The following is a 72089-nucleotide window of genomic DNA, read 5'->3' on the forward strand; positions in this document are numbered from 1 at the left end:
ATTACTAAGTGCTGTATCAATGCTTCACCATTTGGATCTGAATGAAAAAGCCGATAAAATCCAAGAAGCTGTTTTGAAGACGATTGCAGAAGGCAAGTACCGAACTGGTGATCTAGGTGGCACATCAACAACCACAGAATTTACAAAAGCGATCATCGATCATCTTTGAGTATTAAAAAATGCTGCAAATTGCATATAAAGTTTGATTCCATTTTTCTTACACTAATTTTCGATTCATGTACTATTTGGAGTTGTGGGGAGGGAATTAGACCACAACAAGATTTTTTGTTTCGTGATTTCGGTAAGGGTATAAAGATAACTGCTAGAAAGTGAGGTTATGCAGTTGACATGCTTTTATTGGTTGGTTATTATTTGTAAGTTATGAATAAGCTTCATCACTTTGAGCTTGAGGTTTTCCTCAACTTTTCTTCCAACTGTTTTTCAGAAATTACTTTTGATGATAGTTGTCATCAGTTTACCAATTTATGTATTGCTTAGAGGTGCAAATGAGCTAAGCCGCTCGTGAGCTACTTGATCTTTGATCGATAAAAAGCTCGAAATGAGCCAAGTATATTTAGTTATCGAGCCTGAGCCTTAATGAAAGCTGTGTATTTTTAAGCTGACCTCTTTTGAACTTTTATGCATTAATTTCACACTATATAGCCGAGCTTTGGCTTGTTTAAGGTAGGTATCACACAGGCTTGAGCTGAGTTTAGTTAAGGTTTGCTTTTATCATAATATATAAAAAGAAGTTGAATATTATACGATTGATTTTATGAATTTATGTGCATGAGTTGATTATGTTATCGAAATGAGGCGTGATTAAGTTAAATCACAAAGCTTCATGAATTTATGTTTATGGTGTTATATTTGTCATGGTTATGGGGAAGGGGGCAAAGTGGTTAAAGAATTGGTTAGTCACGATAAATTGTACAAGAGTTTTACAAAGGTTTATTGGATTTTAATAATCCCTATTGACTAGTATTATCCGATAATAATCCCTATTCATTTTATCGCCACTAGCGGTCCCAAATTTAAAAAAGTTGGCCTCCAGTGGTCCACCATTAAAAAGGACTCAGCAGTGTTATACTTTTTTTTCGAATTTCAAACTAATGTTTTAGGGATTTTTATCGGAAAGAGGATACGAGTCGATTGATGTAAAATTAGCTTAAAACGATGATCCAAACAACTTGAGTTTTGTTAGTTGTAACTTCAAACACCCGAATTGAAGCATCGTTTCGTCGTTTTGGAGCACCGTTTCAAACAAAGTTTTACATCAATCGACTCATATCCTCCTTCCGATCAAAAGCCCTAAAACATTAGTTTGGAATTCGGAAAAAAGTGTAGCGTCATTAAGTCATTTTTAACGGTGGACCATTGGGGCCAACTTTTTTAAATTTGGGACTGCCAATGGTGATAAAATGAATAGGGATTATTATCGGCCAATACCAGTCAATAGGGATTATTAAAATCCAATAAACCTTTTACAAATATGTTTGCATTTTTCTTTAGGTTATGTGTAGTGGGTTGATCAAAAAGTGAAGCTATGTGTAGTGGGTTAAAAAGTGAAAAATGTTATGTCAAGTCACTGTCGTGCAGGCATGTGGGTTCTCATTAACTTTTCTATAAAAAAAACAAGTAATACTTTAAATGTTTTAATTAACAAGTAACAAAACAATTATTAGCCTTTTTTTTTAATAAAAGAAATGGATGGATGATTTTGATTGGTTGGAAAGTTGTGGGACCACTCAAAGAGCCCTCGAGCCCTGCCTTAACGCTCATAGGGGCTTATTTTTGCCCCCCCCCCCCCTTTGGCACCCTTGTGTAATGGGTTGGCTGTAACAAGTGAGGCGCACAACACTTGGTTGAAGAAATGTACTATGTGTTTTTTAGAATCGAAAAAAGTCAAGGTTTTCCATTGCGTAATAATTTTTAAGATAAGATTTAGGTGTTTAATGGAGTGATCATGTGTTGGCAGAGTTAAAGTTTGCCTCGAATGACAGAGTAAAAGCCACTTCAGGAGTGAGTTGGCCTACCATCGACAAGAAATTAGGCAACGAGACCCCAGATTATTTAAACTTCAAAAAAGACACTGAAGTACAAAGTTTTTGAGAATGTTTATGAAGATGACAGTTTTATAAACATGGTTTTCATAGCAAACGTTGAAAGGAAAGTTCTTGTTAAAGTTATATTACAGTTTTGTACTTTTGTGAAGTACTAAAGTGGCAAATGTTTTTCTCTTATGAATGCTTTCAAGTTGCTAAAAGTACATTACAGTTTTTGTAAAGTGCCAAATAGGTTTCTTTGATGAATGCTTGCATGTGTTATGTGGAATGTTTGTTTTGACAAGTTAAAGCTATAGAAAGTTTTAACTACAAATTTACCGGTACGTGTTTCGGGGCGAGTTACAGGAGCCAATAAACAAGACATCTGTTTAAAGAGATCTAACGAAAGGAGGAATTTTAGGGCATGCTGGGTATGATTTTTATTATTAAAAGTTGAATCAATGGTCAAAAAGATTTAAAGAGATCCTGAAGCCATTAAACAAAAGCTAAAACTGTCAAAAATGGTCAATTGTATTTCTTACAGATGAAATTACACCAATTTCATCAGTCATGGCTTTAAATTAGTACATATCTTCCTGAACCAAAAAACCAACTTTATCTGAGTTCATCTGACATCGTTTCTTGAGTTCCATTGACCCGACTGATATCATGCACCATTGTTGCAAGCTGATCAACATACAACAAATTAGTGTCGGTTTTTCATGTCTAATAACCATTCACCAATACTTAAACACCCTTTAAATCGAACCACACAATAAAACCGAATACATACAATATTTGACCCGCAAAATAAAATGAATAAATTCAACAAGCTGTTTAATCTGCTGTTCATAACGTGTTTCACAAGGACAAATAATAGGATACCATGATCTTTTATCTTAAAAAAAATAAAGAAACAAAATCTATAGGTTCAAATAAACTGAGATCACAGGGCTCTTTAATAACATGAACAAAGAAACGGGTCCCTATGGAACAAACACCAAGATTCCTAGAAGAAATATTGCTTCAAAACTCATCACACATCATCGTTGCAAGCTGATTAAACAAGGATATAATTCATAAATTGATCATCAGTTCATCATCCATAATATTTAAGTGAAGTGTAATAAGTTCAAAATCTTGAATAATCCGATCATGAACAGAATGTAAGCTTTTATCGACATAAAAGTGAACACGTCTATAACTGTGAGGCGATGTTTCAAAAGTTAATATTTCATTATTGATTACTGGTGGACCTAAATGTTCCCTATTCATAAAAAGCTTCACAATATCCATCTTTGCTTCTTGAGCTTCATCTAGTCTTGTCAACGCCTACAAATACGAAGCATGTGCCACTTTAACAAAGGAAGACACAACAGAAAGAAAATAAAAAGAAAAAGAAAAAAAATGAAAGTCTATTCGCGAGAACAAATATTTTACAATGGTGTAAAATATGGCATGGATATCCTAATAGATAGGGAAATCAAAACAAAATCGAATATAAAAATTGTACAAAGCACGGTCCAAAATGAAAAATCCAATCAGGCCAGGCTGGTATCAGCTTTGTGATCCTGTGCCCAAGCCTTTTTCCACCATTTTATCGTTGTCTTAAAATGATGCATTGATGTGAAATCAATTTAATTTCAAACATAAAAATTAAAAATGGTTTAAAACTATAACATCAAATGTAAAAAATAAACTTGAAGTTAAAACGCAAATCATAAAATTACCTTTTAGCAAAAAACTCAAATATAGCTTTTACGTAAAAACTTAAAAAAAAAATAAGGGGTTGTTCAGGACAAGTAGCAGGATTTATTTCAAAACTTTCCAATCCTAGTAGTTACTGGGTAAGAAGCGGCTATCTCGGGTTTTGGACCTAGAACCAGACGTGGGCTGGATCAGGCTTTTGGGCTTGACTCAAATTGAACTCAGAAAATAAACCAGGCTTCAAGAGGCAGAGCCCATTCTAGGTTTTTTCAGACAGGGCTTAGGCCTGGTCTCGAGACTAGGCTCATTTGTGCACAACTCTATTTCCTATGGTTTAATAAAGCCAGACATTTCCATTGTCTAAACTATACACATTATCGTCCTGTAATACTTACTCAAAACTCACGAGGAAAAGAATATCAAGAAGAGACCAATGACGCTTCGTTAGTATACATGATCACAATAATTATTAGTAAAAAGATTTGTGCAAATCAAAACATTTAAATTGAAGATCTATCAGAATGTTGTAACTTGTAATCCTAAAACATAGAAAGATAAGGGAGGCCTCCTAATATAAGATGGATGTGTGCTGGATTGTGCCTAATGGGCTGGACCTCATCCAGGCACAAGCCCAAGCCGGTCATATGTCATCAAGCACACATATGAATAGGGAACATTTAGGTCCATCAGTGCCCCTTGCGCCTTCAACAACTATTAATCCATCACATATCAAAGTTCTATATACATGCCTACTGGCACAAAATGCATACAAAGGAATCCATATTCAATATAGCACCGATCAATCCAAGAAATATTATTATTGGAACAAAAAAAATGTGAAAAACCAGAGAACCATGTGTTTTATGTGTAAAAAGTTCATAAAAATTTCATTTTTACACGTAAAAAACTCACGTTTACATAATTATTTTCGAAGCTTTTGCAGATAAACACATGTAGAAGCCATTTCAATAATAAAAAGGAATTACAAAAATGAGTTTTTTTTTTAAATTAAGACGTCTTCCACATGTGTTTATATGTAAAAACTATGCAAAAATGAATTTTTTACATCTTAACATGATTTCTTGTTTTGAGGTTTTTACATGTAAAACTCATGGTCCCCGGTTCTCCACTTTTTTGTGGTTCCCCAATGAACCTCCCTCATTGACACAGTAAACAACACAAATATCAAATTCTAAAAAATATTAATACACAATCATCATCACAATATCTACAAAAATGGGATTGAACTATTTATACCTTCAGGAAGCCAACCATAACCGTTTTTAGAAACCGTAAGCATGGAGGTCATCAAGGCAGATGCAGTAGCAGTGTGAAAAGGTTGCAGTGATTCCAAACAAGCACTCATTTCCACCGGACAACTGCAATGAACACATCAACAAATCAAAATTCCCAACATCAAATACATAAATACAAGAACGTAAACTTGGATCAAGTACGAAATCAATTCATATGGAACATACATTATGGTATTCGGTACACACTTTTCTCAAATTCAGCATTTCCTAGGGGTGCAAACGAGCTCGTTTAATTAACAAGCCCGGGCTTGAGCCTTGTGTACTTTTAAGTTTTACGACTTCTATGTAATGATTTCACACCTCATAGCTGAGTTCGAGCCGAGCTTTGGCTCGTTTAAAGTTTTCTCAAAACATATAAAATAATTAAAAACATATAAATGAGACAAGCCCTAGCTTAAAAAAAAGACTCATGAGCAGAACTCGGGCTTTAGAAAAAAGAGCTCAAAACAAGCTGAGCTCGACTCTCGTAAGTCAAAACAAGCCGATTTCAAGCCACTCTTTTATTCTCGGTATTTGGTACCGATTGAAAAAATGTATACTATTTTTTCGGCATTGGTAATTTCGGTACGGGATATATTAATAAATATATATATGTGAGACTGTTACCAGAATATTCGATTAGATAAAGAATTTCGACAAGGAATAGGAAACGGAGATCGACCGGCTTTGGATTGTGAAAAGCCACACGCGCTGCCGCGTTACGAACGGATGTTGATCGGAAAACGGATCGAGCCGCGGCAGCTGCAGTCGCCATTTTGGTGCGTATGTAATTGACTTTTTGACCTATAAAGTGGGAACTGGAAACGAGCAGGAGCGGCTCGCGAGATGCTTGAATTTGGATTGATAAAGCTTTTTCAAGCATAGAATAAAGTTCAATTTGCGTAAGTTTAGTTGTTAACGAGCCTTCTGTTTATTTAAGTTCTACCTTTTATTCTTTTAATAATTACATACTACACAATGGACCGAGCGTAGACTCGTATAAGATTTTTCTCAAATTATACAAAAAGTAATTAAAATAATATATATTATTAATTAATAAATATAAACAAGCCGACCCTGAGTTTGAAAAAAACTCACGAGCCAAGCTCAAGCTTTATAAACAAGCCAAGCTCGGGTCAACTTGTTTACAGTGACACACATAACATTGTAACTATAACATCAACACAATCCAAGATCCATTTATAATTAGTTGCAGTGGCGGATGTAGTGTATTAGGAGGCGTAGCCTCCGCTACCCCTCAACTTCTTGTTGGTAGAGTAAAAACAAAAACTTTTAGGTCGGTTTTGTGTTTCATTATCCCTGAAAAAAATAACGTTACCCCTATGCGTTTTAAGCCCAACCAATTTAAAAATTCAACCCAACTAAAGCCCAAACAAATGGGTAAAGCCCAAACCAATAAAACTCATTAACCTTTAAAATAATATATGTTACACTAAACAAAATTGTCGGTCCTCAATTAATCAAAAACTGCCACTGCCGTGACCAGACACCACTACGTTGCGGCAGGCTGCCCTCTGTCGGTCTGCCCATCTCCTCCTCCGATCACCTGACCAGGTGACCTCCACCGCTCCACGCTGCAGCCGAGAAGAGGTGGTTCACCGGTTCGAACCCTCTTTCATGGTTTGACCTATAGTTTCTCAATTTAGGTATTCTTAAACTTTTAACTAAAATTATAATTGTTTATATAAATTGTCAATATAGAACAATCGTAAGTTTGTTAAAATTATTCCCGGAAGTTGTTGAGGTACTTGCTTTTATTAAAGAAGATGGAGAGAGTGTGAAACAACGAACTAATGCGAAAAGTATTCTTAAGTATTTTAAGAGTCTTGATTTTGTGTTTTATGTACACTTGTTAGTCGATATTTTAGGCCTCACAAATGCTCTATGAAACATCTTCAAAAAAATTAAGACTTGTTAGAAGCGTCTAAGTTGAGCATTGAATAGTTTAAGACAACGCGGGTTCGACAAGATGTTGGCTAGAGTGACATTTTTTTGTGAAAAAAAACAAGATTAAGAAATGTTAAATATGATGGAGTGTTATGGTAATCAACGAAACCGAAAGAATATCATTACTAATCGACATCATTTTGAGGTTGAAGTTTTAATAACGTTTGGATATGCAAATTCAATAACTTGGAAATAGATTTAGTGAGGTCTTAACTGGTTTGATAGAAAATATGTCCGGTTTAAATCCTTTTGATTCATTTTCTAAGTTTGACACATCGAAAATAGTGGCATCTTCTGACATGTATCCGAATGACTTTAGTAACGAAGAAAGAGGGTGTATTTCATATGATCTTACGACCTTTTGTCACACTTTAAAGGAAGATGATAAATTTTCAAAATTGGGTGGAATGTGTGACCTTGCTCGTGTAGTGGTGGAAACCGGAAAACACGCCACTCTTCCTTTAGTTTATTGTATATTGAAACTAGTGTTGGTTTTACCAGTTGCAGCCGCAACCATTGAAAGATGTTTTTCTAAAATGAAGCTTATCAAGACGGATTTGCGCAACGAATGGGTGATGAGTATTTGAGCAATGTTTTAATTTGTGCGGTCGAAAGAGAAATGCTTGATAAATTAAAAGAAGAGGATGTGATGGCTCGATTTCAAGTTTTCAAAAACCGAAGGGGAGAAATATGTAGCCCATGTGTTTAAATTTATTTATCATCGTTTTTCTATTTTTGTTTAGTTTAAATTGTATGAAATACGGTTAAATTTTTTTTTTTTGAGCGTTACCCCTAACATTTGGTTCTAGATCCGCCACTGATTAGTTGAACCCTTTTTTTGTAAGCAATTAAACCTGATTAACACATTTACAACTTAAATATTATTGTTAGCTGGTTAAACATGCTTAAAAAGTGGATTAAATAGGGTTGTATTCAGGTTACATGATTACAAGTGTTTGTGGTTTAGGATTGATGCTTTTTGCATGAATAAAAATTAAATCTAATTAATACATTTACAACTTAATAGACGGGAGCCCGCGCGATGCGGCGGGTGTTTGAATACAGACTTTGGTAATCACGTAAAAATTTTGTATGTTCATGGTTCGGTTTAAAACTTTAAAATCGTTTAAACCGGCCATCGGTTAGGTTTCACAGTTAGTTTTTTCTTTAACTTTTGAATTTCAATTTGGCTTCACTTTTCGTCAACATCGTTACTAACGGTTTGTCTCACATGTTTAACATACAAATAGTTAAAACCGAGCTGTGAACAACCATACGTAACATGCTATTTTTTTTAACTGAAAAAAACTACAACAATATCATACTTAAATTAAAGAGAATAAAATTCTCGTTTTTATGGTGTAACTTTAAAAAAAAAAAATATTAACGTATGAAAAATTTATGGTCGTTTAAAAATCGTGGGGGTAAGTTGGTTTAAAATTAAAATAAAAAATAATATATAGTAAAAGATAGGGGACCAAATTTACAAGTATTATTTAATTTAAGAAAAGTCTAATATAAGGGTGAAAACTTATAAATATTTTCAAAGAATTAAAAATTCATGTGGGATTTTACGTTTGAAAGTCCATTTTGTTCATCTTCAACATGCTTTGTATGTGTTATCTAAATATAGACGAGTCTTATTCACAAGCAGCCTGCCCTTAAATTCTAACTTTCATATTATATAATATGACATGTAGCATAACCAGAACCAAAACGTAGGTTTTAATCCCTGATTCTTTGGCAACCGCATACATACGAGGTTCTTAATCACAAATCTTCTTCAATTATTTTCCTCTACGATGTTCTTAATCCCAATTTTCTGAAAGCCTAATAATTGATAGCTGATGGTTTCGTTTCAACGATTATTGACGGATATCATTGATAAACCCTAATTTTTCCAAGCAGATTAATTCGATCAGTCGCAGCGATTTTCATGATGGATATGCCACTTCAATTATCGAGCGACATAAGTTACAGATAAGCCATTTCATCTTATTTAGAGTTACAATCATAGATTTGCAGTTCTATCTTTTAGATTACTGTCACATACATTGAAAACTTTATTCAAATCTAAATTTGAATAACAATGAGTGATACGAATGACTTGGTTTAATTCGATTGATTAATGTTGCTATTTACAGATTCTGAGACAATAGAGAATCCTACTATATCCAGCTCCAAAATACTATTGCAGCAGTGATTTTGTTATACTATATGAACCCAAAGTTATGTCACTCTAATTAAGGTAAGCATTCATTTTCTTTGTAGTAGATCAGAGCTATGATTCACATTATCATATTGTATATGAACAAATCAGATTGAATAATGTTTAATGTAATTTATAACAAAGTTAGGATTTTTAATGTAATCCACACATTACCTGTTAAACCTAAGTTAAGTTTATTAGCAATATCACATATCATAATGCATTCCTTAAACAATATTTTAATGTTATATTACTTGTGAAGGCCATAAGAGCTTCTAAGAATGTCTTAAGAGACATTGAAGAATGACCCTAAACACGTGTCTATTTTTAAGAAGGTTTTGTAACTGACTATATTTTATTTAAATATGATTATATGTTTTCTGCAAACAAATTTGATTGGTCAAAGTTGCATTAAATTAAACTTCATACAATTGCAATACTATAAACTTTGTTTGACCTTTATCTATATGATTAAATATAAAAAAATACAATAGAAGTTTGCCATAATGTTTTTCTTAAATTATATTTTACTTGAATTTTTAGGTATAAAAAAGTGTCATAATTTTAAAATGTAAATATTTTTTATTCAAAGTATTTTATTAATTTGTATATATTTTTTAAGTATGATTTTTTCTCCTATAGGTATACGTGGATACATTGGTTAAGAAATCATATGATAACTCGTGCCAGTTGTTGAATATGATAACAACTCACTTGCGAGCTTCAAACAACCTAAAAGGTTAGGTGCATTCCGAAAACTTATTCAATTGGTTCATTAACAGATTATCAATATGAGAGATCTTCAAATAATCAGCTAATGCACAATAGATTATCAGAGATTTTAATAACAAGGTTTGCTTTCTACAAATCAAATTTCAAAATTTCCAACATTGCTGATAAATTTCTTCGTGTATAAATAAATCTTACAAACTGAACATTATTGCAGCTAGATCATTAAACGCTTCATGTTATCCAAGGATGTATTCCTTTTCATTTAACCATATCAGCAAGCAATTTGCTATATGTTTTTATCTCTAATGGGTGAAATGGGTAAAGTGGTATAAAATCACATTTTGATTTATAGGTCATTTGCCTAACAAGAATATTTTGGTCACAATTACAGATTCATTAAAATCTGCACGTGGCGGTAGAAATCTTCTTTCAAACGGGTCAAAAGTAATGCAGAATGCTTTCAAATTAAGTGAACGATAATTTGAGGATAATGAAATTGAACAAGGCTGGCTGGTTAGTGGTTGAAAATGGGTTAGATTGATCAATTCCCGTTTGAGTTGGTTTTGGGTTAAAGATTTCGATTACGGTTTTAAGTCTTGGTTTCATGTTAAAAATGGATTACGGGTTAAAATTGGAGCACAATGGGTCTAATTAGAAATCTGCAGGAAGTGCAGTTTATGAAGATCAATTCTAAAATCTAAAAGGGTTGAAGCCAGATTATTTGTGTCTAGGGGTATTTTGAAGATTTCTTAAAGGTTGATTTGAATTTAGAGGATTGAAGGTTTAGTTTTCTCTCCATATTATTAGGGTTGTTCAAATAGCTCTTTGCTTGAAGCTCGAACCTTGCTTGCTATCTTCATTGTAATAATATAGTTACAACAATAATGGTTATATAAGAAAATTAGGAAATAAGAGAAAATAAAGTTTATTTTGTGTACAATAAGCTGCATAGTACAGACAAACCAAATTGTATAAATTTGGATGGCTTTCTTTTTTTTTTTATTTAATTTATTTTTTTTATGCTTTTAGAATTTAGCAATATAAATAAAAAATATTGCATCATTCTCAGAGTACAAAATATTCATTCTTGTGCAGTCAAGCTATCAAATTCAATCTTGATTTTTGGAAGAACAAGGAATGACTTAGAAACAAAAACTTTAAAGTTTAACAGAGAAAAATTGGTAAAAATAATTAAAAACCTAAGCCGAACTTGGAAATATAAATTTATATAGCCGTCCCACAATGGTGAGACCGTGAGAACACTAAACTTGAGATTGTACCTCCTTTATAAAAGGCCAAGTAAAAAACTAACAAGTAATAACTTGCATTTTGGCCCTTTGGCTACAGTCAGTTCCTTATTGAGTCCTTTACCTAAGTTAATTTTCAAATATGGCTCTTTGGTTGTTGGTTAAATTGTGTTGAATCAAGCTAACCTGAGCTGGCTCGGTTTTAGTCAAGTCGTACTCAAATAATCGGCCGGTTAATAATTCAACCTCAAAGGTGAATTGGCTTAGTTCTATGCTCGGCCCTAATCTTTGCCAAGTAAGTTGTAAATCATGAATTATTTCTAGATACTTGAGATGGAAAAATGGGTGGGGTTCGGTTAACCACTACAAATGGTTTCAGTTAACACAAATCAGTTTTGTCCAAAAACTTGTCAAATTTTGTTACAAAGTTTTAGTCATTTTAATAATAGTTTGTTTTTTTAATTAAATAGTGTAGGACGGAAGGAGGTTTTTTGCATTAAAACTACAATTTAGATGAATGCTATTAGTTTTGAAAACCCGGACCGTATCTTAGTTCTCATTTACTTTGAATGTTGTATTTTAAGTGGAATAATACACTGAATTCTATGTGTAGTCACAAGATCTCACGTAAGTAGAATCCATCAAGATGGAATGTTGAACGTAGGATTAAGTACATATGAAATGCATTTTGAAGATATTGAAAAACGCCTAATGACGAATCTATGATCTTACACTTGGAATGTTAAGAGACTAGATGTATTTATCTAGATTGTTACAATAATTATTTCATTGTGTTGTGTTTCTTTTATTGAAGTCGATAATTTTTTTTACAGCAAGCAAATGAGCGATGCTATAGAGAAAATTAACAAGGGGTGAATTGAACTACGATAATTTCTTGGTCCACATTATCAACCGGTTTTTATTTATATATCCTAACTTTTAGTTGCGTATTATTTGATCCTTTATTTGATTATTTGCTTTTGTGAATCCATGTTAAACATAATTCATGAGGTTAAGTTTAGCTTTTTTGTACACAGACCCGTGTAATACACGGGTTTATAACCTAGTATTATATATATTATAGACATATTATTGTCAACCGCTTAAACATGCTTAAAAATGGATTAAATGAGTTGTATTCGGGTGATTATAAATGCTGGTGGTTTAGGGTTAATGTTTTTGACACAAATAAAATATGTCATTTTCGGTTTAAACTCTAGATTGAGAACTGGATGAAGATTAATGACTTTGTTTGGTATTCTTGTGTAACTTTAATTTTACAATATAAAAATTGATGTAACTTGGTGGTAGGTGGCATATCTAGTTGCTAATCCTTTTTTTTTAATGAAATACCGTCTGTTTAAAGAAAAAGGAACGCTAGATATATACTCTCTAACAGTGAGAACAACTCAAGAAAGCAAAGTAATAAAGTTTTAAAGAAATACTGAAAGTACCCTTCAATTACTAATTACTCGTATGTAACGATGTCACGATCGGTCTGGTGGACGGGGACCAGGCATCAAACCTGTCTAGTATCATCTCATGATTCATATATTAAGGGCTTCATATTTTAGTTAAGTCTTAATATTATATTAAAATTACACATTCACACCAAAATATAAAGCAGTTTCATTTAAAATCCCTGTAACTGTATATAATCCACAGAAGTTGATGCATACCTGAATAGTTCCAACTACTAGATTTGGACACTAGCATTAGACACACACAATAACTAGGGCCATTGCCATTATTATATCTGTCAAATGACACGATCGGTCACTGTTTGATTCTGCTTCTACGCAGGGCACTGTTTGTCAACTGTTTGCGTAGTTGACAGAGTAGGCAACGGCTCAAGAGACGACGGTTCACCAGAGTTGATTCGGTTATGGAGTGATGGAAACAATGACGGGTTTGACCTTAGATGAGGGGCAGGAAACCGTTCTCGTTCTGGCCTGGCTAAGGTGGTGGGACCGCTGGTCAAACATGGGTTCCTAGGCTGAATTGGCGCAGTTGCAGGGATTGTAAGAACATTTAAAGCGCTAGTTTCTGTAAACAATAGAAACAAAACAATAATCACATGATGTTCTTGAAAGCAAATTAAGTTATCTTGAAATTTAAGTTAGATGCCTTTCTGTGCTCTCTTCAAAGTAGGAATGGCCTGCAAATTTTGTGCCAAAATCTCTGCAAGGAGTTTATTGGCATTAACAAGCTGCTGATAGTTTTCAAGAAGGATATCTTCATTTTTTGAACGCGTCTTCGAGTCATGAATCAATCCGTCGTACCTCTTTTGGACCTCTGAAATCTCCTTTTCGCATTCAGCAAGAAGCTTCGATTCCTGTATATAAACATCTTATAATCCATCAATCTTATAAAACAAAAATACTAGAGATGACGTGTCATAACCATACTCATTCTGATTTATAATCTTCATTCTCCTAATCCATGGTAACCATGGGTCATGGGTATAGTTGTTATGACCCATTAAAACTAACCGGATATTTCATTCTAAAATTTTATTTATTATTAGTTATCATAATCCGTTGATTGAGGAGAAAAGAACCAACTTTATATATTTAAAAAAGGAAAACTAGAAATAATATTTGAAAATTAATAATTGATTTGGTTTCCATGCAAATATGCATCTCACGTCAAAGAGTAAAATATCTCAATTTTCTTTTCTTTGTTTTTTTTAACGAGAAATAATATTATTTTAAATAACGGACTTGATTTTATTATTTGAAAATACTTGTGTATTACACGGGTTCAAAAGCTAGTTGATAATAATATAACTAAAAGAAAACAAAAACCTTTTCTTGATGTGATTTCGTGATTCGCTCTCGCTCCTTACAAATTCGTTCAACTTCTTTTTCAAGAGTATGAGGTGGCGGTTGGTCAGGTTGACTTTGCAGACCTCCATTTGTTCCAACTTTTTCAAGAGTATGCAGCGGCGGTTGTTCAGGTTGACTTTGCTGACCTCCAGTTGTTCCAACTTTTTCAAGAGTATGCGGTGGCGGTTGTTCAGGTTGACTTTGCTGACCTCCAGTTGTTCCAACTTTTTCAAGAGTATGCGGTGGCGGTTGTTCAGGTTGACTTTGCTGACCTCCAGTTGTTCCAACTTTTTCAAGAGTATGCGGTGGCGGTTGTTCAGGTTGACTTTTCTGACCTCCATTTGTTCCAACTTTTTCAAGAGTATGAGGTGGCGGTTGTTCGGGTTGACTTTGCTGACCCCCATTTGTTCCAACTTCTTTTTCAAGAGTATGTGATGGCGGTTGTTTGGGTTGACTTTGTTGACCTCCATTTGTTCCAGGGTTCAAAGCAATTGAATCAGAAATACTTGCAGGCGTTGCATTCTCACATGCTTGATGAAATAACAATAATATGATCAAAAACATATGGCATTAAGGTTAGTTAATAATATAACTGTCATACCTGCCCATTTTATTCCGATATTCTTGACGTACTTTCTTTTACTCCTCTGCTTTGATCTTACAAAAGGGGGAGTAGTTGCAGCATTTTCACCTTCAACACAGTTTCGGTTTGGCTTTCGAACTCTCCGAGATAACTTTTTAAGAAACTTTTCCGGTCCAGTTTGACTTTCTCTGACCAAATTACTCCAAAAATCAGAAGGCGAGTTAGCAACCAAGTATTCAACAACAGCAGCACTTTCCTTTGTGTGAGATTCCGTTTCACCAAATAACTTGATACACTCAGAGTAAGCTCCATTTTGCATCTGTGCATTTGATATGATAGAGTGGTCTGTGGGGCCCGGTTTGACACTTGTGTTCCTCAACAGGGATGACAGCTCGTGAAGCAAATCGTCTAAAAACGACTGAGGTCCGGAGTCAGTGCTATTTTGGACCTTACGGAATAAGTAGGGTGCGCCCCATGCTAACAGCTGGTGGCAAACACTCGAGCTAATATAACTGTCAACAACTGTACCTTCCTTAGAAAGAATCAACGCTTTCTCTTCAACCGTGAATGCCGAATACAACCGGAAAACGTTTATCCGCTCACAAGGTGAATCAATGGTGATCTTCTTAAGGGCATTTATGTCATTTGACGGGTTACGGTCACTGTTGAATATTATCACCACATCCACACGCGAAAGTCTAATGCTGGAATGACAAGCACGATAATCGCATAAACAAACGAACCGTTCACTGTCTGCATTGTTGAACGCTTCTAATGATTTTTTGTTGTTCCTGGGTATATATGCATATGAATTCTCCCCAAATCTTTGATGAACAAGGTCATCCAAAATATGTCCGGTTGATATCTTTTCAGAACTAACCGCCGACTGTCAATCAACAAAAACAATGCTTTAAATAAATAAAGTGATGTAGACTGTAGAGTGTATATATAACAAAAAAGCAAGTTGATGAATTTAGTAACCTGAAACAGAACAAGTGCTTTCAAACCGCATTGTTTAATCTCTAACAGGAGCTTGTCAAAAACACGCAGTTTGCCACTGACATTGATATCAGCAGCCAACGGATCATCAGTCAAAGAAGCTTCTTTGGCAGAATTACGCAAAGTAGGGTCCGCAAGATACGGGTGATCACAACACTGCAAAAATAAATAATCAAATTAATATGTATCTACCAAACAGATTATGGAAAACCAGAAACACAGAAAGTTTAAACCTTTTGGATCTGTGTGATAATATCATTGAGTGAAGATTTTCTTGGTAATGAAGAGAGTGTGTCTGAATTTGAAGTGAGAATTGCACAATATTGTTCGATCTGCATAGACGAAAGATGAGCCGGGACCCAGTACTCACTGAACTTGCACTCGCTGCTACCTGTCGGGTATGTAATTAACGGCTATCAGTAAATTACATTAGTTACTTTAATGTAGATATATGCAAGAACAGATTACACACCAGATTCGATCTTGTCATTTATAGCAGACTGATCTCCAGAGCATAATCTACAAACAAACAGCTTTATAAATCATAAATAATAAAGACTAATGCATGCAGATTTAATATCATGAAGAAATATGTCATTAAATAAATCACCTCAGTTTTCGTCTTTTCTTAGGTATAAGCGGCTTGTCAGGCTCATAACCATCCCGACCATGATTATGTATTCCGGTCGAGATCTCATCAGCTAACTCATTGTTGCCTGTTGCGTGTGTAATTAATGATTCTCAGTAAATATACAAATATATTAGGTGGAAATGTACCAAATGACCATTAATCACGAATCCAAAAAAATAAACTATTTTATTGTAAATCTAAAGAAACAGAATACACACCAGATTGGATCTTGTCTTTAGTAGCAGGCTGATCTTCACATCCTTGTTCAGAACATAATCTACAAACAAGCAACTTAATAAATCTTGAATCATGAAAGATTAACGTATGAAGAAATATGTCATTTAACTAAATTACCTCTGTTTTTTATGCGAACAAGATTCAGCAGCAGGTGTTTTACTCTTGGCATTCGCGTTTTTAAACAACATTTTATAAGAATGTGCATTTCGTTTCTTCATTTTCAAACTTTCTTTCTCCAAATTCATGATATCAGTATCCTCGTGTTCTTGAGGCGTGGGTCATTATCCACTCTTTTCCATCTTAGTATTTTTAAGAATCAAATCTGCATAAGTAAAACAAGCATGATCATCTTCAAACTCGGCTGAATATCAACAATGTTTTATGATCATAATATAATTAATACTGCCCGTGTTAATCAGGGATTGCATTACACCTCACAAACTATCCTAGGTTTCTTTCTACGCATAAGCACTAAATTAACACATACACACAAAAGTTGAAAAAAACAGCGGTATTTTTGTAATTCACCATCAAGTCATCTTCAACTTCCACAAATAACTAGGGTCGTAAATGAACCAAACTGAACAAACCCTTATTCATGTTCATCCATTAAACTTTTAACAGACAAGTGAACAGTTCACGAATAGACCGTGTTGTTCATCAAGGAAATTAACTTGCTTGTGAATAGTTCACGAGCACAAATGAACATAAACAATGTTTTATTAGATTTGGCTAACCAGGAATGGTCAGTGTCAATATTGCGGTCTGTTTCTTAACATTCTCGTATTCATATCATACATTAACTTTACATGTAAACTAATCACATAAGATTCGTATAAACTTTTCCTTTACAATTAATAATTTCGCGTAAATCTATATGATCGGATTACAAAAGCCATTAAACACCTTTAACGAACAAACATAAACAAACGAACACATTATTGAACGTTCACGAGTTCGTCTTCGCTCATTTAGTTAAACGAAACTAACTCCCGGCCGAATGTCGATATCACAATCAGAAACCCTAACTTACATTCTACACATTTTCAAATATTATCACAATTTAGCCTAAAAAATTAACAACACATATATAAAATTAAGAAGAAATTAAAATCAAGTTGGAATCAATACCCAATTCTCGTTGTTTGTCAGTGATACGATTACAATCGAAATCAGGGCTCGATCAACAACAAACAGAGCAAATTAAAGTTTACAAATGCATGGTGTAAAATCGACTGCTGCAACACTCACTGATATCAAATTTTGATGGAAATGATGGATGCTTCTGGTGGTTTTTAGGGTTTTTAAGTTGGATTGATTCTTTGCTTTGTGAAATATCATTATTATGCCATTTTTGAAGTATCATAATTTGCTTTGTGTTTTCATGTAACCATTAATGGCAAAAGTATGAATGCACAGAACAATGAACAACTTTTGATGTGTGGTTTACTCACATGCAAATTGTGAAATATATATATCAAAATCAACTTTGTCTTTTTAGCTTTATTGAGTTTGAACTCGCGTCTGGTATGTAAAGCCCGATTAGTCTCGTTAAGTTTTATTGAGTCTTTGTGTGTATTTTAAGTTTTTTTTTTCTCTTTTAAACTTTTATAGATTAATTTCTTCATTGCGTAACCGAGCTCGAGCTGAGATTTAGCTCGTTTAACGTAATATATGAGCTCGAGCCGAGTAAAGTTTTTTTTTTTTTTTTTTTTTCAAAATATATAAAAATAATTAATAAATAATAAGCTTGATACGAGCTTGGGTTTTAGAAAAAAATAAAAATACTTAAAACGAGCTGAACTCAAACCCGAGATCTCATAAGTCAATATGAGCCAAACTTTAGTTTAGTCAAAATCGGACTCAGTTTGATTACACCCCAGTATAGAAAAGTATATCTATAACATTTTGAATTATCTACCGTATTAAATCATGATTGGCCCCCCTTTTTTTGTCTTTTAGTGTTTATTGAATTTATAGTTATACTCCTGTAGTCCTATGTAGATCTTAATTACATTTTTAATTTTTGAACTTTAATATATTTATATCCGGCGCATGAATTTTTATATAATTTTTCTTAATCATTTATGTTTGTCCATAAACTGTAAACATTCTTATGTTTTTAATTCTGAACTTTAAAAGAGTTATCATCTGACCTTTAAAGTTTAGTGAAGTTCTTTTTTTTTTTTGCAAAGATATTTTTTATACATTTAAATCTTTTTTATAAATTCATTTTATGTTTAGCTTATATTAATTACAACTAAGTTTTACTTTAGATATGTTTACCTGACAGCATATTTTGCTTATTTTTACTATTGTTTATATTAAAGTGCGCATGATTTATATTGAATCCAACCCCGCCATGAAACGTGAGCTTCAAGTTCTAGCAATAAAATTAATGTAGATTTCGTAACTAATATGTGGTGGTGGTGGTGATGGACTGTGATGGTGGTGGATGGTGGACAGTGTTGGTGGCGGATGGTAGGTGGTGGTGGTGGTGGGTGTTGGTGGCGGATGGTGGGTGGTGGTAGTGGACGATGGTTGTGGCCGACGGGTGGGTGGTGGTGGTGGGTGGTGGACGGTGTTGGTGGCTGATGGTAGGTGGTGGTGGTGGGTGGTGGTGGCGGACGGTGGGTGGTGGTAGTGGACGATGGTTGTGGCCGACGGGTGGGTGGTGGTGATGGACGGTGGTGGTGGGTGGTGGATGGTGGTGGTAGTGGACGGTGGGTGGTGGGGGTGATGGACGGTGGCGGTGGCGGACGGTGGGTGGTGGCGGTGATGGACAAAAGGTTTTGGGGAAAACTTATATTTTGGGGAAATATGTAATTTCAAAAGGTTAGGACGGGAAAATATGTTAAAATCTCTAAAAAAACAAACAGTCTTCAGGAGCTTATGTCTGCGCGCCTGCAGACATAAGTCTCCTACGGAGATTTTAAGTAAAAACAAACACCACCTAATTAATTACTTACGATATTTTTGAATAGTTCTCAAGAAAATGTTGCCCTATTTCCCGTTAATTATTTTATGTAATTAGTTATAAAGAATTTTAAGTTTTACTAAACTCAATTATAGATTCAGTTAATTTGCGAATAAAAGTATATGTTAAGAAAAGTTAGTGGTCCCAATTTTACATATAGAGTGAACTAGTGAGATTCACGCGCTAAGTGTGTGGGAATTCGGTCGGTATCACTTTGATACGCCATAGTACCGGTACTCGATATAACAACCAAAAAGAAAAGGTATATTAGTTTTTAATGGTCCCGGCTATTGTCTTTTGGTCACTGCTGGTCCCAACTAATGAATTGGTTACTGATGGTCCCAACTTTTAAAGTATTTATTCATAACGGTCCGCGACTAACAGAATCCTAACGTCGTTAGTTTCATGTCACCGGAAAACGGTTTTGGCCGGAAAACTCAATTTTTTTCCCCGAAAAAACTCAACATTTTCGTCCCAAACATCTTGGTAACTTCGTATCGGACCTTTAGGAACCTTTTTCTAGTAAAACCCTTAATTATTGAGGTCGCCGGAAACCCTAGAACCATCGTCGGAATCGGTTGATGGTGCTCAAGTGGTGGTAGTTGGTTAGCGGTGAGTCAATTGACGGTGGGTGCGGTGTTCATGTGGTGTTTTTCAGTAACAAATTTGAATTTTCCAACCAAAAACGTTTTCCCGGTGACCCGAAACTAACGGTGTTAGGATTATGTTAGTCGCGGACTGTTAGGAACAAATATTTTAAAAGTTGGAACCATCAGTAGTCAATTCATTAGTTGGGACAAACAATGACCAGAAGACAATAATTAGGATTATTAAAAACCAATATACCAAAAAAAGGCCAAATATCCAAAAGGATTTACATTAAACGAAACCATCAAAATGAATACACGTACATATACATATTATAATACTTAAACTTGGGAAGCCAAACAAAGAGAATTATATTATTATATATAATTAGAGAAGGTTGGTGTCGCAAGACCGTAATTGGTCCACGTGGCGGTATAAATTTCTGACACATCATTAAAAAATTTCTTTTTGTTTTTGTTTTTTTTTTTCAATTTTAGTTCCAATATTGTAAAAAACGTAACCGAAACAAACCCAATTCGGATCGACTCTCCCCCGTAATGCCCAAGTTTTGTTGTTTTTTTTGTTCTACAACCGTAACGAATATCATTGGTCCATGTGGGCGGCACCAACTTGTGACGCATCATACAATACTTTGATTATTTTTTAGTTTAGTATCGTACTGAGCGTAACCGAAACCGACCCAATTCGCGTCTACTCGTCGCCATAACGGCCCGACACCGACCAATGTTTTGTTTTGTTTTTAGTTCCTGTGTCGTAACGAACGTAACCGAAATTGACCTAATTCACGTCTACTTGCTGTAGTAACGCCCGAATTTTACCAACCCAATAAACATCGTTTTAAATGAGTTACTTTTTTGGTATAATAAGTTACGCGAGTATTCTAGACGTATGCTAATTTAATCTTTAGGTTTAGTGTCAGCTACATAATGAAGCTAACCGATACCAACCAAATTTGTGTTTCTTTGATCATAAGTTATATTTGTTTTTTCTTACTATATTAATTTCTTATATTGTAAGTTATATCATTGTCATTACTGTTTTCTATGTTGACAGATTAATGCTTTCAGTTTAGTGCCAACATCTTAATGAACTTTTACCAACCAAATACATGTTAATGTGCCGTCACTATCATAACAAACTTTTACCTACCGAATGTACATTATGTACCGCCGCATTGCGGCGGGTACAAACCTAGTTTTAGATAAACATATTTGAATCCATGCTTCGATTTGAAGTTGGCCTTTAAGCGAACCAAACAACTTGGCTTAATAAGATGCAACTCTATGAATTATGAATATAACACCATGTTCAAAACTGTATAAAACATTCTATGTTAAAATTATAAAGAGAAAATGATTGACCTGTTCAATTTTGATGAGAACTTTTGTTGAATTTCGATAAAAAAAAGCACATCGTAATGAAATGTTTGAAATTTTACAAATAATTATAGCATATTATTAGAATAATGAAAGGGTAAACAATGCAGCTGCTTTGACAACATATACGTTTGTGATTCGAACATTTATACATAATATTCACAACTCAGTTTTAAGTGAAATTTATATTAGGGTGTAGATAAAAAATAAGCACGCCATAACGATATACTTGGAATTTTATAAAACATCGTATTTTAAAAGTTATAAGTAAAGACAAAATAAATATTCAAACGCTATTATAATTGTAAAATATAAAATAATACGTTTGTGTTTCATTCACTTGTACATAATATCCGCGGCTCAGCTTTAACTTTTGAGTAAAATTTGTATCACGATGCAGATAAAAAGAAGCACGACACAAATGCATGGTCGGAATTCTATAAAATATTGTATTTTAGAAGTTGTAACAAGAAAACAGAATATATAATCAAATTATACCCTATTTAAAATTTTTAATGTTATTCATTAGGTAAAATAATCAAATAAGAAATAAAAAAAGCACTATATAACACAAACCCTAAACAATCAAACATATTCTCCATCTCTTCCTCATTCTTAGCCGCCGCCACCACCACATTCTCCATCTTTCTCAACCTCCATTCTCTTCATCTTCAACCATTATCATCAACCCAACCACCTTCTTTCATAAAACATTTATCATCTTCACCATCTTTAGAACCAAAAAAGGGGGGAAATATAGAAGGTGGCTCATCACCAGCGTGAGAAAAGGTAGGGGCGGTGTTTCGCGAAGATCACAAAGTGACGGTGTGGCCACATGGGGGAGTGAGCCGCACCAACTGGCATGTTGGCAGATATACGTGTCTCCTTGTCGTGAGGTTACTATAAGCTTCTCTTTCCACTCATTTTATTAAATTATTGCCACATTTTTTCAAGTTGTAGTTCTCGGTCTCCCTAGTTGTGGAAAATCAACCACTATTAAGAGTTTAATAGGCGATGTGTCGAATGCAAGTTATCAGTTTAAGCCTTCATTCAAAAGGCTTAACACCGTCATAAAGAAATTTTATGTGATTGAGTTGGGTGGTGATGTGCAAAATGTCATATGTGGAGTATCGGTGCCTCGGTGGTGAATCGGGAGATACTCATTATAGAAGGTTCATATGTCAACACTACATATCTTATATATCTTATGGAAAACATTCATGAACAAGCATCGTGCCCTATGGCATTAGGGGTTAGGCGCTTTATATGTTGTTTTTTCTAAGCCAAAAGTTATAGCTAAAAGGAAAATTAATATAATTTTTTAAATGAATTGTAAGTGTTAATATGGGAGAACAATGAATAAAAACTTTTTGGGTTAGGCGCTTTATATGTTGTTTTTTCTAAGCCAAAAGTTATAGCTAAAAGGAAAATTAATATAAATTTTTAAATAAACTGTAAGTGTTAATATAGGAGAACAATGAATAAAAACTTTTTGGGTTAAACGGGTCTTGTATGACAGCATTGGAGAGCCAGAATATATGCTAGAAAACATCAAAAATCGAATGGTATGACGCATCAACACTTGTTAAGAAACTTGATAGGATGAGTCAGTTTCATAAAGATGAGAGTCATTTAAGATTTGTTCTCGAGATGATTACTGAGGAGGATTGTGAGTATGGATTTATCTATGGCCGGGTTCACTCCGGTAGTTTGATTCTTGGTTCTGGTTTGAGTTTCTGCTCGAGTGGTTGGTCAAATACTTTGGAAAATATTAAAGTTGACAATAACTTGGTTGACACACAAATTTGAAGCAGTTGTGACAAATGTGCTTTGCAAATTTAACCGGAAGACCAGGAAAACAATAACAAATCAAGGCGAGCCACTAAGAGCGGGTGAATATGGGCTTGTCGTTTTGGCTGTGTACACTCCAGCCGTAGTTGAGAGTGTGTTTGAACGCCCGTCGATGGGGCGGGTGGTGCTACATGATGTGAAAGAAAACCGAATGGTTAGAGTTGGTGTCGTAACTGATGTCGAGAAGAACACTTGTAAGACATCACCTGAGTGTGCAAAAGAGTTTAAGAAAGCAGCGAATGAAGGACGCTGGGAAGATGTAGAGGTTTTGCCATGGGGAGCAACAGCCCCTCTAAGGATGGTAGCAACCGTGCCTGCGGCTGGGGGTTCAGGGCCGTTGAAGGAGGATCTGCAGCCAAGAAATCCAAGACATCTCACAACAGGAAAAAGAGTAGTAAAAAAAAAGAAGAGAGCTTGAGGTATGATGAGTATAGTGTGAATATACTTGAAGGTTTTGGGAAGTGTGAAACATTATATTAGTGGATGCTTAAATAAGTGGATCTTTACATTTTTAACAAAGTTCTCTTTGGAATGACATTTATGGATTATATAATCCATAAATACATATTTTTATTTATTGAAAAATAATAAATTTGATATAAATGCAAAGTAATAAATTTGAATGGCATGACCAAGGTGGAAAAGAGAGTTGGATAGTTGGGGAGTGTAACAACACCATTTATTATTGAATACTAGTTTGAGCCCGTGTTATACGTAGGGGTGTTCAAAAAGTCCGAACCCGATTAACCCGACTCAAACCCGACTAAGCTAATTAGGGTCGGGTTAAATAGGGTAAAAAATTATTAATTGGGTTATTCGGGTTAACCCGATTAACCTGGATAGTTTAGGGTCGGGTTTCGGGTTCATTTTAGAAAAATAGTCGGGTTTCGGGTTGACCCGAATAACCTGATTTCCTATACATGTATTGGTTAAATCTATAAAGTTAAAACCTACAACTTTCCAACTCTCAACTACTAGTTATTTGCATAACAGACAACAATATAACCAACTAATTCTACTTTTGTTAAAATGCTAATGATTAGATTACTATCTTTGTTACACCTTCGTGATTGTTTGACAAACAGTTATATTTTAAACTCATCCAAATACTTCCTATGAGTTCATATATAACTATATAAGCATAACTCTAGATTTCATGGCTAGAAGTCAGTAAAATCTTTGAAAGAAAACGAGCCACTTGAGTAATAAATTTTATGCATGTGGGGCTCTTAACTTGATTACAAGATAGTTTCACGGTAGATGTTATATCTTAGTTAGGTAATTATGTATGTCTATTTAAATTAACCTCAAAATATAGAGTAACCCGACTAACCTGATCAATCCGACCCGACTAACCCGAAACCTGAGTAACCCGAACTCGATAAACCCGAACGTTAATAGGGTCGGGTTGCGAGTTAGTTTTCTTTTATAAAAAACCTGATTAACCCGACCCGACCCGACTAACCCGAAACCTGATCGGGTTAACCCGATTAACACCCCTAATTATACGGGTAATTGATGAAAATTTTAAACTTTAATCATTAGGTGAAATGCAGTCAATAAAATGATATATTGTTAATACAATTACAATTTACATTAAAATTACAGAAATTACATAATTAAGATTACACAAATATGCTAGAAATAAGTAAAACCTTCTTTCTGCACTACATTTGTGATTGTATTTGTCGGTATACATTGTTTATCAAAAATCAAAATCTGTAGTTTATTTCTGCTTATAACTCTTAATAAGTTAACATATAGGTCTATTTATAACTCTTTTATGTGACAAATAAGGTTCTTCAAGTATATATACCAACCCTAGATAAATGATAATGTATCCATGAAACTAACAAAAAAAATATTCATGCACATAAAATATCATACCTTTTAATCAATTAATATTATGCCATTTGAGATCATCTGCTCATGTTTATAAAAAAAACATGATTATCCCAAAAAACCAGATTACCTGAACGTTGTTGAAAAAAACATGATTATCCCAAAAACATGGTAAATGACTTTTAACTGGATTAACTATTTTTTTAATTAATGTGAAAATAGAATATTCCTTGAAATGTAATGAGAATAATGATTAAGTTACAAATAACAAAAAATAAAAATAATAAATATTTCTGTTAAGTTACATTATGATAAGTGTGAATATTAATGAATTTTTATAACATATTTTAATAATAAATGTTATGATTGTATTTTTTTTAAATTCTATATATAGTTTTATTATTTTGAATATAAACCATAATAAATAATTTAATTATGTACTAACCAACATGTAACACTAACGTAAACTCACTTCGTTTATTTGTATAAAAATAAAAATAGTAAGTTAATATAATATTGAAATTATGTAAATAATTAATGAAAACGATATTTTAGGGTTCAATATCTTAAATGATTTTGGAAAGCGAAAATAGTGAAATGGGATTGAAGCAGATTTTTTGGTTTAAAATTTTGAATGCTTTTAATTAAGTAATTTGTCTTATAAGACATATTAAATTAATTATATTTAAATGTATAAAAAAAGTATAAATCAAGGTATAAAATATATGTTTATAAAGCATTTTGGTCTGAGTTATGGAAGAAAATATTGAAAACTAAATGTTGATCTTCTTATTGCTAAAACATTTTATATTGCACAAAAAAGTCATATAAATAAAGGATTAATTTCATATGTGCCCTTACAAAATGACAGATAGTTCATATAGTAAATCGTTATACATATGGTTTATAATTATAATATTCAACTTCAATGATTTAATGCTAAACACCAAGATATATATAATAGGTATTCTCCATATTTGCAATATTTATACAAAATGCTTGCAAATTAAAAAAATACACATTTTCTTGAGTTCAAATGCATATGAAAAAATTATTAAATCCAAATTTTAAACCAATCTTATATAAAAATTTATGCACTGCTGCTCGAATCTTAGTTTAAAAACAATTTGTAGTTTACCATACAAATCCAAATTATTCGACAATGATGCACATTTATTTTCTTTATTTGCAATTACTCGTGAATTTAAAATTTTATTCTAACAAACCCGCAAACTTCAATTTTTTATATTTTCTCATTTCATCATTAATGTTAATAAATGAATCCGTTAGGATTAACATTTAATAAAAATATTGAATTCATGTATTGAAATGACTTAAAGGATAAGGACCATATATTAAAATTGGTTTAAAAAAAATATGAGGAGGGCTATGGGATTGACAAGTGACAAAAATGGTGGTATTTTATTAAAGCAGATAGATTCCCAAAGTCTGTCATCTAATTTGATTTCTATTTAATTAACTTATTTAACAAATAAAAAAACATAGCACTCTTATTTCTAAACAATAATTTGTTTACCAGTTGCTTTTTATTAAACCATTATATTCTATTATTATATAAGGTTTTTATAAAACCCCTTTCAACGTGTGTGACTGTATATATAAACAAACACCAAATATGGTGGGGATGGGGTAGTTTTTATTTCAAAATGAACCTATAGACATTGACCGAATTTGTAAAGTTATAAAAATGGGTACTTATTTTGGTGAAAAAATATATGCATCTTAAACCACGTTTTTTCTAAAACATTCAGACTAGCAAGACACTAGTTAAAACATCGCCAACAACAATTACACTTTAAACTTACACTAATCCTTTCATGTCAAAAGTGGTCTTCCAAATATATTTTTAACCCAAAAATAGCTAAGATCTTTAATCCTAAATACATACATATTTTGATTTGAAAATACTAAATATAAATAGGGGTTTTCTAGGGACACCAACACCCCCTATACGCCTCCCGTATAGCCCTATACAAAACGTATAAGGGATGCTTGGCGTGTCCCTGGTACAACCCTGTAAGTAATATAAATCTTTAACCATAGATGCATACATATATTATATATTGATCTGAAAATAAGATAATATAAAGGGAAAATTCTGAAAATGATCCAAAAGAAGAGACAGATTCCCGTAATAGTCCTTGAAAATCTTACATTCCAGAAATAGTCCACCCAAATCAATCGGCGCCGATAGATTTGGAAAAAATCCGATGGTTTTGACCGGCCAATAAAAAACTGCCACCACCACTCTCCATTCAAATCTTTTCTTCACCGTCGCTGCTAGCTATCTATGTGTTTGGCACCGCAGTTGAAATTACCTATTATTATGGTATTGTTGCAGTTCATACACGGGGACTGTTAATTGATTTACATATATTGCAACATCAGGTTAACCTCTTAGAGGAAGATGGAGTTTGAAGAACCATTAATGGATTAGCTGTTTTGAAGAATCATTAATGGCATCAATACCCCGGGGATTCGGGAATGGTTACAGCAAAAAATCATAGGTGAATAATCATCCTGATTCAAGATCTTACACAATAATAGCTGTGCCTAATTTCCATAAGTTATGTTTTGAAGGACAGTATAACATTCGCTTTCAAATTGAAATACATACGGATTTTTATAATTGTGTTAGTATTCTTTTTTGTGACACCTGAATGACTAATTTTTGTTGTTTGTTCTTAGGATATTATGAAGGTTTTATGCATGTTTTAATCTTTTTGTAGGTCAATGAAACCAACATTGCAAATGTTACTGGAAAACCGCAAGGATTTACAGTCCAATAGATGTTCTTCAAGCTATACCTGACAGTGATGATCTTTTGTTGGGCGGTTGTGATATTCTTGAAGAGGAGAGGAAAGCAAACACATTTTTTTTATTTGCAGAGATGCCACGGTGCACTCCCTTTTAAGTTGCATGAAGAAAAAGGTCATAATGAAATGCTCTTTTAATGTTGAGCAGTTGATTAATTTTTTTTTAAAAAATAATACTAATAAATAATTATTATCATGTTCTAAGCTTTATGATTTTGAATTTTCTACACTTTTAGGCTCCAGATTATAGCAAAAATAAATTCTATTTGAGTTGCTTAAATGGCAGAGTTGTACGGATTAGAGCAGAAAGGCGGCCCCGTGGCACCTCGTAGTAGTTGGGGGAGCTCTTTATGTAAGTGTTTTTCTAATATTATCTTTTGGTTTCTATATTAATCATCTTTTAAAGTACTCTCGGTTACCATTGACTTTTGTTGACCTCGGAACGCTGCTGCTAGAAATGCTTTCATGTTTTTGACTGTGTTGGTTATCTTGAAAGGGGCCAAATGCCGCATCAGGTATTTTGACTTACCATTGACTTTTTGTTGACATCTTAAACCTGTTTGGTGATTATTTTTTCTTTCTTCTTGCAGGATATATCATTGGTCATCTCTAAAGTTCTTTTCAATATTAAGGATCGTAGATAGAAGGTAAGTAAAAACATAAGTTAGACTGATACAGTGAAAAGAGGACCAGGGAATTATAGATTAAAAATGCACCAATTTGATATTGAAGCAGAAATACATACTCCGTTTGATGGGGGTTCATTGATTTTTGACTTTTGGGTATTTTGTCAACTATTGCAGATCTATGTAAAGAGTGCATGTTCAGCAGTAGCATCTCGTGCCACTGAACCTAAAAGGCATAACAAAGGCATAAGAATAAGTGAATAACAAATGAAAAGCATCATTAGAGCATTGTGATCAAAACTATTATAGCAGGCCAAACAAGGGAAATGCAAGCTTCCTTCAAAGTTCAGTGTCTTTTTGTCAAAACATATGGTGGACATAGTAAATCTCCTATGCAGATATTGTTATGAAATAATCTTTTCTTGAATAAGTGTCTTTTTTATGCTTTGGTCTTTTCTCTCTTTTGTTAATTTGTTTTATATCACTACATATAATAAATAAATGGAGGACTGCGTCGTTTGAAACGATTCAAAGATAATAGCATTTGGGTTTGCACATTTTTATAAAAAGAAATTTCAGTCCACATCACTTATTAAGAAAACTTAAGAATGTTTGTCTTATAAAATGAAAGTTCATGGGCAAGCTATATCAACAAGATTAATATACCCATATAATAATATTCTTATTAATATCATTTACTTAGTACTATAATGATTAATAATTTTTGTTTTGTATATATTTTATTGAAGCCCGTCATTTTCTAAAGGAAAACGAATTCTACTTAAAAAAAAAAAAACAAATGCTATTTTTGTTTAAAATACGAAGAAATATAGTTGTCGTTATGACATTAAACTCCCCGACAACTTACCACCTTGTCTGCCACCCCCGTGTTCTTTCTCACCTAAAGACAATTTGAGGTGCATGGGTGTTTCCCATGTTAACATCTTCTTGTCAACTGTGTCTGTGATAAGATAAATGGTTTCCTTAATTGAAAAGTTCCAAAGAGTCACTCGCCCAGTTTTGTATTAGCTTAAATTTTTTAGAACAATCAGACGGAAAAGATCTGTATAGATTTCCAATCATTTGATATATTTGATTAACCCCATCCGCCTCCATGTAACCAATATGTTTGATGATTTGATTAAAATATAATAACCTTTATAAATAAAAAGATCTAACAATAACTTCCCCCCCCCCCCCTCTTTTAATTTTGATACGCGTCACTCTTAACCAATGCGGTCAATAAAGCATGATCAATGGTCCCATAACCGCAAACGATAACACCATGAAAACTGACTAAACGAATGTAAGTCATAACACTTCGCGGGGTTTCTTTATCTCTAACTTTCGCAAAACATCTGATCACCTAGTCATAGCGCTGGTAGGATTGCTTTCTCTCTAATTTTTCCCAAAATTTCTGATCTCACTCGCCTAACATTCAACGCTTTATTTTCCAACAAAGATCCTATAAACAAACAGTAAGTTGTGTTCATGTGTCAAAATAAGAGATCATTTTCTAGAGGACTGGATTTATCCTCAAAACTTATTTTTGAAAAGTTAAAAGTCATTTGACACAAAATGTAAGTTCATATATTTATTTTGTTGATTATATGAAATTAGTAAGTTAAAGCAAACACATTACATGCACCTAAAACACTCAAATAAAGTGAAGTGAAAAAGATTGTGTGTATGTAATCCTGTATAGTTTTGAATGAATATGAATAAGTACATGAGCTTAGATCAAATACAAATTAAATTAGCATGCTAACCGTGAGAATCAAGTAGTTTAATTATATACAATATAGTGCAATTATAATGTAGTGTAATTACAACATAGTGTAATTACAACATAGCCTCAGACCCTACCATAGCTTTGCTATTGGTGGGATATACTGAGTACGATGATGATGATGAATTACAACATAGTGTAATTACACTACTTGTAAATATAATTACACTACTTGATTCTCAGTTTCTCACAGTTAGCACAATAATTTAATTTGTATGTTAATTTTACCCTAAATACGTAATGCCAATGCCAATGCATAGTTTCAAAGGGACTACTAAACTGCCAGTAACATAAACATAACTAAGATAACTAACTAAACCACTTGACTAACTGCCAAACTGTTGACTCAGTTGACTATAATTCACATTGACCCTCAAGTTATATGGTGGTGCTGATGTGCAGCTTTGAATAGTTCAACTACTAGATATGAACACTATCATCAAATTCATATCAAACCACACACATCCAAAATTGCTTCCAAAAACCTCTATTGCAAGTGCAAATTTGCAAGAACTAAAAGTGCCATGATTTAATGTTAGACTAGCCACCCTCATCATAAGATCCATGGAATGGCAGTTGGGTTAGAAGTCTATATACTTGATAAAGGTCAACCGTTTCTATACGTTCGCTAATTGTTTGGCTTTGGCTCAAGTGATGGTTCGCCAGAGTTAGAGTCGGTTATGGAGTGATGCAAGCAATGACGGGTTTGACCGTAAATGAGGGGCTGCAAACAGTACTCCTGACCCGGCTAAACTGCGCCCAGGTACCAGTGCAGATGCAGGGATTTCAACAACTTTAACGGCACTAATTTCTGTAATAAAAAAGAAAAAAGAAAAAATCTATAACCAATTAATATTCTAGAAAGAAATAAACTTATCTTGAAATTATAGATACCTTTCAGATTAAACTTGCACTCAAATGCTACAAATGGCGAAAGTCTTTCTTTCAATACGCTAATATCATCGTCCTTCATTTCCGTCTTTTCATTTTTGCAATCAACCAGTGAAAGAATATTTTGGTAGCTCTGCAAAATATCATCCTGAAACAGTTCACTGAAATCAGCAAATGTAGAAAACAAAGGCAGTAGTGGCGGTAATAACGCGCTGGCCAACATACATTTGTTTAGAATTAGTGCACCACACTACCACAGATGACTTAAGTTGGCTTTCAGCCCGTTTGACTATTATTGACCCGCTTGAGATAAAAGAGAGGTGATAAAACATACCACTGGTTCACCAGAAACTGTTAACAGATTCATATCAGTCATAAGCATCTGAAATTTCTTTAAATGCGTTGAAATCAAGGGGCCTTGGCACTCGTCTACCACTAACAGTTCCCATTTAATACGATCAAGTGTTTCCATATCCTGCAAAACAACGATATTAATATAATTCATATATAAATTTGTGTTAGTTTCATATTATATAGAGAATTGTGTACCTCAACAATGGCGTCTGGAGAAGATAAAAGGACTTGAAATTCTGAACCTCTAATGGCAGCCCGCGTATCTTTATTCCCTTTGTATATTACAACATTGACCGACTTTGACCACTTTGCAAACTCCATTTGCCACAACAAAAGAGCACTGGAAGAAGCTGCTATTATTAGAATAGGCTTCTTCGTGCTATCCACCAATGACGATATAAATGACACCACCTTAACTACCCGCTCCTGCAACATCCAACTAATTAATCTTTTATTTGTTAAAACTAAAAAGAGAGATTATCATCCAATGCATAAATAAGTGAAAATCTCACCTGCCCGTCAAAGAAAACAGCATTTTGACCTTTGTTCCGATGATCACGAAGCTTGTTAACATAAGGAAGGATATTATTAATTGTTTCGGTTGAGACCTCATCTGCTAACTCACTGCTGCATGTCGCGTATGTGCTATCAGAAACAGAACACACACCAGATTCGATTTTGTCATTTGTACATGATCTGTTATCCAAACAGCTTTATTGTTTATAAATAATGAACAATATGTATGCAGAAATATGTGAGTAACTAAATGACCTTGGTGAAGAATATTCCTGAGCAAGTGCGTTTAGTTTATTTGTGGCAAGTCTCGAGGAACGGTAACATGCTTGTCTCAACGATCGTGGATCGACATTGTCATCAAATTGTGTACTCCAATTCGAATACTTCCTTTCCCGCTTTTTAGTGGACATTTCATTGTAATGGCTGCGCGTGTGTAACAACTAACAAGTAATGTGTAAGTGTTGTATATGTAATCCAATGAATATTATATACACAATAAGTAGTATAATGAAACATGAGTAAGCTGAATGTGATTATGTGAAGCATGAGCAGCAAAAGCCTAAATATGATTTTGTTATACTAGTTGATCATCTCATCTAGTTTTCAAATATTATCTGAAGTTGGCCTCAACCACTAGCGGTGCAAACGGGTCAAGCCGCTCATGACTACTCGAATCGGCTTGTTAAAAGCTCGAATCAAGCCCAGCTTAAACAAGCGAACCTAAAAGTAAGCTATTTTTTGGAGCTCATGCCGGCTGGCGAGCCTGAATGATTCTATTATTAGTATAGCTTTTATTTAATATAACTATATACTAATTAGTAATATATATATAATATTAAGAAAAAAATAAACTGGGTTATGAATAAAATATATGAGTAAAGTAATAAATAAATAACAAACCAATAGAGTCCGAGCTAAGCTAGAGCTTGATAAAATACTTATGAGTCAAGCTCGAGCTTTAAAAACTACTCACGAGCATAGCTTGTATTAACGATTCAGCAAACAAACAAAACAACTGAATAATAATAATAATAATAATAATAATAATAATAAGAGGAAAGTGTTGGAATTAATACCAAAATCTCCGACGACTCCAAATTAGGGTTCGATTCAGATCTCAAAATGGCGGGAATCGATGTAAACTGTTGCAAGATGCTTCTTTCTTTCTTGTGGTTTGCTGTTTTCCCATACTTTTCTAAAATCAATTATTAGTGGTTGTGACACGTAGCACTGCCCACGTGTAGTACTACCAAACCCTCACCTCGGTTCATGTGTGCTCCGAAGACCCGATTCAGAGTTGCAAAGGAGCTGAGTTAATCAGGATAGAGCGCTTGTTTTTTTATATTTATAAGAGCTTGAGCTCGGCTTGTTTCGAACTTTTTTATAAAGTTCGAGCTCGGCTTGTTTATTATATTTTTTTTTCGGAAAGACGAATGTATTAAAAACTAGTAAGAAGTTAGAAACAAGTACAACATACGAGAATTAACAAGACAAAAACAATTACAAAGGGAAATTTGAATAGCTAAACCAGCTCCATTTCTCCAAATCGAGACTTTTCAACTTGGCCCGGTTTTTCATCCAAAGAAAGGATGAGGCCTATATTATGTGGCGGCCGATGCCATCTTGCTCACGGAAGAGGAGATATTGTTCAAAACTAAAGCGTTTCTTGTAAGCCAAATGATCCAAAAAGTAATGACAAAGATTGATTGGATAATAACTTCATTGTTTTTTGATAAGTTTAGCTTTTTGGGTACTCTAGTAATTCCAAAACCGAAGAGATATGAGCGCGTGTGCAGGGGGGGGGTTGATTTTCACCCAAACACATATTTTTGTCCAAATCATAGAAGCAAAGTTACAAAACATGAGCAAGTGCTCACTATTATATAAATTAATATATATGTGTTTTAAATTACTTTAATATATTTGAGAAAAGCATTAGACGAACTTGAGCTTATGCGGTACCTTAAATAAGCCAAAGTTTGGCTAGACAGTGTGAAATTAATATATAAAAGTCTGAAAGAGGTAAAACATAAAATACACAAGGTTTGTTAAGACTCGGCTTAAGCTCGGTAATCAAACGAGCTTTACTTTTCAGAAAACTCCGCTAGTTTGCGCCCCTAGTTGCCATGCATTTGTTTTGCTTATTAAGTTTCTTTCAATTTCTTTATTTGTTTATCTTAGGTTAGTGGTGGCCTAAATGATATTCATCAGTCAACTTAAGGATAAATAATGTAAGTTTAAATTGAGTTTAAGATCACTTTAAAATGACAACAAAAAGCTTTAAAACCTTTAAGAATATACTTGATAAACTAAACCATAAAGTTTTATGGAGGTTTTTTTTTATCAAAATGGGTGGAGAGGAAAAATTATTTACCAATATAGGCTATTCTGAAAGTATTTACTAAAATGGGGATTTTTTCTTTTGTCTCTCATTTTTATTTAATTCTTTTTAACTCTAAGGTTAGGGAAAAAAAAGAAAACAAAAACCTCCAAAGACGGCATGTAGAAACCTAACAGACGATCAAGTTCTTCAATCTATAATCGATTTTCATTGCTCTCAATCTCGGTTCTTCAATCACAAATCCCAAGTTCGATATTCATCATCTTCAAGTTTTTCAATTGATTTTCGTGTTTGTGTTTTCATACATGATTTGATTCAATTTTTCCCATAAATTTTCTCATATTCTTAAGCATTGGTCCTATTTTGCTTAATAAGACAAATTTACTATCACATACAAATGTACTATTCTATCAACTAAACGCTTACACATATCAATTTCAGTTTTTTTATATTTCAATTTACTTAACATATTCTTTAAGAGAAAGTTGTAATAAAACGATAGTAAATTTGTCTTAAGCATATGTTCTTTTTGTCAGTTCTTACGTAATATTCAGTTTCTTTATATTTCAATTTACTTAACATATTCTTTTTGTCTTATGAGAAAGATGTAATCAAACGATACTAAATTTCTTTGAACAATTGGCAATACATTAACAAGTGTTACTCAATTGTGGATTATGGTGCTACTTGGTCATCCGAGTTTTTCCCGATTCTTCATGAAGCTTGTTGGCCACACTCACCATCTATTAGATTACTTCCAAATTCGGATCTAAAGCGAGACAAAAGGGGCCGCCCTCATTCAACAAGGCTACGAAATGGAATGGACATTAAAGACGGAAAAAGTGGTAACCGTTGTAGAATTTGTGGAGAACATGGTCATAATCGGTCAACATGTACCTCAAAGTCTAGAAGTATGAATGTTTAAGCGGGTGAAGTTGTTTTGATATTTTTATTTTAATATGTACATGTTATAACTTCTAGCAAGTTAACTTTATTTGACATTCTTATTTTTGTTTGTCTTTTAATATTAAGACCGTTAAGTTTGAAAGCTTGTTTAGTGTGTTTTTTATGTTTCTCATCTCATTATGAGGTTTATTTAGATGATTTTTAAGTTGTGGCTATAGGTAACATGGCTTGATTGAAGAAAAAATTATAAAAATTAAGTTAGAAAAAAAGAAAAAGAAAAGTTAAAACTATAGTTAGTTGCTCGAAAACATTGAAAATAAAAGATAAAAAAAGAATTTATGCTAGATGAGACTATTAAAAACGTAGTTGTATTTCATCAAAATGGTTTTTTGGCTTTTTTTTTTTTTGTTTTTCTTCTTTTTTTAACCCTAAAGTTAAAAAGAATTAAATAGAAAGGAGAGAGAAGAAAAAAAATCCCCATTTTGATATATACTTTCAAAATAGCCTATATTGGTAAATAATTTTTCTTCCATTTTGGTAAAAAAAACTCAAGTTTTATGACACATCATAGTTAACAACTAAACCAAGAATATAGTTTCTCTGAAGAATTACAAACCGCCAAAATTAGAGATGATGAAAGATGTTATGTATATATGGTACCCATGCAATAGTTCTTTAACTGCTAGTAACTTCACATAACTAACTCACCTGGCAACTGGCAACCGACAACCGTTATCTCTAAAGCACCTAATGTTTGTAAGCAAGCATATTTGCAACATATACACTGGGTGTGCCTATCAAAAATTCTATCCTTTTTAACAGACACACTTGAATTCTATGTGCGGGCAGTTGAGTCAGATCTCTATACACTTGATAAAGTCTAACTGTTTCTATACAGGGCAGTGCTTGTCAACTGCACGGTTCACCAGTGTCGGGCCGGTTATGGAGTGATGGTTTTGACCTTAGATGAGGGGATGCAAACAGTACTCCTGACCCGGCTAAACTGCGCCCAGGTACCAGTGAAGATGCAGGAATTTCAAGAATTTTAACCACGCCAGTTTCTGTAATAAAACATATATATAACCAAATGATGCTTTCAAAAGAAATAAAGTTATCTTACATAGATACTAGATAGATACCTTTCAGATTGAATTTGCACTCAAATGCTATAAATGGCGACAGTCTTTCTTTCAATATGCTAATATCATCCTTCATGTCCGTGTCAGCATCATCATTTTTGCAATCAACCAGTGAAAGAATATTTCGGTAGCTCTGCAAAATATCCTGAAACGTTGACTAAAATTAGCAAATGGAAAAAACGAAGACTGCAGCCTGCAGTACGGGCGCACTCGTTGGTCAAAATGGGCTGGCCCACATACATTCATTCAGAATTAGTGCACCACAAATAACTTAAGTTGGCTTTCAGTCCGTTTGACCAATTTGACCCTTTTGAGATAAAATGAATCAAGTTCAAGCTTAAATGGTCATTTTATTACTGGTTAAAACAGAGTGGGCGGGCTAAGTAAGGGCCAAAAAAAGTTTGGGATAAATGGCCATTTTATTACTGGTCGAAACGGACTGGTCCGGGTTGACCCACGTACATTTGTTTTGATTTAATTTGACCAATTTGACCTTTTGTCTACTTTATTATTGTTGAAACGCATACATTTCTAAAACATAGACTTGGCCCGTTTGACCAATTTGACTTGTTTCCCTTATTTTATCTACTTTTTTATTATCGACCCACGTGCATTTGTTTAATTAGTGCAATAAAGATATGCTTAAGTTGGCTTTCAGCCAATCAGCCGTTTGACCAATTTGACCCGTTTCCCTTTTTATCTCTTTTCTTCGCTATTGACCCGTTTGAGATAAAAGAGGTGAGAAAACAAACCTCTAATTCGCCGGTAACTGTTAACAATTTCATATCAGCAATAAGCATCTGAATTTTGTTTAAATGCGTTAAAATCACAGGGCATTGACACTCGTCTATCACTAACACTTCCCACTTAATATGATCAAGCGATTCCATGTCCTGCAAAACAACAAGATTGGCATAATAATTTATACACGAATTTATGTTAGTTTCATATTATATAAAGAATTGTCCACCTCAACAACGGCATCTGGAGAAGATAAAAGGACTTGAAATTCTGAACCTCTAATGGCAGCTCGGGTATCTTTATTCCCTTTGTATATCACCACATTGACCGGCTTTGACCACTTTGCAAACTCCATTTGCCACAACAAAAGAGCACTGGAAGAAGCTGCCATTATTAGAATAGGCTTCTTCATGTTATCCACCAATGATGATACAAAAGATACCACCTTAACTAACCGCTCCTGCAAAATTAAGTTGATAAAAAAAAGATTATTGTTTAATGCAGTAATAAACGAAAAATCTCACCTGCCCGTCAAAGAAAACAGCATTTTGACCTCTGTTCCAATGATCACGAAGCTTGTTAACATATAAGAAGATCATTATGTACTTCGGTTGAGGCCTCATCAGCTAACTCACTGCTGCCTGTCCCGCATGTAAATATTTAAAAAATACATCCGCTATACATACATCAGGCCCTTATACAGACACGAGGTCCCATACATATGACTCGTATAGGCCTATACGGGTGGTATAGATGGCAGCGTGTGTCAGTAGACGTTGACCAGTAAAATATACAACTCTTATAGGCCTACGTAAGCCATATAGCCCTATACTAGTGTATATTTATTACTTTTATGTTTTATAATTGAAAGAATTTATATCTTTAATAGGATTTCATAATAAATTCTAAAGCTGTCCTCTGGAGTATAATAAATTTTTGTCCGAGTTTGTTATACTCTGGAGGACATAGCTTTAGAATTTATTATGAAATCCTATTAAATATACGAACTCAACCTCCAAAAAACCAATATCATCCAACTTTCTTTACCAAAAATGGATTCAACAAATACTTCCGACATGGTGGAACAATTTATTGAGAACAAGAAGAAGATAGATCAGATTATACAAGAGATAGCGGAGCAGGAGGGTGAGATTATGAGTGCATTTCGGGCCATAGCAATTAAGATAGCTTCTGGTTCTACTAGTTCTTGGCCGCGCAGGAGGTGATCGTATATCGCTCGAGACCGTGAGGATGCGAATATTTAAAAAATACATCCGCTATAGCTTCTGGTTCTACTAGTTCTCTTCCGCTTTGAATTTGAATTGTACATTTGTTTGTTTGGTATAAACCCTAGACTGCATATCCCAAATCATCCATTGAGGAAAGGAACCACACGTGGCTTATGGTCCATGTTGGCACATGTACGTGTCTCGTGAGGTTACACATAGAGAGTCTCCACATAGTTGTGTTTTGCGTTAGTTTTATAAAAAATGGGTGTAGTAGAAAACTTTGTTATTAAATGAGCGTTAAAATATGTAGAGAAAAAAATTGATTTTTTCTCGTTGGCAACAACAATAGGAGGGGACCCACGAGGTGGGGATCCCAGCTCGTACTATCACATAGACGGTGGTGTTTTTTTTTTTCACACACTTAATGATATGAAACCCTTATTAATCATTAATGAATTTCACTTTTAATATTAACAAAAAAATACATTAACATAAACATTTTCATCCTACAAATTACAAATACAAGTTCTTCAATGTGGCCTAATTGACGTATTCTTATGGGTAGGTATGAAGACAGAGCTGCTACTCTCAATTTTGGTTGAAGAAGTTTAGATTAAATAGGTTATTGGGTGACGTAGGTTGTTGACTTGGTTAAAGGCCATGTTATCGATTTGGTTGGGATACATGGAGGGGAACAAAAGATTAGCAAAATATGAAATAATTATAAAATAAGAGGGTGCAATGCAAGAATATTTGGTAAGAGTGTGGTGATGAAAAACTTGGTTATAATAGTTATTTATTCCCAACGGCTCCATATTTTTCTAACGGTACAATTCAACGACTTTTCTTTTAGTTTATCCTCTGATGACATCATCACCATCGGCCGCTGGAAAAAACGTCTCCTATGTAGTGTTGTGGGGTGTTTTCAAGGCAAAACTACAGATGAGAAGATGGCAAGATGCCCTAGTACATTTAACATAATGGTTCCACTCATTTAATATAACTAAAATAACAATTAAATCATATAAATTAATTAACAATAAGAAAATGGATGGATTAGATAATTATGATTTGTTGAAACCCCAACAAGGAGAAACCACATGCTCCCTTCTTGTGCCTCTAGGGGCAACGCCCCCTTCGCAAGAGTGTCGTAGTGGTGTATGGGCGTGGTGAGGGTGAGTTGGCATTGGTCAACGCCCCATTACATATGCCTTTAAAGTTATAGAATTAGAAAAGATTAGGTCAAATATAATAAATGATATTTTTTTTAGTTTTAATCAATCTCAACTATTTTAATGTCAGAAAACTATAATAAAATTAGAAAAGGAAACCCAATTTTAACATTTCAAAATAAAACATATAATCATTACAATTAGAATGAAAACGCTAAAAGTTATAGCATGTTTTATATTTAAACTCTTCACTAAGAGCATCCACAATATGTTCCTAATATTTTGTGAGAGGTTTTTGCAAATTACAGGATGTGGTTGGGAGTAGTATAAAGCGAAATGCTATGCGGAAAAGTTAAATTTAAGAATACACTATTCACAATGTATAAATTTTTAGTATTTTCCGAAAATAGTTGTGAGTAGAGGAGATAAAAAAAATAATGATAAAGATTAATGTATTATTTAATTAAAAATAATAGAAAAAATGTTTTGATTTTTAGTATAATTATATGAACATGAATAGAAAATGGGCTATGAATGCTCTAATATTATAAACTTGTTTTATAATCTGTGTATTATCTCGGATGAATAAATATCATCTATCTTAATAATTAAAGAATCCTTTTCCATACATACCATTAACATCATTAATAAGTAACATCTTGTTTAATGAATTTTGATGTTCAAAAAAAAAAAAGTAACATCTTGTTAAAAGTGTAAATGATAAACCAAATAATAAACATGTATAGATAACAATGCACAATACATGAGTGTTCACGTAAAAAACATTCGGCCATACATGCACAATAATTAATTATCGTTGATATGTATTAGATTCTCTGGTTTCTTCGATTAATTCGTGTAAATAGAATGTATTGCTTCTCCTGACCGACAAATGGATGCTCATCATCACATGTATTCAACTGAAGTTTGAAATCGATCATATACGCTTTTAAAGTACTACGACGATGGAATTAAGACATTAGAGAAAGAAGATGATCCCATTATGAATCATGATCGTTCCCCTTATGATGCCTTACCAAATGATGGGTAACCCTTAGACAAGGTTGCAAAGTCGTTAGACGGACTTTAGGTAACCGACTGAGTATTTTGGGGCGTATATGATACTTGGGCTCCTAGTTGAGAGTACTCGAACATGGTAAATACAAAAAAAATAAAATTGGATATTATATATATGTCAAAATAAGTAGAATTCATGTCAAAAAGGTTTCCTAGCCGACTTGGCACCGCCTAGCCCAAATTTTGACCGACTAAGAGAGTACCCTAGCCAGACTTTGCGCTGCCTAGCCAGACTTTTGACCGAACTATTTGGCCGACTTTTGACCGACTTAGAGAGTACCATAGCCGACTCGGCGACCCTAGGCCGAATTTTGACCAACTTTGACCGCCTCTGACTAATTTGTCCAACTTGAAGAAAGTCGCCTTAGAAGGGGCCCGAGGATCGACTACTCGCTGCTTAGGCCGACTTTTACAACATTTCCCTTAGAGAGAAAGTTATTTGTGTGTGTTTTTCTTTTCACGTTGGCTAATAGATGTCTAAGGGGAAACCCTAATTTTGTATGTGAGTAAGCCCATCAATTAGCTAACAATCATTTATGATAATTAGTACGTTTAGTTTGGCCAAAATAAACACTCACCAAATATTACTGGTAGAAAACCCGCGTGATGCTGCGGCGTCAATGAATTTTAATGTGGTATTTGTTTATGATAGCTGATCAATATATCATTTGATATATTGCACAGTAGTCTTGTTAGTTTCTTATTCGTATAATATGTTACTGGAGTCTTTTTTATGTATTTATGCTTATTGTTTTATTAAACATACCCGTTTTCGAGTTAATAGGATCGATGTAGTCTATATATGTCATAAGACATCAAAAAACATCTAACTTTTAATCAGGTACTCTAATTTTTCCTTACAACTTGAGAAAGTGCATATGCATATATGGGCTACCACATTACACATGAAAGATGACAATTGTTATAATACTGTATTAGATCATAAAACACTAAGTACATTACATTTGATATAATCAATATTTTTTCAAGGTTAGTTCAAAAGCTAAATTCTAGAGACAATATACATTTGGTTGGATAGCCACTATCATGAAATCATAACAAAAAACTGACATGAATTATTAATCTCAATATACTTATATGGTTTTTTTACAACACTAATCTTGGCAACACCTAGCTAGTCCATGCATTTATAACCAACGTAATCAACAAGAAATTTACACAAGAAAAAAGACCTTTGTTTCATCCAAATCACCTTTGATCCCATGCCAGAAATGTAAGCAACTGCTAAAAAGAATTTATAGATTGCATCACCCCTTTTGCATATGCAATCTTCTCAAGCGGATCGGTGGTGTTTCTAGCTGTTGGTTTATTACCTATGCTAATTCTCGGATTGAAATGTTGCAACTGCATTTGAGTAGATAGGTTTATTACCAATGCCAATATTCGGACTCGTCCCTAAAAATAAATTTTCAAATTTAATATTAAAATAACCAGTGATAAAAATTTTCATGCTAAGGTCCTGTTCGTTTTAAAGATTTGGAAGGAATTCTAAGGAATGAGATTGTAAATCCCATGAATTGATATGTTCGTTTCATTAAATGAAAGAATGAGAATGGAAACTAAATCCCATCAAATCCCACATTTCATGGGATTTTAAAATCCCACCTATTTTATAAGGATTGTTATGGAAAGTAAAAACCCCTCTAAAAAAATTCGAAAAAATTAATAAAAAAATCATAACTCAAAATATAAATCAAAAACGAAAAATGTGAAAAAAACTAAAACGTTTCCGCCGTTTCCCTCGTTCTTCAAAAAATAAAAAAATAAAAAAAAACCCGAGAATGAAGAAGATTCCAATTCCAATACATATTAACCAACCAAACACATGATAGGGATTCTCAAACATTCCATTCCATTCCAATTCCAATTCCAATTCCAAATCCAATTCCAATTCCAATTCCAAATCCTTTAAAAAAAGTCCGTGAAACGAACACACCCTAACTTTGTGATATTTGCATTATCAAGAGTAGACAAGTATATAATTTCCTATAGAATTATCAAAAAATGTCATAATCAAAAATAAAAAAAGCCAAAGTCAACAGAATATAAGTATGGAAGTATAAAATGATAATCATGTTAGACGCAAAAACTTTTGTTCATTTCGTCTTGAAGTCCGTGTCAGTCTTTTTATCATTTTCTTCAATCTTCACTGATCCGGTTTTGTAGAGTTCAAGTCTCATCTTGAAGTTCGTTTCTTTCAACTGCTACCTGCCAATGAAAGATACTACTAATCACTAAAATTAAAATGGTGATTTTGGCTTGTTACTAAAATAATAAGGTTGGCCCGTTTACTAAATACTACAAGTTTGGCTTGCTTTATAAATCGAAACTTTTGACGACCCATGCAATCAAAATTGTTACTTTGTCTCATTTACTAAAAATGATATATTTTTTTCTCGTTTACTATAAAACGGATATATTTGTCTTGTTTAATAAAATTATAAATTTGACACGCTTACAAAAATTATAAATTGACCCGATTACTATAAATGTTTGACTTTTTAATAAAAAAGACATGCTTGACCCGTTACTAAAAAAGAATATGTTTGACCCGCTTATTAAAATTATAAATTTGACTCGCTGCATAAAGTAGCTTATTCTAGCATGTTTACTAAAAATAGTAGCCTTCACCCTCTTACTAAAAATGCTAATTTTCAACTGAAAGATTTAAATGAGTCATAAATGATCTATATATGAACAAGAGGGTTAGCTTACAGAGTGGTTGACATGTCTTCCTACTCTCAAGAAAACATTTGGTACTCCTCTAGTTGCACCATAAGTCCATAACTTGATTTAACGGTATACTCTGCAATGATGATCAAAATCAATCGACACATTTGTCATAAATTCTGCAGTGTTTGTTGCACTTAAAAACATATAAGAAAACTAAAGCAACATTTTGGAAGGTTGACTTCTCTTTCAAATTGGAGCTACACTTGACTGCAAAGCTACACCAATACCAACATACTCATTCAACAATCACCCCCTCGTTTATGCATTTCATTCTTTTATAATATGTCCTAGTTTTTTAACATAAAAAAAAAACATCAAAGAACTTCATACCAACCTTCATTGCCCTGATTTCTTTCATTTGCTTTTGATCCCGATATCCAATCATTAGGTGGGCCCCCTTGTCCAACAAGAGTTGAGATTCATAGTTGATTTTGTTTTTCCTCACCAAGCATAACCGAACATGTTAATCATATCAAACTAATATTAAACATTTTAAACTTACAAATAATTATTTTATATGGGATAGCTTTAATAAATTCAATCAAAATTTCTGAAGTATAATACAAAGCAAGCAATTCCAATATTAGCCAAATCGATTAAGACAGCAACATCAAAACCAATTGATCAGTCGAACCTAGAAAAAGATGCAGGAACCTAGAATCTGAATTGGGATTTTCTTGAAAGGATTGAGGTAAACCAAAACCATTACCAGTCTTGCTTCGGACTGCAACAGAAAATGTGAGGAATACAACTATATAAAATTAGTAAAGTATAATTGGTGTGAAATAAAAAATAAAAACCATTAAAATATTAGTAGATACTTACATAGATCATGTATTAAAGATTATACAAGAATGATGGTTCGTTTAGAGAACTTAGTTGCATAAGATCATCTAATCCATCAAGAATCTCCTGATTTGTGGGTAAAGTTATGAAAACACATCTTAAATACCTAAAATGAGAGATCAAATTAAAAGTCATGAATATTTTAATCACCAATAAGTATAAGTAACAATTAATCAAAAGTCTGCATATTTTAAAAATTAATAGCCAAAAGTTTTAAATAAAACAATGCATAACCAAAAGTAAATAAAGCCTAATTATCGCTACAGTAAAAAAATAATTTTGAGGATTATATGTACAAAGATGAGAGGGGTGGAAAAGTAATTATTGTTTAAATTTTAAAAAAAATAGCAAAGATAAAGAGGAAAATATGTAATTACATATTAACAATTGAAATGTTAGTCTGGATTGTGGTGTTTAAAAGACATCTTTACCCCTTAAATTTCTAAAATTGATACTACAAGAGTTGAACCTAAAGCAATGAGTTAGGTACTTCTTCTTTATATATAGTAGAGATATTAAAACTACAAGCAGAAGGTGGTTACAGTCATTCGAGTTGTTGATAACTCAAGACCCCCTACAATTATACTTAAGTCTCAACATAAAGCATTAATACTAAGAGCCAAAATGGATGTAGAAAGCCTTTAAGGTAATTATTTAATTTGGCTGACTAAGTTCGGTCAATAGATCATAAGGTGCACACAAACATTAGTGTAGATCATCTAATTGTGTATCTCGATTCCAATATTCCCATTTCCGTTTTGAATTGTAAGTTTTGGTTTTGGTATAATGGTTTCTTGATTACGAATGAATTTGATACGATTTTTGGTTTCTTGATTACCATTGGTTACAAATGAATTTAATACGATCAATTGAGATTGGGAGAAAAAAAGAAACAAGTTTGTATCAAAGCGGAAACCATATCGAAATATCGATACCTAACCAATACACACATTCGATACGGTATTAGGTACTATGTTTTGTTCAAATTCGGTATCGGTACATCCTTTGGTACGGTTCTTTAAACATCATCATGGCTTTTATTAGTATCAACCCACACCTGTTGACTATCTTTAACAACATTGAGAAGAGATCAATAAAGCCATGAAAAACTAAAATAAAGAGAAGCAAATTAAGAATTTGTGTGCATGTAACTAATTCTATATATTTCTGAATATGAGTACATTTATAGTCAGTCCCAGAGGAGTTACTCAACTGCTAGTAACAAACACTAAGCCACTTCATAAAAACCAACTCACCCATAAACACCTAATGCGTGCATTTGTAAGCAAGCATATTTGTAGTATATTAACTGTGTATGCCTGATAAAACACACACTTGCAACATCATAAAATATCTATATATATGACATAGTAGGCAATGGCTCAAGAGATGGTTCACCAGTGGTGGGAAAGCATACTCCTGACCCGGATAAACTCGGCTCAGATAAGTAGGTACTGGTCAAACATGGACTTCTGGGCCGAACCAGCGCAGATGCAGGGATTTGAAGAATTTTTAACGTGCTAGTTTCTGTAATCGAAAGATACAAAACAATAATCAATTATATTCTTCTGAAGATGAATCACTTATATAGATAGATGGATAGATTATTAACCTTTCTGTGCTTTCCTTAGAATAGGAGTGGCCTGCCAATTTTGTGACAAATACTCAGCAAGAAGTTTATTGACATTAACAAGCTTCTCATACTCTTTAAGAATCATATCTTCATTTGTTAAACACGTCTTCGAGTCATGAATCAGTCCGTCGTACTTCTTTCGGATCTCTAAAATCTCCTTTTCGCATTCAGCAAGAAGCATCGATTCCTGCATATAGACAGCATCATTATATCATCTTATATTCCATCAGTTAATAATAATAAAGCTAAAAGAAAACAAAAACCTTTTCTTCATGTGATTTCGCGATTTGCTCTCGCTTCTTTTGGATTCTTTGAGTTTCGGCTTCAAGAGTATGCAGTGGCGGTTGATCGGTTTGACTTTGTTGACCTCCATTTGTTCCTGGATTCCAAGCAATTGAAGGTGTAGCAGTCAAACATGCCCCTGTATGAAATAACAGTAAACTGATCAAACATATGGGCATTAAGGTTAGTTGATAATATAACTGCCATACCTCCCCATTTTCTTCCCACATTATTAACCAACTTTCTTTTACTCCTCGGCTTTGATCTTACTGCATTTTCATTTTCATTTTCAAGCTAGTTTGGGGTTGGCTTTGGAACACTCTGAGACAAACTGCTACAAGGTTTTTCCTGTCCAGGTTGACTTTCTTTGACCAAATTATTCCAAAATACATAGTGTTTGTTATTGAACAAGTACTCATCAATAGAATTAAGCACTTTCTTTTGTGTGGGTCTCAGTTTCACCAAATAACTTTATACACTCAGAGTAAGTTCCTTTTTGCATTGACGCATTTGATATGATTAAGCGGTCTTTGGGACCCGCTTCCACACTCGTGTTCATCAACAGGGATGACAACTCATGAACCAAATCGTCAATAAACGACTGAGGTCCGGAGTCAGTGCAGCTTTGGAGCTTACTAAATAAGTAGGACGCGCCCCATCCTAACAACTGGTGGCAAACTCTCCAACTAATACAACTGTCAAGAGGGGTACCTTGTTTTGAAAGAACCAGTGCTTTCTCTTCAACCGTGAATGCTGAATACAACCTGAGAACATGTAGCCGCCTACAATGTGAATCGATGGTGATCCTTTGGAGGGCGTTTATGTCATATAACGGGTTGCGGCCACTGTTGAATAACACGACAACATCCACACGAGAAAGCCTAATGCTTGAACAGCAAGCACGATAATCACATAAGCATACGAACCTTTCACTCTTGCTTTGTTGAACATTTCTAATGATTACTTTTTCTTCCCGGGGATACATACATACGAATTCCGCCCAAATCTCTGATGAACAAGGTCATCCAAAATATGTCTGGTTGATATCTTCCCTGAATTAGTCGCCGACTGTCAATCAACAAAAACAATTCTTTAAATAAACAAAATGTAAAGAAGCTAAAATAAATTCAAGAATCTAGTTACATGAAACAGAACGAGTGCTCTCAAACCGCATCGTTTAATCTCTAATAGGAGCTTGTCAAAAACATGCAGTTTTCCACTGACATTGATTTCAGCAGCCAATGGATCATCAATCAAAGAAGCATCTTTCGGAGAGTTACGCAAAGTAGGGTCCACAAGATATGGGTGATCACAACACTGCAAAAATAACTATTAAGATTAAGAAGCATTTACCAAACAGAATATATAAAATCAATCAATCAATCATACCCAGTAAAATCCCACCGACAGCAGAGCTATAGGTAGGGTCTGGGGAGGGTGGGATGTAGGCACACCGTACCTCTATCCAAAGGAATAAAGAGGTGGCTTCCAGAGAGACCCTCGGCTCTAAGAACATGTGTATGAAGCAAAAAAAGGAAATCAAAGTTTAACAGTTATATAAAAAACTACTACTAATTATAATAATATTAATAAAAAGGTCACAGTTTAACCGCAATATAAAAGCTAATAATAATAATAATAAAATATGTAAGGGAAATACCATTATATATTCTGTTTATATATAAACAGAATATATAAAATAAAACCACAAAAAGAACCTTTTGGATCTGTGTGATAACACTACTGAGTGAAGATTTTCTTGATAACGAATTGAGTGCCTCCGAATTTGAAGCTAAAATTGAGCAGTATTGTTTAATTTGCATAGAAGAAAGATGAACCGGGACCCAATATTCCTCAAGATCAGGGGTGATGAACTCGCTCTCACCGCTACCTGTCGGGTATGTTACTAAAAGCTATCAGTAAATACTTGTCAATGATGTTGGTCCTAAATGACATCAATTAGAAACATAATGAACAAACACTGATTTAATGTAGATATAAAGAAACAGAGTGCACACCAGACTGGATCTCGTCTTTTGTAGTCTGACTGATGAACACCATCTCCAAATTCATGTCCATAACATAATCTGCAAACAAACAAGTTTATAAATAATAAATAATCAAAGATTAATGTATGCAGAATTAATCCCATGAACTAATTCACCTCCGTTTTTGCGCTTTCTTAGGAATAAGCGGATAGTCAGGCTCATAACCATCCTGACCATGTTTCATACCACCGAGCTAAGCATAAAACAACCATAAATCAGTAACTTGTAACACCTTTAAAACTCAATGTAGTAAACTGACCAAATGTATGAAAATATGCAAAAAGGGGAGTAAGTTATATACCATGTAACCAAGTGAACAAAACCGAAAGGCATGAACACGCCCCTGCCCACAAATCTCACAATGGTTCGCAACTCCTTTGCGGGGTCTACGCTGTGGCCTTTCGTTCAAGAACAATATCTTTGCACTATTGATAATGTTTGTTTGCACACATGTAATGTCCAAATATCTTTCAATCTCACTCACCCTAACCACGTTTTGGTAGGAACATCGCCGAATCTAATCAATCACAACAAGTTAAGATAACATTACTTTAAGTAGCTGAATCTAGGCCTGTAAACAAACCAAACGTTCATGAACTTTTTGGCAGGAAGTTCGTTTATGTTTGATTATTTACTTAATGAACAAACATGAACACTAGTTTTGTTCGTTCATTTATCTTGGTGAACGTTTGTTTATGTTCGTTCTTTATGTTCTTTCGTTTATGTTTGCTCGTTTAGATTTTAATAAATTTGTAAGTTGTTATATTTATATAAATATAAACATAAAGGGGCTCATTTAAATTGTTCAATCATGTTCGTTTAAATTTCTTTGTTTATGTTCGTTCGTGTTTGTTTATCTTCTGAACTGTTCGTTTAGTCATGAACAGACACGAACACACCCATTTTCTTAATGACCAAACACGAACAACATTTTTTTTATTATATGTTCGTGTCCGTTGCGCTCGTTTACAGACGTAACTAAATCCACGCAACGGAAATGAGTGAAGCATTTCATCGAACATGGTGGGCATAAGTTTTACCCGAACAACACGATGATCTTTGTGGTGGGTTAAACAACAGGAACACAGAGCATTGCTAGTGTAGCAATCCAAACAAAACATATTGCATTCATTTTTGTTGGAATCTTGAAGGAGATGAAAAGTAACAAAGTATTCAGCTTTTAACATTGGTTTCAACCATGGAGGATCAAATTCTTGATGCCCCATTTTATCAATTAGGAAACCCTACTCGAACCATTCAAGCTCGAATTGATAAAAAGCTCAAAATGAGTCGAGCATTTTCGAGCTCAAACCGAGCCTTAGCTCTTTATATATCCGAATTTGAGCCTTGTTTATTTTTAAGTTTTACCGTTTTTGGACTTATATGTATTAGTTTTACATTGCTCAGCCGAGCTTTGGCTCATCAATGCATGAGCTGGAGTTGCGGTTAAATTCGTTTAAGGTTTTTCTCAAAATATATAAATATAACTAAAAAGATATATGTATTAATTAATAAATAATAAACGAATCGAGTCTGAGCTTAAAAAAATAACTCACAGCCTAGCTCAAGCTAGGCTCGAGGGCGGCTCGATTACACCCAAGTAAATGTGGCCACAGCACCACTCACTCTGATGAGAGGCGGTTTTGTTTTTTTTTTTCAAAATAATTATATTTTTTAGAAATTTATATGCTATTAATTATAAAATTTTAGAAATACAGTTTATGCATTAGTTATAAGTAGAGGTGGGCAAACAAACCGGTTAACCGAACCGACCCGAAAACTGAACCGAAACCGAACCGGTTTGAAACCGATTATGTAGAAACAGGTTTAGAACAGATTAAAACCGTAGGTTTGGAACCGGTTTGTAATTTTCTCCATCGAAACCGGTTTCACACCGGTTAACCGAACCGAAACCGGCCAAAACCGGGCAAAAACCGGGCAAAATCCGAACCGAAATCGATCAAAACCCGAACCGAAACCGATCATAACATTGCAAGAAACCGGTTTCAACCCGAACCAAAACCGATCATAAACTGGTTTTGACTTTTGTTGACCAAACCGAACCGATTTTAACCCAAACCGGCTTTGAGTTTTAAACCAGTTTGTGCACCTCCGGTTATAAGAAAATGAAAAAAAAGTTATAAACGTTGGTTTAACGACGGTTAAGTTAGTTATAAAAAAATTATAACCTAGTTATCAGGATCTCAATTGGTTTGTTATTTTAGTTCAAATTTAATGTTATTACATTACTGTTTATTATTCCGATGCGGATCTCTTTGGCGGTTAGAAATATCCCCGATAATTCGGTGTTTTGCGCAGTGTTGTTTCTTACGGATCGTCTCAAACAATGTGGAGGCTGATATGCTTTATGTTCCAAAAGAAAAAGGCAAAAGCCTAAAATGCGTTGTGCTTGGCCACGGTTTGGGGCTTATAGAAGAGAATGATTGGTGTTTAGAGGTGTCTCGATACATTTAGCAAGTTTGGTGGAATACATAAAAGTGTTCGGGTTTATGCGGGTTCGCAATAGCGTTCTAATCACTTTTTCTAAATAATTATATTAAGGGCAAATACTACGAAAAACCAATATATTTTCTGTTTTTTTTTTCAGGTAAACGTCTCACAACTTTTTACACATTAAAGTACCTTCAAATGTTAAATTTGAAAAAACTTGTGACGTAACTTATGAAAGCTTGTATTTTTGCTTATGTGGCACACATAAAAAATATACTTTGTCAAAAAGAGATACATAGATTATATATTATACTAGCTTTTGAACCCGTGTATTATACGGGTTTTGTCAAATGATAAATATAAATAAAGTCTGTTATTTCAGTTGTGATTCTCAAAATACTTGTGAATTAATTTAATGTAGACTTAATGGAAAAAACAAATATGATTCATGAAAAGTACTAAAATAGCATTATTTTGGAAACACCATGTGTTGAATTGCAAGAAATTAAAAAAAAATGTATTAAAATTGTGTAGTGGTCAAACCTTAGGTATGAAAATGACATTTGATTCAATAATGAATATAATCCACACTATGTTATAACCCATTTAACAAAATAGTTTTGACCCATGACTCATAAATAGCTAGAATGAATGAGATTGAAGGTTAGGAATTAAATGAATGTAGGCTTGACACCTAAGATTCAACATTTTCTTTTATTAGTATTTTAAGATTTTGTGACGTAGTTAAGTTATTTTATTTTATTTTAATAATCCTTTCTAGTAATAGTTATACGTTTGTAACAAATTATAAGAAACAAAAGATCTCACTTGATATTGGTTTTGATTATTTAAAGTCCATTCAATTCTTAACAAACAAACAAAAAAGTAAAACACATACAGGTTTTTCATTTGCTATTTCATGTTATTTAATACTATTAAATATCCACATCTTTTCTTTTTTCTTGTGGAACAAAAATATATATATGCCATCAAAAGAGAAAAAATAGCAAGTAAGCCAAAAAGAAAAAAAATCAGTATTGACAATCTTTTCATAACTTACATCACAATTTTGTTTAAATTTAACATATGGAGAGACTTTAACAGTTTAACGTGTACAAAATTGTTGACCAACTTTTATGAGAAAAAACAGAAAGTATATATTGGTTTTATATTGGTTTTTTTATTTGACCTTATACTAATTAGTATTTGTTATTAAAACTTTAATAGCACTTTAATAACGTTTTTTTTAATACGTTTAACAAAATGATGGATTTTATCATATAATATTTATTTGAACAAGTTATTATATGTGTGTTGAGACAATCAAAAATATAAAATTATTTATATATTCGGTAAGCTATAAAAGTAAGCATACATTTTTTTCTCACACTTTTGTACTATTTAAATAAAGTGTGTATGTATTTCTGAATGATTTGGGTTGTTTATAGTTTCAAAAGTAGTTAACAAAATACGCACGCCATCACGAATTTTACATAAAAGTTTCCTCATGAATAGGTTTCAGGTTCAGTTCTCACAAGTGTATGTCACTTATTAGGGATAACACTTTTTAAGGACCTATCAGTCGGACTAACACCAATAAAAAACTTTAATATAAATAAAATTTGTTTCCATACTTATATATTTATGAATGAATATAGATGAGTACATAATGCCTATCTATAGTCACAAAGAGCTACATAACTGCTAACAACACTAAGTCACCTCACAAAACTAAGTCACCTTACAACTGTTGACTTTGGTTGACTATATCTAAACATCTAATGTAGTCATTTGGAAGCAAGTTTTGTCACTTGTGCCAATATCTCAGCTATAAGTTTATTGGCATTAACAAGCTTATGATACTCTTCATGAATCTTAATTTCATTTGTTAAACTCGTCTCCAAGTCATGGATTAACGCGCCATACTTCTTGCGCACCTCCAAAATCTCCTTTTCGCATTCAGCAAGAAGCATCGATTTCTGCATATAAACAACATCATTATCATCTTATAATCCATCAACTAATAATTTAAAAGAAAACAAATACCTTTTGTTCATGTGATTTTCTGATTTGCTCAAGAGCATGCGGTGGTGGTGGTCGAGCGGTTTGACTTTGTTGACTTCCATTTGTTCCTGGATTATGTGCCTCTGTATGAAATAACAAAAAATGATCAAACATATGACATTAAGGTTAGTTAATAATATAACTGCCATACCTCCCCATTTTCTTCCCTTACTCTTAACCAACTTTCTTTTACTCCTCGGCTTTGATCTTACAAAAGAGAAAGTAGGACGCCCCTTATCAGGAAGGCTAACTCGAGTATTGGGGGTATTTACAAGCGCTGTTAAAAAGAAAGAAAAAAAAAGTAGTTGCATTATTCTATCGCTGCCACTTGTCACGTACTTAATTAACCGCGAAAATATTTAGTAAATTTGGGGTCATGATGGTGGTACCAAATGACATAATTATAAACATTGTATCATGAAACAATGACTATACCAAAAAATATGTGATCTAGAAAAACCGAATACACACCCGATTCGATCTTGTCCTTTTTACCAGACTGCTGATCAACGCTCTCTCCACATCCTTGTCCAGAACAAAATCTACAAACAAACAACTTTTTAAAACACGAATAATTAAAGATTAATTGTATGATCAAATATGTGATTAACTAAATTACCTCTTAGCAGGTGTGCCATCAATATCATTTGACACTTTCACTTTTCTTTCATTATTTTTAAACAACTTTTTATAAAAATGTGCATTTAATTTCTTTCGTTTCGTACTTTCTTTCTCATGATTCTTGATATCGGTAGCATCGCGTTCTTTCGGCACGGATCGTTTCCAACTTTTTTTCCTCTCTATCAAAGCCATCAGTTTTCCTCTCTGCTGTGCCCTTGACATACTTATGTACAACTTGTCTGCATTCATCTTCAGGGGTATTTTGGTCATTTGCTATCCAGTCTTCTTCAACCTACACAAACTCACATAAAAGTTGTTTGTAAAACAACTGGGTGTGATCGGTTCGGGTCTCGCGGGTGTTGCCTGGTTCTTCACCCCTAAATAGAGGGGTATTTTTGTCATTATATAAAATCAAAGCACATGGGAATTTTGAAACACATCATATAAATCAAAGAAAGTGAGAAAGAAGAAAGTATTACAGCAAGAAACAACCACTGAGTTGATATTAATCCAAATGATGCTTGAAATAAATTGTTTTCAGTTTTGGGTCTTTAACTTTGATTCTTATAATATCAGTATTATTAATTAAGGGATTGAATGTTGCCATTTTGGTGCTATTACAGCTTTATGGTTCTGTGTGTTCCAGATACTGTTTTCAGTAATTGTGGTGGCACCATTATTATAAGTCTTAAATATCAAGAAAATGACGATTTTTGTTTTTCACTGTTATAAATATTATTATTATTATTATTATTATTATTATTATTATTATTATTATTATTATTATTATTTCATGGATACAGTAATTGTGTATCTCCTTTTATTAATTAACGTTAGTAATTGTGTAGCATTCCATATGCATTATCATTCAATTATAAATTTAAGTATGCAATGACAAATTTTGTTAGATGAAAAAAGCCAAAAACTTAAATACTTTTTGCAGTTTTGCTTAAATGAAGAATGAAAGACTTACAACCTAAGGGCGTGAGCATGACAGGGCGTGTCACGTAGTCACCATGTGGTTTCTTCGATTACGTAATGACAACATAGCCTTATGAATCATGTAGTCACTTTGTTAAAGTATTTATTCGGATAAGGCATAAAATGTTTCTTAAGAACGCAATGTGATTTATGAGAATGACGAAGTAGTAAAAGCATAAAACGAATCAATCGAATTCTTATATATAGGGGTAAAAACGGTGGTGGTTATATAACTACATTTGGTAGTTATATAACTATCATAACTTCCATTGGTGGTTATGTAACCAACATAACAACCATTGGTGGTTATAAATGCCAAAACTATTAGGGGTGGTAAAAAAAATTCCGAATATCTGAATCCAAATGATCTCATGAACCAATTCGTCTATAAACGACTGAGGTCTGGTGGCGGTGCAGCTTTGGAGCTTACTGAATAAGTAAGACACACCCCATCCTAACATCAACTAACATAACTGTCAACAAGTGTACCTTGCTTTGACAAAATCAGTGCTTTCTCTTCAACCATGAATGGTGAATACAACGCAAAATATTTAACCGCTCACGATGCGAATCAATGGTGATCCTCTTGAGGGCTTTTATGTCATTTGACGGGTTACGGTCGCTGTTAAATAATATCACCATGTCTAGACTGAAACTGTGAAAGCCTAATGCTTGAATAACAAGCATGGTAATCACATAAGCAAACGGACCGTTCACTGTCGGCGTTGTTGAACATTTCTAATAATTCTTTTCTCTTTACGAGAGAAGAACTAGTAAGAATCCTCCCGGGGATATATACATACGAATTCTCACAAATCTTTGATGAACAACATCATCTAAAATATGCCCGGTTGATATCTTTTCTGAATTAAGGTAGAGTGTGCATTTAACTAAAATTGAAAAATATAGCTACATGAAACAGAACAAGTGCTCTCAAACCGCATCGTTTAATCTCTAACAGCAGCTTGTGAAGAACTTGTAGTTTGCCACTGACATTGATTTCAGCATCCAATGGACCAACAGAAGAAGCTTCTTTTGAAGAATTACGTGAAGTGGGGTCCGCAAGAAACGGGTGATCACAACACTGCAAAAATAATTTGATCACACTAAGAATATGCATTTAGAAAACAGAATGTGAAACATAACAAAAAAGAACCTTTTGGATCTCGGTGAGAATATCATGGAGTGGAGAGCTTCTTAAAGATCTAGAGAGTGTATCCGAATTTGAAGCTGGACCATGGTCAAGCGATTGAATACAACAAGCAGCATCATTGTAGATGCATAACACAAACATGGATGTGAAATTAAGGTGCATAAAACATTTTTGTTTATTGATGTAAGCCAACAGTTGCGAATATCATATTCAATATTTAAAAAAAAAGGCTGTAATAAAACATAAAAACGAACCTACCTACGACCAACTTGGTTCGATCCACACATGAGGGTCGAAATAATGTTCTGTTCCCATTAAATGCCAAAAGCCTTCTTCCGTATTGGATGTGTGATACCTTCTTGTTTCAAGAGAATAGAACACTATCTTCCTACTTTCAGGATGCACACACGGAAAGTAAATCTTGTTCGCCGCTGCTGGTGTTTTGGTTTCGATGCAAAGACACGTCTTACCACCAATATAAATTGCGTGCATTCCTAAAGTCTCTATTTTCTCCCATTGTGTTGAAACATTCATCTTGAATACCTCAACGGACTCTCCAAACAAACCTACAATGACTAGCAACAGGTTTTTATCACATTTCATTAGAAAGTTTTCTTTGGGAGAGACGCAACTATTTCTTGGGCCATTCAGCCAACTGTAATCTTGGTTGTCTGCATCTATGAAACCAAGCCCTCCATTGTTATACACTGCATAAAGATTTTGGACATAGTGTGTTGCAAAACGAAAGGACTCTGAATCAACACCACAAAAGTTTAGATGGAATTCAAACCAAGATGATTCTTGAGCTACAAAGTGGATGTGCATATGGCATTTGCCAAGTGCTGTAAATCCAACAACCATACAATCTGAGGAAGTAGGTGGTGCCGAGAAACAATAGCTTTGTAAATAAGGCACCATTGGAAGCTCACGGATATCACCTGTAAAGGGGTTAAAGAACATTAGGGGTCCCGGGATCCTACGTACAAGCAGCCAACCACCCACAGAACAATGTATTTCCAAATCACCAATCAATTCTTGAGGTGTCTTTATAAAGTATTTGTCACCAAACATCGGGTCAGTAAAAGATATAACGTCTTGACCTTTGTGTACCACCATCAGCCATGGTAAAACTACAGAATATGACTGCAATCTCCCTCCCTTACTCCATTGGATCATAGGTGCGGCTAAATGGCATTGCTTGCATGTAGCACGAAAGTTGAGGTACTCGACGCCAACACAAAACTTCATAATCGTCTTCAAAACATCAAGCGGAATGTTGAGAACATGTGACTCAATATTCTCCTCAACATTGTCAATCTTCGTGCTATTACTATAAACCTCGACATCCCTTACCACCATCTCATTTTCTTCTTGAGACTTGATTTCTCCATGTAACCTGCATAACAAATGATTTATCTTTAAGAAAATATAACATTCCCCCTTTTCTAGAGCAAATAAAAACAATACCTGTGCTCCGACATGAATGATAAGGCTACGGTTCTATTCTTGAAGTCGTATGAGTGTATTACAATGCCGTGTCTGTCAAGAAGGTATACAAAACCCCCTACCTCGGAAGGGCTACAAAACACAGAGTAATCATGAGCAAGATCCACGAATAATGTAGGGTCCTTAAGATCATCAATTACTTCCCATCTTATATTAGTTGTGTGCAATTTAAACACACGCATGCAATGAAATGTTTGTTTTGTCACGTAATTATGACCTAATTCAATGAAGAACAACTCTTTACAACAGCCTTTAAGAAGAGGAGTGGCAAACTGACAACAAATACTAGGAGATAATGGGAACTTAGAATATGGCGAGAGACTTATCGCAATTTTTCTACCCTTAACTACAATATCAATGTGTATGACCCGATATCGACCACTCCCACTACTCAAGGCATATACTTTACCATTGCAACAGGTTACGCTCCATAAGAAACGATCACAACCGACTATGCTCCTCATTTGTTTAGCGTATGACTTTTCCACCCATTTCAACCTCTTTCTTGTATATAGTCCAACCGGCAAAAAACAATGGTATATTTTATAGTTGGTAACATGAAAATTGAACCATGATCACCGGGAGGGGACGACAAACAACACCATTGGGTAAAATTTGAACCTCCGTCTCCATTATTCCTAATCAAACGGGGGAGACGTATGATCTTAGAAGTCACTGGGTTCCAAAGAGACCACATGTCATTATGCGGATGGTTGGAGAGAACCACCCAGCCATAGAAGCATCCTTGGACACGCCTCCCAAGAAGCGTAGGAATTCGTCACCTGTATTGAGAAGGTGGGTCACGCATGGTGTAGATAATATGGTCTCGGTTGTCGTCGTCTTCTAGGTCCCAATCAACCAACCAAGGATGGTTTGCTGATGGGGTGGGTAATCCATCACATATGGACGCACAAACATGCTTCTGCAGCTCCATCTGCAAATGTCCATAAAAGTTCAAAGTTGATGAATAATGCAACAATCTTTGTTGTCAAATAAAATCAAAACCAATAACAAAGCTAAGCAAGTATACATGTATGTATGTATGTATATACATGACAGGCATTCAGTTTCTATTTACAAACCATATATGCATGCATGTACTCTTTAAACTAGAAACTGCTAACATTAATCCTTGATGTTCGATCGACTGCCAAACACAAAAAAGACGTACACTGTTTTTATCAAAACTTGTTTAATATCTGTGTTCCTTGGCTTGGATGATAGTCTACAAATTATAATAGATTTTTTTCATGATAATTAGATACAACCATCGATGATAACAGCAAGGAAAATAACTGCGATTTTTACCTCACCGCTGGCTGTAACTCCCGTTCCAAACCCTAAAGATCGAAAAAGACTCGTTATTTGACTCTATTTGTTACTAGACGTAGCGATAAGAATTAAGCCGCTAAAGTGGTGCTGTGGTGATGATGTGACTCTATTGAAATTTGAAATTTGGGAGTTAAAGCTTTTTTCCCCAAGCCCATATATATAGCGGCGAAAAGACTTATATGAAATTGATATTTTATGTGTGTTGGGAGAAATTTTAGGGAGAATTCAAGGGTTAATTCACTACAATAAATAAAGTTTGTCTATCTATATAAACATTTATATATCTTTTCAACCATACTTTCTTATAATTCTATGTTTTATGAAAAAAAAAATGGATCAACAACCAAGCGATTTATCTTCTTGGATGGATGAGGCAGCGATAATTTAAGTTGTTTGAATGGGGACAAAACTTTTAATCGAGCACGGCCAAACATCACGATCGGAACCACTTCGTGACAACCACCACTAGAACAGGATCGTGTGGAGGCTCATAGTCGGCTGATGAAAGATTATTCTATTGAAAGACATGAAAGATTATTTTATTGAAACAAGGTTGTCATCTCGTAAATTTGAGTACACACATGTTAATCTTCGAGCAAACTTATTAGAACATCTATGGAACTATCGCGTAATTGGTGACGACGAGGAGGAGTACGACGATTATTACAATTATTTATTAAATAATTGTACTATTTTGTGAATAAGTTTTTATGTGAAAACTATATAAAACAGACTACTGGTTAAACAAAAATGGTTAGTTACAAATAATTTATAAAAAAACTTTTTTTATTCATGAGTGTTTGTAAATTTTATTTATCGTAATATTCAAGTATTTTATTGTGTGGTTTTATTTTATTATTTAAATTAGGGTTATTGGTTTTAAATAATCTGAACTCAAAAACTTGATACAATTTGTCTCTACCTTAACACAATACTTATAGTTAACATAACACATCTTATTGTTAGACTATGTGTAGTGGTTTTAACAAATTGTTTTGTTAAAATACCATCTAAGTGTCATGTAGACAAATATAAATTACTAAAACTCATTTTAAATCAAGTGTAGTAGTTTTAACTAATTGCATTTATTGTTCAATCACTTCTTTATTTTATTAGTAGAATACAAAGGCTACTTGAAATAAATTAATACATATATATATATACACGCGCGCACACACACTATAAGATATTAAAGGAAAAAAATGACTACTCATTGGCACGAGTTTCATTCTTCCTTTGCTTGAATATAGTACGATCTTCGGGTGATAAATGAGACAAGTCTTTTTTTTCAAAAAAAAAAAGCAAAATCGATATCTTTTTGTTATTCCCATCTAAACCCGAGTAAATGATCAATTTTAGAATACAAGCTTTCCATGTGAGATACTATCTTGAGCTTCATTATAGTCAAGGAAGATGATGAGGATCGGACTTTAGCCTTTGCTTTATCTCAACTGATCAGGCGAACATGTTTTAGCCGGGTGCCACCAATATATAGTTGGGTGTTTTTTTTGGGTGATGAAAATGATTTAAATTGTTGGTTTATCTAGTATAAAAATGGAAATTAAATTTTTTATTTTATTTTAGTTTACATAATAAAGTCTTTTAACAGATTTCTTTTTCTTTGTATTTTCAAAAAGAACTCCAATGTATTGCAATTTAAATCTTCAACGGATTGTAATTTAATTTATTTATTTATTGTCTTTCCAAAAGGAGCCTACACATAACGCCGTTGTCGGCTTAACGAAAAACATATATGGTGCTTCAATTGTATGAGGCGTACTAGGCTATAACGAGAAATAGGCTGCCACCTCAGAATCTTTAGCGCTGTCTATATTAGCGCTGTCTATATTGCCACTACGTGTAGTCTTATAGCTAACATAACACATTTTACCGTAACCGAGATTTTAATTAATTAATTTCATAATAATCATCTGCCTAACATGTATCAAATAGGAAACTAAATAATCATCCATAAATTGATTAATATTATTTAATCATTAACTTGCATGCCAAGTTAATATCCTAGCCGCCCTCACGCACCAAGCATGGGCCAACTCAGGAATTCCCAACGTATTTTTGGTTATTTATAATTTCAAAAGGAGTGGTCAACAAATTAAATATGCATGTCATCATGAGCTAGCTTGGGTGGCCAAGGAGCTTTCTATAAGACTTTCTTTAAGGGATATCCCAAAGTTCGATTCTCACAAATGTATGCCACCTACTAGGGATAACGCCACTGTAAGAGGATTGAACTTCGGTAAGGAGCAGTTGATGTAGGAGCCTCCGCTCATGGATTTGCCAATTGAACTAACGCCAATAACAAAAAAAAGCTTGAATATACATAGAATTTGTGTGCATATAACTCTATATTTGTAGTACATAATGCCTACTTATAGTCACAGAGAGCTACTCAACTGTTAATAACACTAAACCACTTCACTAAACTAACTAACCTTACAACTGTTGACTTTGGTTGACTATATTTAAACACCTAATGTGCTCACTTGTAAACAGCTTCTGTCATTTGTGTCAATATCTTAGACAGAAGTTTGTTGGCATTAACAAGCTTCTGATACTTTTCATGAATCCTTATTACATTCGTTAAACTCGTCTCCAAGTTATGGATTAACGCGTCATACTTCTTGCGTACCTGCAAAATATCCTTTTCGCATTCAGCAAAAAGTATCGATTTCTGCATATAAACAGCATCATTATCATCTTGTAATCCATCAATTAATAATATAATTAAAAGAAAACAAATACACCTTTTGTTCATGTGATTTTATGATTTGCTCAAGAGTATGCAGTGGTGGCGGTCGAGCGGTTTGACTTTGTTGACTTCCATTTGTTCCTGGATTATGTACCTGTGTATGAAATAACAATAAATGATCAAAAACATATGACATTAAGGCCAGTTAATAATATAACTGACATACCTCCCCATTGTCTTCCCATATTCTTAACCAACTTTCTTTTACTCCGCGGCTTTGATCTTACAAAAGAGAAAGGAGGACATCGCTTCTTAGGAAGGCTCACTCGGATATTGGGGGTAGTTACAAACGTTGTTAAAAAAAGTAGTTGCAATATTATCTCTGCCACCTGTCACGTACTTAATTAAGCGCGTTAAATATTTATTAAATTTAGGTTCATGTTGATTGTACCAAATGACATAATTATTAACATTACATGATCATGAACAAATACTATAGTACTAAAAAATGTGATCTAAAGAAACTGAATACACACCAGATTCTATCTTGTCTTTTTTACCCGACCGATGAACACTCTCTCCACATCCTTGTTCAGAACATAATCTACAAACAAACAACTTTATAAAACATGAATAATTAATATTTAATGTATGAACAAGTATGTCATTAACTAAGTTACCTCTTAGCAGTTGTGTCATCAGTAACATTTGACACTTTCACTTTTCTTCCTTTGTTTTTGAACAACTTATTATAAAAGTGTGCATTTAATTCCTTCCTTTTCATACTTTCTTTCTCATAGTGTCCAATACCTTTGTTATCGCGTTCTTTCGGCACTCGTCGTTTCCAACCATTTTTCTCTCTATCAAATCCAACAGTTTTTCTCTTTGCTGTGCCCTTGACATACGCAAGTTAAGCATCCTTATGTGAGCACCATCACGTTAAACTCACATAAAAGTTGTTAATACAGGTAGGGGTGAGCAAACGGGTCTTACCCACCGTATATCCGAACCGGACCCGGTTAATGGTATTCTCAGGACCGGGAACCGACCTTGTTTTAATATAACTAGGTTTGATCGGTTCAGATTTTGCAGGTCTTACCCGGTGTATGCTCACCCCTAAATAGAATGGTATTTTTGTCATTATATAAAATCAAAGCACATCAAAATTTTGAAACACGTCATATAAAATCAAAGAAAGTGACAAAGAAGAAAGTATCGAGTTGTGGTGACACCATTACTATAAGTCAAAGAAAATGACATTTTTTGTTTTACACTGTTATAAATATATTTTTATTATTATTATTTTCATGGATACAGTAATTGTGTAGCATTACCATTCAAGTATAATTTTAAGCATGCAATGAAAAATTTTGTTTCCGTTGGATGAAAAAAGCCAAAAACTTAATGCTTTTTACGACCTAAGGGCGTGAATATGACTATATGAGAGAGGCGTGCCACGTAGTCACCATGTGATTTCTTCGATTTTGTAATGACCGCATAGCATTGGAGTCATATAGTCACTTTATTAAAGTACTTATTCCATATGAAAATCTTCAATCGGATAAAACATAAAGTGTTTCTTAAGAGCGCAATATGATTTATGAGAATTGCGAAATTGTAAAAGCATAAAACAGATCAATTGAATTCTTATTTACAGGGGTAAAAACGGTGGTGGTTATATAACTAACATTGGTAGTTATCTAACTACCATAACTTCCATTGGTTGTTATATAACCGACATAACCATCATTGGTGGTTATTAGAGTGTTCATCGGATCGGATAACGGATTATTTGGTTTATTCGGTTCAGGTTATTCAGATTTGAAATTTTAGGACCCTATCCGAAATCCGATCCGAATTAGGAATACTCCTTTCCGATCCGAATCTACCCGAATTCAATTCGGATTGGATTTGGATAAAATCCGAATAATCCAAAATAAACCTAAAAAATGTTTCTAACTTTTTGTTCCTAACATTTAATAGTTTAGAATCACAATAAACATACAAACCAGAAAATACGAATTACTCTTGAGCACAAATTTAAAGTACAAACTTCAAATAATAGTCTAATAAATATACCAAACCGGAAATACCACTAAAAACATGTTTTTATTTAGATTAAATGGATATCCGAATAATCCGATTTTTTTAAAATTCCATATCTGAATCCGATCCGAATCCAAATTAGTTATTCGGACATTCGGATTGATCCGCTCCGAATATCCGAATAAGAATTCGGATCGGTTTAATCAGTCAATTAGTGAACATGGGTGCAAAACATACAAGAGCATTTTAAACCTTATAACTCAGTTAATTTTAGCTGACATCATCCTGTCATTGATACCGTAAAACCTACCCGTCATGGTTCCGGTCAGGGTCGGTTCGTATCATTACACACTCCTGACATCATCTTGTTATTGAGAACGGTACAATAGGTCCAATGACATGTTATCGTCTGGTTTTTAAAACATTGGTTTTATTTTATACACAATATGGAAATAATTAATAATATCTTAAACATACGTTCAAGTTAACCACGTTAGTTTTTAAAACCATTATAAATAATCAGAGCATTAACATAAACAATTCTTTCAAAAGCATACTTCAAGAACGCATTGCATGCAAAAACAAAAACAATCAATTTCAGAAGCTCAAAAATGACCAAAGCATCTATACACATATAGATACATAACAGACCCGGAGAATACATAATGCAAGCATGTGATAGATTATAAATCACCAAGATAACCGGATAACACAAAAGGCGCAAAACTGTCTTGAAACCAAAATAACCCATTTGTCATAGATGTATGCAAATCGACTAAAATCAAACTCTAAAACCCAAATTGCAAACATGAGTACAAAACATACATAAACAATCTTAGACCTTATAACTCCATTAATTTTAGCCGGCAGTTACGAATAAAACATAATAACAATGCTACCTACAACCAACTTGGTTCGATCCACACATGAGGCTCAAGATAATGTTCTGTTCCCATGAAATCACCAAAACTCTCTTGGATATTGGATGTGTTGTACCTTCTTGTTTGAAGAGAATAAAACACTATCTTCTTGTTCAGAGAATGCACACGCGGAAAATAAATCCTGTTTGCCAATTCTGGCGTTTGGCTTCAGTGCAAAGGCATGCGTTACTGCAAATATAAACCGTGTGCCTTCCTAAAGTCTCAGTTTTCTTCCATTGCCTTGAATCATCCATCATGAATGCCTCAATGTCCTCTCCGAACTCGCCCATGATGACTAGTAAAAGATGTTGATCACATTTCATTAGGAAATTCTGTTTGGGAGATTCATAACTACGTCTTGGGCCCTTTTGCCAAGTGTAATCTTGGTTGTCTGTATCTATAAACCCAAGTCCTCCATTGTTATAAAAAGCATAAAGATTTAGGCCATAGCGTGTTGCCAAATGAAAGGAACGTAAGTCATCACCGCAAAAGTTTAGACGAAATCCACGCCAAGATGATTCTCTAGCTACAAAGTGGGTGTAAACATGCCATTTCGTAAGTGTCGTAAATCCAACAACCATACAATCGGAGGAAGTAGGTGGTGCCGAGAACCAATAGCTGTCTAAATAAGGCACAAAGGGAAGCTCACGGACATCACTTGTGAAGGGTTAAAAAACATCAGGGGTCCCCCACGCCTGCGTATAAGCAACCAACCATACATGGAACAATATATTCTGGAATCACCAACCAATTCTCGAGGTGCCTTAATAAAGTACTTGTCACCAAACATCGGATCAGTTAAAGAGATTAAGCCTCGCTTTTCGTCTAACACCATCAGCCATGGTGAAACTAATGAATATGTCTGCAATCCTGCTCCCTTACTCCATTGAATCAGAGGTGCTGCTAACTGGCATTGCTTGCATGTAGCACGAAAGTTGAGGTATTCGACGCCAACACAAAACTCCATAATCGTCTTCAAAACATCAAACGGAATGTCGAGAAGGCGTGACTCCATACTCCTTTTATCAACCTCAACATCATCCTTCACCATCTCATTTCCTTTGTTCTCTTCTTGTTGTAACCTACATAACAAATGATCTATTAGAAAACATTTCCCCTTTTTCTAGTGCGCATTAATGAAAATCAATACCTGTGTTCCAACATGGAAGATAAGGCTATGGTTTTATTCTTCAAGTCGTATGAGTGTATTACTTTGCCAGATTTGTGAAGAAAGTGCACACAACCCCCTAACTTTGAGGCAATTGCAGGGCTGTAAAACACAGAGTAATCATGAGCAATATCCAAAAAGAATGCAGCGTCTCTAAGATCTTCGATTTTCTCCCATCTTACATTAATCATGTCCAGTTTAAACACATACACATCACAAATTGTTTTCTTTGTCACATGCCCTACCTCGGTGAGACCTACTCCAATGTAGAACAATCCTGTACAACATCCTTTCAGAAAAGGAATGCCGCTCATACAACCATTCATGAAATTACCTGACGGGGTTTCTAGATATGGTAATAGCCTTATCACAGTTTCTGTATCCTTAACCACAATATCAACGTGTATGACAAAAAGAAGGCTACGCGCTTTACTCAGCGCGTATAATTTACCCTTGCAACAAGTTAGATTGTATAAGAAACCATCATTACCACCAGTAAAGCTCCTCAATTGTTTAGCGTATGACATTTCCACCTGTCACACCCCGTCTTCGGGCCTAGGCGTGTAACTCACAGTTGGTACCACTTTTGTCAATTTATCAAAGTTTGCGGCGGAAAATGTTATTTTAAAATATTTACTTTCATAACATAGGGAATTAAATACCCTTGTTTGTTTTACAAAATTACTTGTTTAAAAAAAACAAGTTTAATATATATATGCCTCAATACAAAATTAGCTGAGCCACCAGCTACATTCTATGCCTAGTGATCTTCTATCTTCACTTGCATATTCTTCTCTATACATTACTCTTGGTTACCTGAAAACAGTTTGAAAATACGTCAGCTATATGTTGGTGAATACGCTGACTCAATAAAACATTTTCACCATTCGTAATGACACAACACCAATAGTGTTCAACGACTCAGTGGGTCTCAATCCCATCTCATCGGAACTAACATACGCACAAACCACATAATCGAACTTCACTCGCCCTAGAGACAGTCACTTGCCTCATGGTCAGTATGTCTGTAGTGTGCCCACTACAGTACATATATGCAAGGATCCAGACACATGTGTATTTTAGCCTGAGTGTTTCGTACTACCTTGTATCAAAACGTTTTAGAGGATTTGAACCAACCCTCATGCAAATATTTCCATAACTCTTTTACATATGAATAACAGTCCATAGTTTTAAAGAGTAAATATATTTTCAAAATATACAGTACATAAACGTATTCACGTCATAAAACTATAAAAAGGTTTGGACGTATTCACCTTTTGTTGATTTCAAGATTTCTCACCAACAGATGTCTGATCTTTATCTCGGACCTATAGTACGAGAACAACATTCTATAAATAACTAGATCTATGATCTAGCTTTAGACCTTAAGTCTATTTGCATAACCTTTACCTTGATATTTATTTCATTTTATAAAACATTTATATACTACGTTTCTTTATCATGAAGAAACGTATATTCATTTCTTCATCCATAAGATAAATCTTTATAATAAAGAATTATATTTTATTCATACTCTTATCTTATGAAAGCTACATTTTACTTATTATTTAATCAAGGTATAGACTATACCCCTGACTAGGGTCAAGCCATATAATAAAATAATCGGGCAGAACCCCTACCTTGATGGCTTATCTATGAAATGCTTAAGCTTCACGTGGGTAGCGCTCCTACTTGCACGTACTTCTAGACAACGAGCGTATCGGGAATGACGGGACTTTGGCACGAAAACCGAGGTAAAGTGTGATATGAGATGTGAGGTGATGTGATAGGAACTTTATCCCATGGCCGACTATTTATAGGCAAAAATTCGTGCATCTTCGCGTATCGCGAAGAACAAATGTAGCCGCAATTAATATTATATTCCTTCGCGTATCGTAAAGTTGCTTAATAGCCTTGCTGAGTTAACCACTAGGCCTACCACGTGTCAGCACCGGGTGAGATTACTTCATGCATCTTCGCGTATCGCGAAGGTGCTAAATTTTCATTTTCAGTTCTTGGTCATTGGTAGCTTGTCACATCTTGATCATAGTTCCGCATAAGGGTCGCGGCGATGCGAAGTGCAAAGTGCGCCATCAAAATGCCACATTACGCCCATCGCCCTAGTCCGTGTCCGAGTCCGTGCGCGTCGAGTGCTTCGCACCCTCCGCTAGGACTAGTGAGAGTGGTTAGCCATACAAGAACATTACCATGGAAAACTCCTTTCTTATAAAGTGCTTTAAATTCCTTCCCACTTTCCATGTGGGATGAAGTTTCCTTATTCATTTAACGTATAATTCTTTCTTTTCTTTCTCTCATTTCTTCCTATTACTTATCTCATAGATATTTTTAGTCATTTATCTTTATAAATTTGTCAAATTTAGATCAAAATTTTGTGGGTGTTACACCACCCATTTTAACCTCTTTCTTTTACTATCTAGCCAACAAAAAGCAATGGTGTATTTTTTAGTTGTTATCATGAAAACTGAACCAGGATCAGAGGGAGGCAAGGACAAACAACATTGTTGGATAACATCTTCGTTTTTCAAAATCAAGCAAGGGAGACGTATGATCTTACGAGTCTTGGGGTTCCAAAGAGACCACATGTCATTGTGTGGATGGTTGGAGAGAATCACGCACCCATAAAAAAAAACCCTTGGATGCGTCTCCCGAGAGATGAAGGAATTCGACACCAGTATTGAGATAGCGGGTCCCGTGTAGCGTACACAATATGGTCTCTGTTATCTTCTTCGAGGTTTTGATCAACCAACCAAGGATGATTTACGAATAGGGTGGGTAATCCATCACATATGGAAGCACAAGTATGATTCTACAGCTCCATCGAAAGCATCCATAAAAAACTTAATCTAGAAATATTTGTTTTCAAATAAAACCTAGACCCTTAAACTCTATACGAAACAGATATGCTTCAGAAGTAAACCAATAACAAAGTTTGAGATCCACATAAGAAAAAGAAAGTACCTCTTAAAATAAATGTAACTGAATTTAAATTTTGTTAATAATTAGAAATAAACACATGTGAATGTAAACGCACGACAAAACTTGTAACAAGATGAATGCAAGTATAAAGTGCCAAACATCCAAAGCTGGATGCTTTTATAAACCATAAACTGTAACTAACCTTGATCCACCGTCAAACACGAAAAAAAAGACTATTTTTTTCATCAAAACTTATATATCATACTTAAAACATAAATCATAACAAGAAGGAAAAAAAAACCTGAAGTACCGAATGATGCTCATTAAGGTATATCATGAAAGATAAAACTTGCACATTGTATAAGGTACTCACAGGAAGCTTGATACTTATTAAAACAAAGTGTCTCGATAATCAGTTATCTAACAAACTTTTTTACCCAAGTCGGTTTAAATAATCATAGAATCGAATTCAACCCATAAAGCTAACAACTTGAACACAATCAAGCAGGATATAAGAAAACAAAAGTACCAGCCGTCTCCGACCTCCCTTCAACTTTCTTAATTATTAATTAATATTTGGATAGCCCCAAATATATACACACCCTCTAATAATAACCGACTAATATATTATTATTATTAATTGTATTTAGTTTAGAAATTCAAATATAATTTTGATACATTAAGCAAGTACGAAGTTAAATTACAACTACTATTCACAATCTTAAAATAAATTATAAATCACTAAATACTTCTTTTGATACAACATTAGACGATACACTAAAAACATGGTAACAACTAAAGTAAAGGGAATATCTCATAAAATAGCAATCAACTTTCAAAAGTGTCCCAATTAGGTCACTCATGTATTATTTCCCCAAATCGGGTCACTAAATCTCGACAATATTTTTATGGATAGAAAGAAAGAGATTACGGTTATTGGGGAAAAGAAGGCAGGTTGGGTTCAGTTAAAGATTCACGTGTTTTTAACAATGAACCCGCTAAGTAAGTTTTATGAGCTAAAATGTTTCATATATATGTAAATGTTTTCTTATATATATATAAAACGATATAATTTATATTTGACGCGTTATATAATGAAAATCTTCAGTTTATAAAAATGTTTTATAAACAAACCTAACGTTTTTTAAAAATAAAATGTGTTTTGTAAAAGCAATTAAAGAAATCATTAAACAAAAAATATATAAAAAGAACTTTAAAAATGTCTGATTAATAGGAGAGAGAGAGGTGGGGAAAAAAGAGTAAGAATGCATAAGATAATGACATGTGACAAGATTCAAGTGGAAACTTTTATTTATTATATAGTATAGATATAGATATAGATCATTTTCAAACTAGTTTTTAGCCCTCGTATTAAGTGGGGTTTTTTGCATTGTCGTTTCTAATATTGTGACTATATTTTTTTGAATTTAATTTATTTTATTTTATTTTTATTGTAATGAAGTCTGTTAGATTCATTCACAATTTATATACCATGGGGTTTTGTTTATGTGTCGTTTACATTATTGCGAATATCTTTTTTGGATTTTAATTTAGTTTGTTATTATAAAATAGTTTGTTATATTCATTCAAAATGTATATACTTAGACCTATATTGATCTATTATGTTTGTTTATGTTCGTGCATTATATTCGTTTATGTTCATTTTTGGATGAAACTGCGAATGAATAATATGCTTAATGTTTTATATTTATTCGTTTGAGCTCATTTATATTCATTTACGTTTGTTCACATATGTTCGTTTATGTTTGTTTACATTCGTTTATGTTCATAAACAGTGCAATTAGATTTTAAATGAACAAACTGATCTACTCTATCCCACATTCTTGACTTGTATACCAAGCATTAGGTGGCTCAAGTGGTCCATTGTAAACCCCTAACACTTTACAAGTCTTAATCATAACCAAGGTTCTACCCGGGCATGGTTATACCTACTACCAGAGGGTTCCAATAGAAGATCGAGTTTTACTCGTCGATCGACACCCAACCATGATAAACGTTTACGTGTTGCAAAGGGAATTCCTACGCAAAGTCGGTGCAAATAAACAATAATGTTCGACCAAATACTGACATGATACACCTGCATGTTATGTAGAAAAGAATAAATAAAAAAAGTAAAAATAAAAAATAAAAATGTTCTTCATTTACACCATACAAAATTTAAAATAAAAGGTCTTCATTATCCCTCGGGACAACCTGGGCCATTTAATTATCCTGGAAACAGAAGTGCAAATCCCAGAAGTTTGATGGTCCCTCTGAGTAATTAATTTGTTTAGATTTTTAACTTTAAAGTGTTCAGTAAGAGCTATTGGTCCCTCTGCTATACAAATTACTAAGGGCATCTATCTAATCAACTACTTGATAAATTTGTGTGCATATAGTTCTATATATTTCTGAATGAGTACATTTGTCGTCCCAAATGAGTTACTCAAGCCACTTCACAAAACTCACTCACTCGGAAACCGTTGACTTTGTTGACTATATCTAAAACACCTGATGTGTGTAAGCAAGCATACTGGTAGCATACATACAATGTGTCTGCATAACAAAAATGCTACCCTTTAACAGACACACTTTCAACATCATCAAATCTATCAACGGGGAGCTCGGTCAGATCTCTATATACTTGGTCAAGTCAACTGTTTTTATACAGGGGAGTGTTTGTCAACTGTTTGGGCAGCTGACAGAGTGGGCAATGGCTCAAGAGACGGTTCATAATAGTTGAGCCGGTTATGGAGTGGTGCAGACAATGACGGGTTTGACCTTAGATGAGGGGCTGCAAAGCGGAGTCCTGACCCAGGTAAGTAGGCGGTGGTGGGACCACCCGTCAAACACGGGTTCATGGGCCGAACCGGTGCATATGTAGGTATTTGAAGAATTTTAACCGCGCTAGTTTCTGTAATCAAAAGAAACAAAACATTAATCAAAATAATGTTCGTGAAAGCAATTAAGTTATATTATATTAGATACCTTTTTGCGGTTTCTTTAGAATAGGAGTGTCCTGCCAATGTTGTGACAAAAACTCAGCAAGAACCTTATTGACATTAACAAGCTTCTCATACTCTTCAAGAACTATATCTTCATTTGTCAAACACGTCTTCGAGTCATGAATCAACCCGTCATACTTCTTTCGGATCTCTGAAATCTCCTTTTCGCATTCAGCAAGAAGCAGCGATTCCTGCATATATACAACATCATTATATCATCTTATATTTCATCAATTAATAATAATAAAGCTAAAATAAAACAAAAACCTTTTCTTCATGTGATTTCGCGATTTTCTCTCGCTCCCTTTGAATTCTTTCGATTTCTGTTTCAAGAGTATGAGGTGGCGGTTGTTCGCTTTGACTTTGTTGACCTTCATTTGTTCCGGGATTCAAAGCAGTTGAAGGGGTAGCCGTCTCACATGCTTGATGAGTACCAAAAGGTGTATGTGCCCCTGTATGAAATAACAGTAAAATGATCAAACATATGATAATAAGGTTGGTTGGTTAGTTAGTTAGTTAGTTAGTTAATATAACTGTCGTACCCGCCCATTTTCTTCCGACATTCTTAAGCAACTTTCTTTTACTCCTCGGCTTTGATCTTACAAAAGAGGGAGTAGTTGAAGCATTTTCACCTTCATTACAGTTTCGGGCTCGCTTTTGAACTCTCCGAGACAACCTGTTACAAGACGTTTCCGGTCCAGGTTGACTTTCTTTGACCACTTTATTCCAAAAAACAGATTGTGTATTGTGAATCAAGTACTCATCAATAGACAAACTTTCTATTGCACGCGTTTCGGTTTCACCAAATAACAGCATACTTTCAACAGGGGTGACTACTCGCGACATCATTGAGCATTTTGCCGGTTTGGCACCCGTGT

At 34.0% G+C, this 72089-nt stretch overlaps 4 protein-coding genes and 1 pseudogene across 4 annotated transcripts in view; all 5 read right to left on the reverse strand.

Moving 5' to 3' along the window:
- Positions 1 to 3032: 3032 nt before the first annotated feature.
- Positions 3033 to 5827, reverse strand: LOC143574228 (protein NUCLEAR FUSION DEFECTIVE 6, mitochondrial-like; annotated as a pseudogene).
- Positions 5828 to 12998: 7171 nt separating this feature from the next.
- On the reverse strand, positions 12999 to 16726 carry LOC143574216 (uncharacterized). The gene is made up of 8 exons (XM_077058889.1): positions 16599 to 16726; positions 16086 to 16132; positions 15847 to 16004; positions 15596 to 15769; positions 14633 to 15500; positions 14011 to 14561; positions 13331 to 13538; positions 12999 to 13249 (listed from the first exon to the last, which is right to left on the reverse strand). The coding sequence occupies exons 1-8, from the start codon at positions 16724 to 16726 to the stop codon at positions 12999 to 13001; spliced, it is 2385 nt and encodes a 794-aa protein (XP_076915004.1).
- A 14330-nt stretch (positions 16727 to 31056) lies between these two features.
- LOC143574220 (chromodomain helicase hrp1-like) lies at positions 31057 to 37875 on the reverse strand. The gene is made up of 5 exons (XM_077058891.1): positions 37801 to 37875; positions 37506 to 37736; positions 37288 to 37428; positions 36536 to 36680; positions 31057 to 31199 (listed from the first exon to the last, which is right to left on the reverse strand). The coding sequence occupies exons 1-5, from the start codon at positions 37873 to 37875 to the stop codon at positions 31057 to 31059; spliced, it is 735 nt and encodes a 244-aa protein (XP_076915006.1).
- A 9342-nt stretch (positions 37876 to 47217) lies between these two features.
- Positions 47218 to 49543, reverse strand: LOC143574221 (uncharacterized). The gene is made up of 7 exons (XM_077058892.1): positions 49358 to 49543; positions 48619 to 48834; positions 48434 to 48510; positions 48277 to 48356; positions 47988 to 48160; positions 47413 to 47586; positions 47218 to 47337 (listed from the first exon to the last, which is right to left on the reverse strand). The coding sequence occupies exons 1-7, from the start codon at positions 49541 to 49543 to the stop codon at positions 47230 to 47232; spliced, it is 1014 nt and encodes a 337-aa protein (XP_076915007.1). The 3' UTR covers positions 47218 to 47229.
- A 21326-nt stretch (positions 49544 to 70869) lies between these two features.
- The window catches only part of LOC143574222 (protein CHROMATIN REMODELING 4-like), a 3133-nt gene continuing 1913 nt past the window's right edge, over positions 70870 to 72089 (reverse strand). Inside the window, exons 5-8 of the mRNA XM_077058893.1 lie at positions 71754 to 72089; positions 71479 to 71663; positions 71195 to 71402; positions 70870 to 71120 (exon numbers count right to left, since the gene is read on the reverse strand). The exon at positions 71754 to 72089 is cut by the window's right edge and continues 541 nt beyond it. Of these exons, the coding sequence (XP_076915008.1) occupies positions 70870 to 71120; positions 71195 to 71402; positions 71479 to 71663; positions 71754 to 72089 (980 nt within the window). The remainder of the gene's footprint in view (positions 71121 to 71194; positions 71403 to 71478; positions 71664 to 71753) is intronic.

The sequence above is a fragment of the Bidens hawaiensis genome, unplaced genomic scaffold (genome assembly GCF_021521415.1).
Source record: "Bidens hawaiensis isolate Kalapana, Puna unplaced genomic scaffold, B.hawaiensis_p1.1 tig00026862_1, whole genome shotgun sequence".
Lineage (NCBI taxonomy): Eukaryota > Viridiplantae > Streptophyta > Magnoliopsida > Asterales > Asteraceae > Bidens > Bidens hawaiensis.

Coding starts and splice junctions, on each gene's coding strand:
- LOC143574216 (XM_077058889.1), bottom strand. CDS start 16,726: ATGAATTTGGAGAAAGAAAGTTTGAAAATGAAGAAACGAAATGCACAT. Junction 16,133..16,598: donor TGTTCGCATAAAAAACAGAG/GTAATTTAGTTA, acceptor GTTTGTTTGTAG/ATTATGCTCTGGAGATCAGT. Junction 14,562..14,632: donor TATCGGAATAAAATGGGCAG/GTATGACAGTTA, acceptor TATTTCATCAAG/CATGTGAGAATGCAACGCCT.
- LOC143574220 (XM_077058891.1), bottom strand. CDS start 37,875: ATGATCTTCTTATATGTTAACAAGCTTCGTGATCATTGGAACAGAGGT. Junction 37,429..37,505: donor CTCCAGATGCCGTTGTTGAG/GTGGACAATTCT, acceptor GTTGTTTTGCAG/GACATGGAATCGCTTGATCA. Junction 36,681..37,287: donor CAGTTACCGGCGAATTAGAG/GTTTGTTTTCTC, acceptor TCAACGTTTCAG/GATATTTTGCAGAGCTACCG.
- LOC143574221 (XM_077058892.1), bottom strand. CDS start 49,543: ATGGGGCATCAAGAATTTGATCCTCCATGGTTGAAACCAATGTTAAAA. Junction 48,161..48,276: donor TCCAGTCTGGTGTGCACTCT/GTTTCTTTATAT, acceptor CATACCCGACAG/GTAGCGGTGAGAGCGAGTTC. Junction 47,338..47,412: donor GAGCACTCGTTCTGTTTCAT/GTAACTAGATTC, acceptor GTTGATTGACAG/TCGGCGACTAATTCAGGGAA.